The 71,819-nt window shown below is 34.4% G+C and overlaps 7 protein-coding genes across 7 annotated transcripts; 6 read left to right on the top strand and 1 right to left on the bottom strand.

Annotated features, from left to right (window-relative positions):
• Positions 1–15,371: 15,371 nt before the first annotated feature.
• LOC140883888 (chalcone--flavanone isomerase) lies at positions 15,372–16,654 on the top strand. Its single transcript, XM_073290504.1, has 3 exons — positions 15,372–15,893; positions 15,978–16,201; positions 16,290–16,654. Exons 1-3 carry the CDS (start codon positions 15,641–15,643, stop codon positions 16,464–16,466), a joined length of 654 nt encoding a protein of 217 aa, XP_073146605.1. The 5' UTR covers positions 15,372–15,640; the 3' UTR covers positions 16,467–16,654.
• Positions 16,655–28,001: 11,347 nt separating this feature from the next.
• On the top strand, positions 28,002–31,411 carry LOC140880337 (zinc finger CCCH domain-containing protein 32). The gene is made up of 8 exons (XM_073284688.1): positions 28,002–28,444; positions 28,587–28,732; positions 29,023–29,070; positions 29,236–29,355; positions 29,476–29,766; positions 29,886–30,191; positions 30,887–31,007; positions 31,088–31,411. Exons 1-8 carry the CDS (start codon positions 28,378–28,380, stop codon positions 31,090–31,092), a joined length of 1,104 nt encoding a protein of 367 aa, XP_073140789.1. The 5' UTR covers positions 28,002–28,377; the 3' UTR covers positions 31,093–31,411.
• Positions 31,412–32,940: 1,529 nt separating this feature from the next.
• Positions 32,941–42,117, top strand: LOC140880023 (homeobox protein LUMINIDEPENDENS). Its single transcript, XM_073284070.1, has 13 exons — positions 32,941–33,333; positions 33,477–33,504; positions 33,869–33,999; positions 34,301–34,650; positions 34,745–34,838; positions 34,922–35,015; positions 35,385–35,514; positions 35,590–35,641; positions 35,727–35,770; positions 35,841–35,923; positions 38,022–38,501; positions 40,032–40,567; positions 41,166–42,117. The coding sequence occupies exons 1-13, from the start codon at positions 33,157–33,159 to the stop codon at positions 41,907–41,909; spliced, it is 2,943 nt and encodes a 980-aa protein (XP_073140171.1). The 5' UTR covers positions 32,941–33,156; the 3' UTR covers positions 41,910–42,117.
• A 2,252-nt stretch (positions 42,118–44,369) lies between these two features.
• On the top strand, positions 44,370–45,561 carry LOC140882929 (glutathione S-transferase-like). Its single transcript, XM_073289192.1, has 3 exons — positions 44,370–44,638; positions 44,782–44,830; positions 44,933–45,561. The coding sequence occupies exons 1-3, from the start codon at positions 44,492–44,494 to the stop codon at positions 45,373–45,375; spliced, it is 639 nt and encodes a 212-aa protein (XP_073145293.1). The 5' UTR covers positions 44,370–44,491; the 3' UTR covers positions 45,376–45,561.
• A 908-nt stretch (positions 45,562–46,469) lies between these two features.
• LOC140880087 (glutathione S-transferase PARB-like) lies at positions 46,470–47,847 on the top strand. Its single transcript, XM_073284186.1, has 4 exons — positions 46,470–46,594; positions 46,693–46,841; positions 46,924–46,972; positions 47,151–47,847. Exons 1-4 carry the CDS (start codon positions 46,540–46,542, stop codon positions 47,600–47,602), a joined length of 705 nt encoding a protein of 234 aa, XP_073140287.1. The 5' UTR covers positions 46,470–46,539; the 3' UTR covers positions 47,603–47,847.
• On the bottom strand, positions 47,542–49,716 carry LOC140880086 (pentatricopeptide repeat-containing protein At5g66520-like). Its single transcript, XM_073284185.1, has 2 exons — positions 48,044–49,716; positions 47,542–47,676 (listed from the first exon to the last, which is right to left on the bottom strand). Exon 1 carries the CDS (start codon positions 49,707–49,709, stop codon positions 48,312–48,314), a length of 1,398 nt encoding a protein of 465 aa, XP_073140286.1. The 5' UTR covers positions 49,710–49,716; the 3' UTR covers positions 47,542–47,676; positions 48,044–48,311.
• A 901-nt stretch (positions 49,717–50,617) lies between these two features.
• LOC140884912 (translocator protein homolog) lies at positions 50,618–51,623 on the top strand. The gene has a single exon (XM_073291802.1). It carries the CDS (start codon positions 50,900–50,902, stop codon positions 51,482–51,484), a length of 585 nt encoding a protein of 194 aa, XP_073147903.1. The 5' UTR covers positions 50,618–50,899; the 3' UTR covers positions 51,485–51,623.
• Positions 51,624–71,819: the final 20,196 nt, after the last annotated feature.

The raw sequence follows: 71,819 nt of genomic DNA, 5'->3' as shown, positions 1-71,819 counted from the left end.
CCATTTTAATTCGACCAAGGAAGCCACCCCGGAAGACTCTTCATTAGTAGTTGGAGAGATTGACGAGAAAATCTTGTCTCATATACCAGATAAGGAACCCAACAATATTGGAAGGATCCGGTAGATTAGCAAGATTTTATTCTTTGAGATCTTGTGAGGTAGAAGTTCTGCTGACATGAGTAGCAGACGGAAAACTTCACGTTCAAGATCAGTAGACGGAATGAAAGACTTCCACATGAATTTAAATATTGTATTTGGTTGTAAACAGTATTTCAGTTGTAATCAGATGTATTAAAGATTTCAGTATTTGATGTACTCAGTTATTGTTGTATTGTACATCTTTCAGTGTAATCTTTTGATTAAGTTATGTATTACATGGGATTGTAATAAAGATTGTATTAGAACCTGGATTTGTGGTTCAAGTGTTGTAATCTTTGAGTTTAACTTGGTTATATTGAATAAAGATTGATCATTGTTTAAATGAGTACTTGGGAATTTTGCATGTTTTAAATGAATAGTTCTAGATGTTTTACCTAGAATATTCTATTAAGCCAAGTGTTCGCCAGAGATGATGTGACTCATCAAGACGCATGAATGTTTGTTCTAGACGTATTTTCTTAGAACAGTTGGCTGCTTTGATCCTTTTAGGTTGCTACCTAGTGATGATGGATTTTCATCAGGATGACAGATTAACTAATACCAAGAGTTGTGGATTGTGACCAGTACTAGACATGAGGGGGCGCCACCCTTAGCCGGTTATTTCTCTGGAAGTTTCTATACTTCGGAGATTGTTTGGAGGCCTTGGTGCTCCAGGGACTATATAGGGAAGGCTACTCAGTCTGGAAATTTGGCACTGTCACAGCAGGGTATGACTTTGGATAGGACAGATACCAGGTGTGGTATCAAGGTTTAGTTATCGTTTATTTGAGATAAAGATGTTCCGTTGTCAGAACAGTCTTGCAATGGATTTTTCCTTGACAAGTAATTGTTCTGAGTAGATAAGTTTTTGATCTTGATTTGTGATATAGGGATTTAATCCAGGAGATTAGTTGAATTGATATTCAACAGGATTTAATTATCAGATACTTGCAGACTCGGGATTTGAGTTGTGCCTCTACAGAGAATTTTTCTTGACCAATGATTTTGGTCCAGAAAGGAATGATTGCATAATATCATAGACTCAGGGATGAGTTATGCCAGGGTGCTCTTGACTGTCGGGTTCCGAGATGGTATAGTAAGTGCGACCTTATGCCGGTGTACTCTGGAAGGATTCTTTTGTTCCAGTTTGGCATTATAGGAAGACTTACCTCAGTCTCGTTGTTTGTATAGTCATAGCAATGGGTATAACTATCAGGAGAATATTCAGGATTTATTTGAGTCTTCTGGAGTTATACTTGGTACTGGATTAGTTCCAAGGGATTTGAGTTATCGTCTGACTTCATCAGAGATACAGACTTTCGTTTCCGTGGATAGAATAGTCTTGAAAAGGATTCCTTGACAAGTGAATATTCTGAACAGGTAGTTCTCGCACGTGATACTGGGGGAGAACCCGGAGGTTTTACCAGTATTGTCTGATTCTATCAGATGTATTTTAGTGATCAGGATCTTGATTACGAGATGAACAGGAAATTCTATGTGATGAGTTTACTTACGTAAATTTTCCTGTAAGAATTGGAATTTGATCGATGGATTGTCAAGCAAAGAAGAATTTTATCAGGACACTGTGATGACTTATACTAGGAGACGTGAACTGTGATCAACGATAGACATGGGAGAGTATATTTCCATTGATATTCTGGAAGTCTTTTGTACTTCAGGAAAGGATGGAAAATTTACTCAGTCTAGAGATCATTGCAACTGTTACGTTAAAAATATAGTTTGGTTTCAGTTTGATAACCTTGAAAAGATACTCGATTCTATTGACAGATGTCATGAGCCTGCTAAGTTACAGCATGGATTCATTAGTATGAGAATTCACTTGGTTAGTGAAAGCTGGGCACTTAAGTGTTCATGTATGTTTCGAAATGGTCAGTTAAATTGGTGCAAGTTTGGTGCCAATGACTATTTGCAACTATTTGTCTGAGGTAGATACAGATGTTATAACCCCGTGACGGAGGAGCTAAATATTCTTTTGCATAAAGAACGATTGGAATTATTCAATTTTTGGTAGACTGATAAGATGAGTATAGTACTCAGATATTCAGTTCTCATGAATGATTTGAAGTAATTCTCGGACTTCAGTGACAGAAATTGATCTAGCAAGCATTTGAATTTTAATGAATACTAACAGGATAACATCAAGTGTTTAGACATGGAAAAAAAGACAGCAGCTGAGATCTAAGGTTATCAGATCCAGCGAGATTGTTGTCACTGATTTTTCAGGATGTCTAATGGTTGCATTGATAAGTCTGATTCGATGAGATCGTGTGACGCCCGGGGCTGAAGAGGCAGGGAGTGATCGCCGGTGCCAAGAGGTTGCACGGACAATGAGCGGCTCCTGGTAGGCTTCTAGGCGGAGGGAGACATGAATGAACCGATCCCGTGCCGGAATGAGAGGGATTCTGAGACTGTGTAGGTATGGAACTACATGGTTGAGGAGGGTTTAAAAGATTTCATATGTACTATTCATATTAAGAAGGTGCATCTTCTTTTCGGAAGCTCATCACATAAGAACTCCAAAGTTAAGCGTGCTTGACTTGGGGCAATTATAGGATGGGTGACCCCCTGGAAAATTTCTCAGGGTGCGTGTGAGTGAGGACATAAGCACGCTGAAAAGACACGTCTTGATACAGTGGGTCATTACAAATGGTATCAGAGCCGACCTCTCTTAGTACGGTATGGTTCGGGGACGAACCAAGCGGAAGCTGGTGGGCATGTGACGCCCGGGGCTGAAGAGGCAGGGAGTGATCGCCGGTGCCAAGAGGTTGCACGGACAATGAGCGGCTCCTGGTAGGCTTCTAGGCGGAGGGAGACATGAATGAACCGATCCCGTGCCGGAATGAGAGGGATTCTGAGACTGTGTAGGTATGGGACTACATGGTTGAGGAGGGTTTAAAAGATTTCATATGTACTATTCATATTAAGAAGGTGCATCTTCTTTTCGGAAGCTCATCACATAAGAACTCCAAAGTTAAGCGTGTTTGACTTGGGGCAATTATAGGATGGGTGACCCCTTGGAAAGTTTCTCAGGGTGCGTGTGAGTCAGGACATAAGCACGCTGAAAAGACACGTCTTGATACAGTGGGTCGTTACAGATCGATTCAGGGGTTTTTGCTAGGTTGTATTGGTTTTAGGACTTTGCCTAAGAGGGATGAAACGGTTTTGTTCATCCAGTAGTGCAAGTCAGGATTCAACAAGAAATGATTATCCGTGAGAGGATAAGCAATATTCTCATTTTCAGGTGTTATCTGAAGTTATGAGATGGGTGTCAATATAAATTGACACTAGAGATTGCACTAATCGATTTGTTAATCAACAGAATAATTGTATTGATGTTTTCCAAGAAGAAAACCTGAGAGGTTCAAGAAATCAAGAATTGTGGACAACGACATTGTCACAGTTGTTATGACAAGTGTTAGTCATAAAGTATGCGAATCCTTTCGATGTAGAAAAATTTGCGTATGAGGTTCTTTCTGGTGGAAAGGAATGAAGAAAAATGTGTATTAGTATGCTTCTATATGTTTGGTGTATCAGTAGGTCAAGGCAGAACACTGACAACTTGGAGGATTGCTTCACAGTTTATCCATTCCTGAGTGGAAATGGGAGTTGATCATGATGGACTTCGTGACCCATTTACTGGTAAGCTCGAGGAATTGTGATGCTATCTGGGTTGTGGTGGACCGACTCACCAAGTCAGCATATTTCATTCCTTATAACCGAGACTTTAGTTTTGATAGGATGGCACGATTGTACATCCAGGATATTGTTCGATTTCACGGAGTGCCTATGAGCATCATCAGCGATCGAGATCCCAGGTTTACTTCCAGGTTCTGGGGGAGTCTTCAGCGCGCTATGGGTACTACTCTTAGTTTGAGTACAGCATATCACCCAGATACTGACGGGCAGTCAGAGCGCACGATTCGTACTCTTGAAGACATGTTGCGAGCATGTTCTATGGATTTTGGTCTAGCATGGCAAGATCAGTTGTCATTGATTGAGTTCGCGTACAACAACAGTTACCATCGCAGTATTGGGATGGCTCCGTTTGAGGCGTTGTACGGGCGACGATGTTACTCCACTGTTCTGGGAGGAAGTGGGGGAGCGATAGGTTGAGGGACCAGAGTTAGCCCAGCAGGCTGTTGATATTGTTGGATAGATCAAGAAGAGAATTAAGGTTGCGCAGGATCGACAAGCTAGTTATGCGAATGTCAAGCGCAGACCTTTACAGTTTGAGGTGGGTGAGAAAGTATTCCTGAAAGTCTCACCATTTCACAGGATTTTTAGATTCGGTCACAAAAGTAAGCTATCTCCTAAGTTCATTGGTCCATTTGAAATTCTGGAAAGTGTTGGAGATCTGGCTTACAGGTTGGCGTTACCACTGTATTTGTCAAAAATCCATGATGTGTTCCATGTTTCACTGTTAAGACGGTATGTGGCGGATGAGTCTCATATCTTACAGCCGTCTGAGGTACAGTTGGACTCGGATTTGACATACATGGAGAGACCTTTGCGTATCATAGGTCATAAGGATAAGGTGTTACGCAACAAGACCATTCCTCTTGTTCTAGTTCAGTGGCAGCGTCGAGGCACTGAGGAGGCCACTTGGGAACTTGAGAGTCGTATGCGTACAAATTATCCAGAGTTATTTTGAATTGTTGTATTTTCATATTGTAACTTGTAAAATGAATCAATTTGAATAAAAGATGTTTATTCAATATTTTACTGCATTCAATACTTAATATTGTTCGAGGACAAAATATCTTAAGTAGGAGAGAATGTAGTAGCCCGGTTCCATTTTATAAGATTAAGTGATTTTAAACATGTTAGAAAATGACATATAATTTTAAAAGTGTCAAAACATGTTTAAGGAGTCCTTATTTGGTTAAAATAAGTGGAAAATCAGATCCGGAACGTCCGAAAATGGTGGGGTAGGTCCCGAGGGTCCCGGAGGACCAAAACCAGTTCGAAAGCATGAGAAACAGTTCGAAGCTACCGGGCAGATCGGAGCTTCCGATCCGAGAACGGGGCTTACGATCCGAGAACGGAGCTTCCGATCTCAACCAGAAACAGGTGTCAAGGAGATTGAAACACGTGGCCAGATGCAGGAGATCGGAGCTTCCGATCCTGCGATCGGAGCTTCCGATCTCGGCCGTCCAAAACGTGGCAAACATGCACCGATCGGAGCTTCCGATCAGGAGATCGGAGCTTCCGATCGTGGCCTATAAATAGGGGTCCGAATCCCTCATTTTTTAAGTGCAATTTTCCCTCTCCTCTCCCGGTAATCGCTCTATTTAAGGGCTTCGGGAATCTTTCTTTAAGAGTTGAAGTAGGAAATAGTTAATTTGATAGCAGACAGTGTCCGCAGTAGCAGCCAGGCGGCGGAGCTCTGGCGAGGCGTCTAGGAGTCGTAGCTAGGCTATGCCCAGGCTCTGGGGCATGCGACATCAACGGGCTGATGACGGACGAAGGTATGGCCTTGGTTCCCTATAGTAAATAGGGAGTAGGCTATAGTTTAATTAAGGATTTTAGAGCCTAGTAGGTGATGTTTGGCATGCTAGGTAATGCATGGTTATTTATGTTGTAGTGTTGCATGGTAGGCTTGGACCTAGAGGGGGAGCTTCTAGGATCTGCCTTAGTAAGGTACGGAAGTATTATTCGAGATATCCAGATTGAGTATGCATGTATTATGTGTTTGCATGGATTATGTGATTGCATGTTTTATATGCCTTTATATACAGCATGTCATGACTGTATGTTGCATACATGAGCATATTGAGCTTTTACCTTAGAGGTATCCTGTAGTAGGGCGCTCACCCTACGTGTTTGTGGATGGTTGGATACGTAAGTCTTGTGTCAGGTCACCTTTATGGTTGGACACATGTACTAGTATCAGGTCACCATTATCCACTGGGTATATGAGCCACCTCCTGATGCGACGGCGCAGCGTGCTATATACCCTAGGCTCGGTCTATGAGTTTGTTTCTTGACCTGAGAGTCTTTGTACCCAGTTCACTTGCATACATGCACACATAATACCGTATACTCATACTCTCGTACTGAGCATGTTAGGCTCACTTTCGGTTATTTTTTTTTTGGTTGGATGCCCTATTCCATGGGGCAGATGCAGGTAGTTCTCCCGGATACAGGGAGGTTAGGTGGTGACCAAGGCTGGATAGCGGGGTTGACCACTAGGTTTTGCTTACCTGGTATTTGACTTACATTAATTTCGCAGTTTTTTTGATTAAGATTATTTTATTAATTAATTGCATGCTTAAGTTCTAATTAGTAGGTGATCACGATGCGGGTCACTACAGCTAAACTTTTATGAACGGTTTTACAAACCGTCCCTAAAAAACCGCTCTTGAAAATCAATTTTTTGTAGTGTATATAACAAATAACAAGCAAATGGATTTCTGTATGTGTGATGTTGTTGGATGTACGATGCATGTAATATCAGTATTTTCTATCGCAATTTAAGATTTTTTCTAAAATGATAGCATTATTATATTCAGTACAACATTTAAGATATTAATGAGAAAGGAAAGTAACCACGATATTAAGAATGCTAAAAAGTATGAAATTAATAAAAGAAATCTGGAGATCTATTAATATGGGAATTAAAATTAAAAAAAAATGAAAATTATATTTATTGTGGTAATTGTAAATTTAATACAATATATTAATCTATTAAATATATGTATCTAATTCTTCCACTAGCATGGACAAGAGTTAAAAAATTAACTCTACTTCCTACATCACTTTAGGCACCGTTTTGTTCACGGTATTACTAATATATGTATAACTTATCACATCTCATCTTACGTTCTTCTCATCATATTATTTATTTATATATTAACTATTTATTTTACATCAATCAAATCATTAATTATTTAACTCACATCAATCAAATCATTGAATTTAATCAATCAAATCAAATAAACTATAATCTATCAATCAAATTCAACATAATTTTAACTATCATTTCTTATTTATTTTTTATTACATTATATTACTTATATATATATTACTTATACGTATCATACCTCAAACCAAACGGTGACTAAATCTAACTCTAATATCTACTAGTATGAAGTATCTACTTCTTCCACTACCATATCCTTTGTTCATACTTCGCCCAACGCTAAATCAACTCTTGTCCATGCTAGTATGAAGTATCTACTTCTTCCACCACCCCAGCGAGTTATCAGGTAGTCCAAATCATATATTGAATATGGTTAATTAATAATTATGTATATCTTGCTCGAAGTTTGTCATATGAAAAAAAATAAATAAAAATTTAAAGACATAATTAAAAATCAATTCTATATATATATATATATATATATATATATATATATATATATATATTTGTTATGTTGCCCACCAATCATGCCCACCTTCGTGTCCACCATGTATAAGTCATGAATTGACCCGTACAATAGGTGAGTTGACTTGTACATGATGGACATAGAGTTGGGTATAGTTGGTGGGCAGCATGACAAAACTATATATATATATATATATATATATATATATAGAGAGAGAGTTTCTTTCAAGTGCTCACCTATTATGTCCACTACCATGTCCACCAATGATGTGGCACTATTCTATTGGACCACATCTTTATCACATTCAATAGAATAGTGCCACATCATTGGTGGGCATGATAGGTGGACATTTGAAAGAAACTTCATATGAAAGTAACAAATAAATCTAGCTAGTAACTTTTTACAATCCTCAGGTTTGTATTTTCTCACATTTATTTAACCCCATAAAAATGTCATATAAAATTTTTTGATGGGGATGTTTGTAATTTATTGGTTACTTTTCACAATTCACAAACATCGAGCGAGTAAATGTAACACTTAAACATATTTGGATTTTTTTTTGTTGACTATGAGTCTATGGGTTTAGTACATGTCGCCCGCAGGGCACTATCCTGCGGGTGATATGTAACCCTATGATTATGCAAAATTAGTGGGTCCCACATGGGACCACTAATTTTAACTAATAATGCACCGCCACGTCACCCGCAGGGCACTATTCTGCGAGTAGCATCTACTCAACCGAGTCTATGACCAATCTTAGGAGAAACTAGCGTAATGATCGATCCCCATTGAATATCAAATATCTACTTCCAACCATCTTAACAATTTCAGCATCTAAAACTAAAGGGCGTAATTAATTATATATTGTTGATGTGGTAAATCATGGGGCATTAGATCTATCATTGGGGCATTACCCATATGCTAGGTTGAAATCTATCAGAAAAAGGATGCATGAAAGTATAAGACAATGAAATCGACTGCCCAAATTTTATTTTATTTTATTTGTTGTTTGTTTGTTTTTTTCTTTCATTTAATTTGTTAATATTCGCAGTGCATATTAGTTTTTATCATAACTAATTAATTTTCTGGTTTTTAATTTAATTATAACTATGTTGATTTAGCTTATTTGTAATCATATATTTAACAGAATACATGACGAGTTTAAGTGGGAAGATTTTCGCAGAGTAATTCATGATTCTCTTAATTAATATTTATTATTATTTTTGAATATCATTATCTTAATTTTACTTTATTATTACTTATAAGCTAGTTATGAAACAAGAGAGTTTGGAATTGATAGCCACAAATGATATTAGATGGAGCCCATTAATAAGGCACAGCCCAGAAAGAAGAATCCAAAATTCCTAATAGGCCAAGAATCAAGTTTAACTTGTAACGATAAAAAAACTTCCATTCTACTTGTTCCAAAATTACTAATGCGCCAAGAATAATTAATCGATATTTATTCAAGCACAAAATTGTTATATCATTTTTAATTGTACAAAAGCACTTTTAAACAATGTTCTAAAAAGCGGTAGACGATAGGCGGGCGGTGACCCATGTCACTCATCGCTTGGCGCCCCGCCTAGGCGGTTTTTTTTTAATGTCCAAATAATAAATATCTTGGGATATTCATGAGTTTTGCTATAAAATATAATTTTTATGTCTTATATTTTTCAGTTTTTGTACGAAACTCTTATAAAATTTTAATAATAATAATAATAATAACAACAACAACAACAACATAGATATTAATAGATATCAAGTCTTCATACGTACAGGGGCGGTCCTAAGAAAAACGAGGCACTAGGCAAAGTTTAAACTATGGGCCCTTTCGTATTAACTTGAAAATTTATATATATATATATATATATATATATATATATATATATATATATATATAGACACACAATGAAAGAAAGTTTACATAATTCTTCAAAATAATTTAATCAACAAAAAATATTAAATTGGCTCTTCTTAGGTTTTTTTGAAACAAAATCATCAATTATGTCGTCATAAGATATATCTTCTAATATGTTTTTTTTATGCAGATGATCGCCAAATCATCAGTTTTTCTTGAATCATTGTGGTTCTCAAATAAGATTTCAATAATTTTAACTTGGAAATTTTTTTATCAAATGATGCTACAGTTACAGGAATAGTCAATAAAATTTGTTACGTAACCATGATCATAGGAAAAATATTCATTTTTAGACTCATAATCCTCGAATTCTCAGAATCTATGTGAAATTACAACAAATATTAGCATCTTACCTTAAACCAAAATAATGCGAACAAAACATTAAATCAAAATAAGATTAAACAATATATCAAAATTCAAAAATAAAATAAAATTGAACAAGAGTCTTGTAATTCATACCTTGGATCGTTTTGTTGAATGCGTTTGTGTATTTTCGTAAATTTTATACTTCTCTATTTTTTGAATTCTTAAACTATTGATAGTCAATTTACGTAATCGCACGCAGCCACAAACTAACAAAAGAGCAAAGTATTATCGAAACTCTCAAAATTAAAAACTCAAACCCTTTTTTTATGTGAATGTATTTTGTGTGAGAGCATAATATATAATATTTAAATATAAATATATATATATAAATAATATTTTATTAAAAAAAAATTTTGGGGCCCCACGTGCCCTGGCTGCCCAGGGCCAGGGCCGCCCCTGCATACGTAATATGAGATTTAATTTTTTACTTGGCTTTTTTTTTCTGCGCTTCTTCGTTCTTTCTGTACTGTTTGTTTCTCGCGTCGCGTCTCTCTCTTTTAGTTTTTGCATGCTTATCGACATCATTGAACTAATATAAACTCATTGCGACCACAGCTCCAGCTCTCAACCCTGTATCGACCCATCAGCGTCATCCAACCTGAGACCTGCCCCGTCGAATAGGGTATTCAAGAAATAAAACATTGGACGTGAGCGACTGAAATAAAACATTGGACGTGAGCGAATACGCTCAATACGATAAGCGCGATTATACAAACCAGGCCCGATCCTAACAATTTTTGGGTATGAGTCTAACTTTTAAAAGAGGCCCCTGAATCATAATTTGTGTTCATATTCTTTTAGACTAATAACAAATTTTTCGATTTAAGAAATGTGCAATAGTCAAAATATTTCTATTTTAATTGAGTAATAAGATCAAACATGTACAAAATGATTACTATAAAACAACTCGTCTAACAGAAAATATTGATCAAATTGTTCAGGAATTTTTTTCTCAATTAATAGCATAACCAATTCATTCAATCTTTTCATATAACATGGTTTATTGAGGAAATGTTTTGAAAAGCTTTAAATTTGAGAAATTTTGTTTTGCACTTACAACTGTAAAAAGTATAGTCAACAAGATTTTATAAGCAATATGAGTATTTGAGAAATATCCATCAATTTTTTTTCTTCAAGTAATTCACTACATCTATTGTCGATTTTGTTTCTCTTGGTAATGAGAACTTCAAGAATGTCAACTCCGAAAATAAATCGTGCTCATTAATATCAGAACAACCCTTATGAGTCAGAAAATATGTTTTTATATTGGTCCAATTGCACTAATATATAATAAATTTAGGGAATAAAAATGTTTTTTGTTTATATTGGGCACGAGAAAAATAATTTATATTTGAAAAAAATTATCAAGAAACACAGGAATAATAAACTTCATAAATAAATTTATCAAAAAGCCCAGAAATAATAAACAAAAAGTTTATATTAGGCGGTAGGCAAAGAAAAAATAATTTCCCGAGATATAAATGAAAAAAGCCCAAGAATAATTAATTTATATTGGATTAATTTACACTTTTATATAATAAATATTTTTAAAAAAATTATGGACCCCGAAAAAAAATGGGCCCGAGTCAAATGACTCTTTGGCCTCCAAATAGGAACGGCTCTGATACAAACCTATAGTATGATTCATGCAAATGATTGGGTACTGGATATCACAAGTCCTGCTGAGTACTCTAGGCGCCAATGAGTATACAGTACCGTCTGGTGTCAACTCCGATGGGTATATCCAAACACTCGTTCAGATCACCGTAGCGTCAATCTCCGTCATTATAACGTATCCAGATGTCGAACAATATAATCAAGAAATATAGGGTTGAGCGACTCTACTACAAAGGCTATCTCAAAGGAGACTCGGCTCAACATGAATATGAACATGCAACATAATATATCAAAGTAGTAAAACATATATCATGACATATAAAATGCAACATATAAGCATGCATACTCGCTAGCTATCTCAGTTAGTACTTACGTACCTCACTAAGACAGTCCTAGTAGCATCAGTCTAAGGTCCAAACCTACAAGTCAATATTTACCATATCACTATTACTGATCAAATAGGTTGGAGCCCGTATGTTATCGTTTGTGCCACAATCTTGTAACAAACATTGCATAGACTAATGGACCGGAAATGCTTCACCATAATCGGATTTGTGATCTTGGGTATTAACGTGACAATAGTATCATTCCATTCTGCCAACAATGCTCTCTCATTCAAAATCTGTACAAATGCCGATGTAACATGCTGCCCAACCACATTTCAGTATTTTTGGTAAAACAAAATGTAGACATACCATTGGACTCCGGTGCTTTATCTGTATGGATGCCAAACAATGCTTTCCTGACCTCCCCGCCCAAGAATGGTGCGCATAAAACTGAATTAAGATCCCCATCAATAATCGGCTCAACACAGTCAAGAACTTGTCCCATGCATGTCATGGTCAGTAGGGTTTTGCAAGGTGAATACTTTTGAAAATAATTAAATAGAGATTCTCGATAATATTGGAATATTAAACCGAGAAGAATATCAAGTCTAGAAAAGCAAAATTCTTAAATATTTTCAAACTTAAGAAAATATTATCAAAAAATTAATATTCATTTCGATAACTATTAAGGTAAGATATGATATCTTCTCATCACCAAATTTTATAATTCTTCCAAGAATCATAGTGGTGTTTGACCATTTTTGTAAGATTTTTTTTAAGTCGTGAAATTAATTGTCCTATAGTTGCGCTATAATAAGATATTTGGAAGAATTTTTAGAAACCACTTTTCAGCTTTTTTCTTAACAAAAATTCGAATTTTGTTAAATTTTATTAAGAAAAAACCGAGAAGTAGTGCTCCCAAACACTATCTAAATATTTTGCAATTTGGTGGTTTGGTGCAATTAGTGAAGGCGGTGTCAAGTAATAATGTTCAAATAACTTAGGTACTTGCCCACCGGCTGAGTCTATGGATTATAATTTTATCATCGGGCCATTCTATGCTGCACCTGGTGAATTTTACCCGGTGCAGTTAGGGCTGGGATATCGAGCTAAAATACCGACTTTTCGGGATACCGTACCGAACTTTTTTCAAAATATAAACATTTTTTTGGTATAATAAAATTTTTTTCGGTATCTATACGGTACCAATATGGATTTTTTCCATACCAACATTTCAGAATTTCGATATCGATACCGGTATGAATTTTTTTCATGCCAATATTTTTTATACGGTATACCGAAAACCCACTCCTAGGTGCAGCATCCACCATTCATTGGCCCGGGCCCCACACAATTTGTGTGTGGGGCCCGGGCCAATGAATGTCCCAGATCCACTGGATAAATTTCACCTGATGGATCATAGAAAAACCCTTTTATCATCTAGAGTGCGTGTTAGCCCAACTGACTCTCGTAGCCCTATTCCATCTGATGTCATTGTAATAATATCATATACTTTTGGAAAAATTGCATATATCACCCTTGTGAAATTCCGTGTTAGCTAATAACCCCCGGTGAAATTTTTTTAAGCTAATAACCCCCTGTGATTCTAGATTTGTAACATACACACCATTTTCAGCTAAAAAATGACGAAAATACACCTACATAAAATAAATGATAAATTAAATAGTTCATAAAAGTCGAGGGCATTTTCGTCATTTTTTAGCCAGAAGGGGTGTGTATGCTACAAATCTAGAATCACAGGGGGTTATTAGCTTAAAAAATTTTCACAGGGGGTTATTAGCTAGCACGGGATTTCACAAGGGTGATATATGCAATTTTTCCTTTACTTTTTTACATGTGTTATACTATGTTTTGGTATATACATTGTTACGTATTTATAAATTTTGTTTTTTTTAACGAAAAGAAAAAAAATGCAAAAAATAGAAAAAGTTGCGTTTTCGAGAAAAAAATAGTCACCAAATGGCAATAGTTGTAAATCATTTTTACAAAAATGAGTGACATTTTTGTAAATAAAAAAAATCAAAAAACAGAAAGATATGTGACATTTTGATATATAATAAAATATCAATTAACTAAAAAAAAAGAGTGTGTCATATCAACATATCAAAACCTTTCTCATGCTTAATAATTAATATATAATAGAGATGTGGAAATTTTATAAACAAAACATCGAATCACGTATAAAAAGTTCTTATTTAAGGTAAAATGGAAGAAAAATAGAAAATCATGAACAAATATTTATCACAAAAACTCATATGAAACCATCTTATAGATCAAGTTTATGAAACAAGTCTCCGATCATACCTAACTTTAAAAAAATATTACTTTTCCATATAAATAAATAATGTCTTATGGCATGACCATGTATGCTATCATATTAGTAGCACTCCAATGGTTGTAAAAGGATCACAATTATTTTGACATGAGCCCCTACATTGCATTACATAAAATGCAAATGTGATCCCTTACAAGTTACATGTCAACCATTGATCAAGCGCTAAAACTTAAGACATTACTCATATGGTAACATTAACAAATCCATTGTATATATGTTACATATAAAATAATGTTTTTAGTTTGATTGATTATAACTGAGATTAATATTGTTATTAACTAATGAATTACACATATTTAACCCTTCATCCTTAAAAATAATATTATATTTGATTTCAACGAAACTTTTGACAGTTTCACTAGTATAATTTTTTTTTTTTATCGATAATTGATATGATGATAAAATTAAAAAGCATAAGTATCGCAAGAGCTAGTTATCTTTATATTGCCCATATAAAAACTCGTGTGACCATTTTATAGATTAATTAGACGTGTCTCTTGTTCGATTCGACTCATGAAAAATATTATTTTTTTAGTTTTTTTATGTCAAGAGTAGTATTTTTCATTTATATATGAGCCAAGTCAAACAGTCTCATGGATATGAATCAATGAAACGGTCTTGCAGAAAACTTAACATATGAAACTCGAAATTATTTATAATTTCACCCCAATTATCTCATGTATAAATAGAGATTTTTATTTTATATAATTATTAATACTTTAACACATCTGATCAATTTTCTCCATATTTCTCTGGACTAATTTCCATATTAATATATAAACAAGAAATAATATTTATATATTATATTATATAAGTAAGACGCCGCTAATCAATTATTTAACAATCACAATAATACAAATATGTACACAATCCTACCACTTCAAATTAAAGGCAAGTTGAGAAGGATATGCCAAACAACCGCATTAAAGTTCTTTGCAGGCTTTAATGGAATTGGATGCCCACAGTTGAAAATTTCATGCTATTTGTAAGTCTGGTTATTTATTAATATATATTTTTTTATGACATGAGAATTTGCATTCGTTATCTTTCGATACATATTAGGTAAACAATCGGACTAACGTTACTATGCTAGTAGCTAAAAAATCTGGTATTTAGTAAGAGACGTAGTCCATAAACTATCACTATTAAGGTAAGATATCATCTCATTACCAAAATTTATAATTCTTCCATGGATCATTTAGGTAGTATTTGGTGTTTGAACATTTTTGTAAGCTTTTATTTAAGTCGTGAAATTAAGTGTCCAATAGTCACTCTATAATAAATATTTTGCAATTGGGTAGTTTGGTGTAATTAGTGAAGGGCCGTTTCAAGTCATCGATTTCGGGACAAATTTTATGCTACATCGAGAGTAGGTAGGTGTGCATCCACCGTTCATGGCGCATAGCTAGCCCCCATGGCTGCCACCCACCTCCCACACACATGACAGCCGTCGGTCCAATCTTGATATATAAAGAAATGATTTTAATTCCTAAACACCAAAAACACAAGCTGCTTACCACATATTTGTTACCGAAATTACAATTTAAGTGATCGGTGTGGGGAGGCAATGTCTGTCACCAAGCTACAGGTCGAGTTCTGCGAGTTCCCGCCGGCGGTGACGCCGCCGGGATCCACCAACACGTTCTTCCTCGGCGGCGCAGGGGCGAGGGGGCTTGAAATCGAGGGGAAGTTCATCAAGTTCACCGCTATCGCTGTGTACTTGGAGGATGGTGCCGTCACTTCGCTCGCCGGCAAGTGGAAGGGCAAGAGCGCCCAAGGGTTGGCTGATTCTGTCGAATTCTTCAAGGACATCGTCACAGGTGATCTTTGGTTTCAAATTGGGCTTCTTCTTCTTTTTTTTTTTTTAAGTCGTTTTCTGTCGCTCATGTCTGCATATTTTATAGGTCCATTCGAGAAATTCACGCAGGTGAGGACGATCTTGCCGTTAACTGGTCCACAGTACTCGGAGAAGGTGGTGGAGAACTGCGTCGCATACTGGAAATCAATCGGAACCTTCAGCGACGCAGAGTCTGAAGCAACCAACAAATTTCTGGAGATTTTCAAGAAGGAAACTTTCCCACCTGGGGCATCCATCTGCTTCACTCAATCACCTCTGGGATCACTGCGGGTATGTGGGTGCTGCACAAAATCAAGATTCCGTCTTTCTGGAACAAGTTTTACTAACTCACATGCTCTGTTTTTTTTCCCCCCTGCAGATCAGTTTCTCCAAAGATGGTAGTCTACCTGAAAAAGAGAGTGCGGTGATAGAGAACAAACTACTGTCGGAAGCCGTGTTGGAATCGATCATCGGCAAGCATGGCGTTTCTCCCGAGGCGAAGCAGAGTTTGGGTGCGAGGATATCGGAGTTGTTGAAACCATCATCTACTGAATAGATGAGATATACACTGCTTGATTGTGATGAAATAAGAGTCTTGTTGTGATAAATAAGAGTCTAGTGGTAATCTCCTTTGTTTTGTGTTTTAACCAGACTAGTTTCATCTTTCAAGTCTTCTAGTCTCAATATGCACTCATGTCATTATGCACACAATGAAATGGTGTTTACTCAAACATGAGACACAGATTTCAACTTTTCTTTTGTTTGAGATCCAAATCTGACATAGAGATTAGCGTGTGATGATAAAACTACAGCATGATAAAATGGCAGTAACAACAAAAAGAATCAGAATGATTGTAGTTACTGAATCAAAGATTCAGCTATTGGAAGTGCCTACAAGAACTCTAGAGAAGTGAGGACTCCAAACGGTTGCCATAGAATTGCCAATCTTCTATATTTTTCTTGGCCATGTGTTGCATGAAGAAATAATTACCTTTGGTGTCTTACAAGTGCTTTTTCCATGCCCCATGGTCCTTCAGAGAATCTCCAGCTCTAATAGCTCACTCTGAAATGGGAAAAAAAACTAGGTAGATTGGCAAGCTTTTTGGTATGATAGATAGTAGAAAAATGTTATATATACGATGAAAGATATACTACGGTTAGTCGGTTACACGTTATTTTTGGAATTATATATAAAACTACCTCGATAATAAGTTTTTTCCTTTATTGTATTTGAGATAATTTTATAATTTTAAATATAATGTATAACCGTGTATGTGACAATCATTGTACGTAATACCTTACCTCACCAAGTTCTTCAAGAGTCTCACACGGCATGTATTTGAGAGCGCATATGTACCAGTTTAAGCTACCATTGGTTGCCAAGAGAGAAGGGATACTCGTCCTGGTTGAATATGAGATTAGTGAAGTAAACATCTCCAAGTCTTTCCTGTTGTGTTGCATGGATACGGAGAGAGATATCATATCAGATACGACATGCATACGGTGATAGGAAACTTCTGAAAATATAAGACACAATACTGGATACAATACTTATTAAAATGTGTATAGATTTATATAAATTTAGTAGTAAAAATAAAATTGTAGATATAGAATTAAAACCTGCATACTTTAATAATTTTGTCAGAAATCGGCGGGCATCAATAACGGCATGCATCAGCGGATGGTGAACTTCAAAAAGTGATGCACTGATGCTGTGAATTGTGATGATCCCCATGAGAGGAGCCGAGCATGAAAAAGCATAAACCATTATTAATTATTTAATTTAGGGCTTGTAAGCCCATTTTATTTATTTTTTACTCATTACTTAGTCTTAGAAATTTAATATTTATCCATTAAATCCTTAAAAAATTTAATTACTTGCAATTTTACACACAAAAAAAATGTATCAGGAAAACGTGTTTCAGTTGTACGTACCCATATCGTATCCTAGCCATGCCCAAAATATATCCGATTGATCGAACTTTTTTAAAAAAAAACGACACGGATTTTCTGTATCTGACACACGTATCGACATTGTTACAAATTTATTATCACGAAACTAGTGTGCACTCAATGGCAACCAACCAACAGCGAGCCGAGAGTTTAACTCTTTATCTTTAAGACAAATTTGCTCCGCCTAGGTGCTTACGAGATAGAAGCAAAATGTCTCCCAAGATAGAACGCTGACAACTTCGAGTAGTAGCACTACAAACTCGAAGAACTTTGAACAAAAGTGTTTGAAGAAACTCAGACTCAGAAGTATGCAAGAAGAAGAGAAGAGAAGAGAAGAGAAGAGAAAAGAAGAGAAGATTGAATGAACAAGTTGAAATGAATGCGGATGGGGTCTATTTATAGGCGTTGAAAGATTGTCACGGATAGGTGCATCAGTTGGCTGCACACTCAGCCGATGGGACACAATGGTTCGGATCGAAAGGATGCACTGGTTCGAACCGAGAGGTCGCATATCCAGAAAAGATGCACAGGTTCGAGGGTTGCATTCTGACAGGACGCGCATGAAGAGACACAACACTTCACGTTCAAATTATTTCGGAAGCAAAATAAATAATTAATTTATTTTTTCAAAAAAGATATATATACGCCAAAGCAAACCCAAGCCCGACCCCGGCCTGGTCGGACGGTGGCGCGCATGTGGTCATTGTTCGAACCTAGCATGATCTAGGTCCGGGTTTTTTTTACTTTTAATTTTTAAAAAAATAAAAATTTCAAAAATACTGTAGCTGAAAATAATTTCAAAACTATCGTAAAACGCTGTCGGTGGCAGCGGATGCTTGAAATTATTTTTGGAGCGTCCGCTGCCACATAGGCAGCGTCTGCTTCAACTGGCAGCGGACGCTGCCAGTTGGCATGGGGACTTGCACCTGCAGGTCGCCATGTCTTTTTTCTTTTTCTTTTTTTTACTTTTTATTTATTTAATTGTTTTTTTATACTTTTAAAATTTGTAAATATTTTTATAAAAAGTTTAATTATTTAATTTGTTTTTATAGTGTTTTTAATTAGTAAATTTTTTTTATAAAAAATGATTATGTAATTTGTAAAAAAATTTAAAAATTTATTTAATCATTTTAATTTTTACATGTTAAATTTCTAATGTGTCTTATTAGATGGTAATCTAGTCAAAAATTAAAATTAAAATTTTATTTTTTTGAAAAAAAATACCGTATTAATAAAATTATTATCAGTTATATTTATAAAATTCGAGTTGGATCTAAATCATCTCGAAAATATGAACTCGAACTCAACTAACCCGATCAATCCGATTTGATTTTTTTACAAAATAAATAAATAACAATTTACAACACTTAATAGTAATAGTAATATAAATCAAAAATTTTAATCAAAATATGTTTACTTACAAATTAAAAAATTATAAAAAAACAAATTAAATAATTAAAATTTTTAAAAATATTTACAAATTAAAAAAGTATAAAAACAATTAAATAATTATAAAAAAGTAAAAAAAGGAAAAAAAAAAAAAAAAAAAAAGGCAATCGCACCTGCACGTCCCCATGCCTTTTTTATTTATTTATTTATTTTTACTTTTTAAATTATTTAATTGTTTTTTTATAAATTTTAAATTTTTAAATATTTTTATAAAAAGTTTATTTATTTAATTTGTTTATTTATAATTTTTTTAATTTGTAAAATTTTTTATAAAAAATGATTATGTATTTGTTATTGAAATTATGGTAATTTTTTTATCAAAAAAATCAAATTTTAATTTTCGATTTGATTACGAGTTAAAAAAATTATTAAGAAAAAAATTAGAAATTTAAGAGGTAAAAAAAATTTACAAATTAAAAAAACTATAAAAAAAACAAATTAAATAATTAAACTTTTTATAAAAATATTTACAAATTTTAAAAGTATAAAAAAACAATTAAATAAATAAAAAGTAAAAAAAAAATAATAATAATAAGGCATGGGGACCTGCAGGTGCAAGTCCCCATGCCTACTGGCAGCGTTCGCTGCCAGTTGCCTATGTGGCGAGCGTCCGCTCCCACCGACAGCGTTTTACGGTAGTTTTGAAATTATTTTCAGTTTACAATATTTTTGAATTTTTTTTTTTAAAATTAAAAGTAAAAAAAACCCTCTAGGTCCTCACCCCTTTACAAACAGTCATGGTGTTGAATAAAATCTTCAAAGCCCTTCAATTTTTTTGTCACCCCATTTATTTGAATTGTTGAAATTTATATAGATCATACAATAACTTTAAAAAAAATTAAAATGAAAAAATTAAGAGAGAAAAATATAGACTATAACACTAATTTCTGCTCAATTAAATTTATACTTACCAATAGTAATATATTGTCATGTGTTTGCCAAGATTAAAAACCAAACACTTGAACTAAATCTAAAAGTCTCAAACATTCTAATAACACGAAGAGAGGAAATTCATTTGTCACATAAATTAATTTAAAAAATTATTATTAAAAAAACGTGGACTGTAAATTGCATCATTATCCAAACAATTTTCCCAAATTGTAACTACATAGAAAGAAAATGAAATGTACCAAACGAAGATCCGATCCGATCGTTGTACTTACTTAACTGGAAAAAGAAACCACAAATAATTGTGTAAGTGGTTAGATATACTCTCCACAATTCCAAATATACTATCGTTTATAAATTTTGATGAGTGACGGCGGTGGGAAGGATGATCAAAATTGATGAAAATGAAGAAAAATAATGGAAAGAAGGAAGAAGAAAGAACAGGCGAGAGAGAAGAAGGAAAATTATAAGTGGACTATATAATTTGTTAACTTAGCCACGGTTTTAAAAATTGTCGCTGAGATAGCCATGGTTTTACTTAACCATGGCTAAAGTTACGGTAATCATAGTTTATGAAAAATCGTTGCTATTTAACCATGGTTTTACTTAAACCCTGGCTAAATTTAGCCATGGTTTAAAAAAACAGTGGCTATGTTAGCAACAATTTTTAAAACTTATTAAAATACATAATAATAAAAACACGCCTTTATACATTAGGAAGTAAAAGTCGCATTTCTCTTGTTTTGCTTACATGTATAAATAGCTTTTTGGCGGTTTCTTCTGTAATTTTTGATTCATTCAATCACACTTGGTTGTATTGCATTTTGGAATTCTCTTCCGTTTGAATCTCAATGAAGATTTCTGGTTTCCTTTTTCGCTCTATTAATTCTGATATGGTATCAGAGAATTAGGCTGCTACTCTGATTTGTATTTGCAATGGCGAGAGGACAACAATCTCTCAATAATCAAGCTCCGCCGAATCTGATTGTGCGAGCACCTTTTGAAGACACCGGTAGTCCTTTGTATTTGTAGAATGGGGATCATCCAGGTATGAAATTGGTATCACACCTGCTTACAGGTAACAATTATAACTCTTGGAATCGATCGATGACTACCGCATTAACAGCCAAAAATAAGTTCGTATTTGTTGATGGTTCGTTGCTGAAACCTAATTCCGATGATTTGTTGTTTGGGGCATGGATTCGTTGTAATAGTATGGTAATTTCATGGATATTGAATGTTGTGAGTCGTGATATTGCGGATAGTCTATTGTATATGTCTACTGCCTCTGAAATTTGGGGAGATCTGCGTAATCGATTTCATGAGAGTAATGCTCCACGAATCTTCCAGATTAAGAAACTATTGAATGGTCTGCAACAAGGCTCTATGGATGCTAATTCATATTATACAAAATTGAGAATTTTGTGGGATGAACTTAAGGATTTTCAACCGGTGTCTGTGTGCAATTGTGGTTCAATAAAAGAGTGGATAAACTATCAAGATCAGGAATGTGTTATGCAGTTTTTGATGGGATTAAACGATTCTTATGCTCAAATACGAGCTCAAATCTTGATGATGGAACCGACTCCAGCAATATCAAAGGTTTTCTCATTAGTATTGCAAGAGGAAAGACAGCGTTCCATGCACAAAAATATGAATTCTGGTCCGGATTTATCATCAATATCAACCCAACAATCGCATGTTGCTGCTGTGAAAAGTTTTTCAAAACAACAGGGGAGGAAGAAATGGATATCCTAATGACAGACCTCTGTGTTCTGGATGTCATTATCCTGGTCATACGGTTGATAAATGTTTCAAGATTCATGGATATCCTCCTGGTCATCCTAGGTATATACAGATGCAACCGACTGATGGAAGAATGAGAGCAAATCAAGCTTATACTCATGCTTATATTGATGTTCCTATGAATGATGGACGGCTGCAAGTAAATAAGTCCTTTGTGACTCCTGATGCATCCATGAGTAAGATGGAAGATTCTTTGAATCCCGACCAATGCAGACAACTCATTGCATTTTTGAGCTCAAAACTTCAGTCAGGGCATGGAAACACAATGGCCAATCAGCAGGCAGAATCGTCTGTTTCTTTCTCAAATGGTATTCATTCTTTATCCATTGGATTTAGTTCTAATCTTGCTTCTGACTGAGTTCTTGATACGGGTGCAACACATCACATTTGTTGCTCTTTAAATCTCTTTTCTTCTTTTAAACCCAAAATATCTCGTGTTACCTTACCAAACAATTCCATAGTATCATCCACACATGTTGGCTAAGTTCCAGTGACATCTAAATTGGTTTTAGACAATGTCTTGTTTGTTCCTCAATTCTGTTTTAACCTGCTTTCTGTCAGCTCATTAACTACACAAATATCTTGTTTCGTTTCCTTTTCTCATGATTTATGTCACATTCAGGATCTTACCAAGGACAGGATGATTGGGATGGGTAGAAGAGTTGGAAATCTATACATTCTGAACACTCAAATTCAAGACTTTCCTCCAGCAATCTGTAATGTTTACTTTAGTGCTTCTGAACTATGGCATTATAGATTGAGTCATCCTTCTTTTTCAAAGCTTGCTACTGTAAATAAAGTCTTGCATCCTACTTCAATAAAACAGACTTATTCTCTTGTTTGTGATACGTGCCATTTATCCAAACAAAAGCGTTTATCTTCTGTTTCAAATAATTCTCGTCATGATACTGTTTTTCAATTGATTCATATTGATATTTGGGGACCGTTTCAGACTTTAAGTGTTGAAGGCTATAGGTATTTTTTGACAATGGTTGATGATTATACACGTTTCACATGGGTTTACCTTCTTAAATCCAAGTCTGATGTAGTCAATATCATTCCTCAATTTTGTAAGATGGTGCATAATCAATTCGGACAGAAGGTCAAATCTGTAAGATCTGATAATGCTCCTGAATTGAACTTCTCCCAGTTCTTTGAAAATGAAGGGATTCTTTCTTACCATTCATGTGTTGAAAGACCACAACAAAATTCTGTAGTTGAACGCAAACATCAACATATTTTGAATGTCGCTAGAGCATTAGTGTTTCAATCAAACATTCCACTAGAATATTGAGGGGATTGCATTCTCACCTCAGTATATCTCATTAACAGGACACCATCTTCATTTTTATCTAACAAAAGTCCTTTTCACCTTCTCTTTGATAAAAATCCTTCTTATGATCATTTAAGGGTATTTGGATGTTTATGTTATGGTTCCACTCTTCCTTCCCATCGCCATAAGTTTTCACCTCGAGCTATACGATCTGTGTTTCTGGGTTATCCACAAGGCTATAAGGCTTATAAGTTGTTAAACCTGGAGACAAATCAGGTCTATATCTCCCGTGATGTGATTTTTCATGAGAATTCTTTTCCTTTTAAGGATCAAGCTTCTACTGCTCCAGACTTAGATTCCTTCTTTGATTCTGTTTTTCCAGACCAGTCTACTGCTCCATCATCCTCCAATGAACTTACACATTTTTTTCCAGAAAACCAACCCTCTTTGACACGTTCTCATCGGGTCACACAAAAACCCATTCATTTGCGTGATTTTCATTGTTATGCTACTTCTTCTCTTCCTTCATCTTTTCCTACAGTTCATCCTATGCACTTAGTGCTTAGTGATCAGAAACTTTCTAGATCACATCGTTCCTTTATTCATACTGTCTCTGCCATTTCTGAACCGCAAACATCTGCTCAAGCTGCTGCTCAGCCAGTGTGGTGCCAAGCCATGACTGATGAACTTCGAGCACTTGAAAACAATGGTACCTGGACCATTGTTTCTTTACCTCCTCAGAAAAGTGTTGTGGGTTGTAAATGGGTTTACAAGGTCAAGCTTAAGGCTGATGGTTCTTTAGAAAAATATAAAGCACGGTTGGTTGCCAAAGACTATACGCAACAAGAAGGGATAGACTATCTCGAAACGTTCTCTCCTGTCGCCAAATTGGTTACTGTTCGGACCTTGTTAGCCTTAGCTTCCATTCACAATTGGTTTCTTCTTCAATTAGATGTCAACAATGCCTTTTTGCATGGTGATCTTTCTGAAGAAGTTTATATGTCTTTACCTTCGGGTTATCAACGAAAGGGGGAGCCTTTACCCAATAATCCAGTCTGTAAGTTGCATAAATCGATCTATGGGCTTAAACAAGTCTCAAGGCAGTGGTTTGCCAAGTTTTCTTCTACTTTACTGAGTATTGGTTTTGTACAAAGCCATGCAGATAATTCTCTGTTTGTTAGAACACGTTGTGATATTTTTTTGGCATTACTCGTATACGTTGATGACATTGTAATTGCCACTAACAATAAACAAGAAGCAGAAGATCTCAAAGTGTTCTTAAACAGTAACTTTAAACTGAAAGATTTGGGGGATTTGAAGTATTTTCTGGGCATAGAAGTGGCAAGGTCAGCTTGTGGCATATCTATTTGTCAACGACATTATGCTCTTCAATTGCTATCGGAAGTGGGACTCACTGGTTGTAAGTCACGCAGCACACCTATGGATGTTAATATGAAGATTAATTGTGAAGAAGGAGAGTTACTGTCTGATCCAATCATGTATAAAAAACTTATTGGGAAGCTGTTGTATTTGACTATCACCAGACCAGATTTAGCTTACTCTGTGAATAGGCTAAGTCAGTTCGTTGCTAACCCAAGAGATGCACATCTGCAAGCTGCTTATTCAGTACTTAAATACATTAAAGGCACCATCGGTCAAGGGTTGTTTTATAGTTTTAAGTCTTCTCTGCAGCTTACTTTCTTTTCAGACGCTGATTGGGCAACTTGTCCGGTTACACGTCGTTCTATTACAGGTTTTTGTGTGCTCATTGGTGAATCTTTAGTATCATGGAGGTCTAAGAAGCAACAAACGGTGTCACGTTCATCTGCAGAAGCAGAGTATCGCTCCATGGCTAGTGCAACATGTGAAATCACTTGGCTGCTATCATTGCTTAAAGATTTGCATGTTTCTTATCCTAATCGAGTTGTTTTGTTTGTGATAATCAAGCATCAATTCATATTGCATCTAATCCTGTATTTCATGAACGCACCAAGCATATCGAGATTGATTGCCATGTGGTGCGAGAGAAGATCCAGCAGGGTATCATCAAAGCCTTGCACATTTCTTCTCATCTGCAACTTGCGGACCTGTTCACTAAGTCCTTGCTGCCAAATCAGTTCCGTACATTGCTATCCAAGATGGGTGTTCATAACATACATTCTCCATCTTGAGGGGGAGTATTAAAGTACATAATAATAAAAACACGCCTTTATACATTAGGAAGTAAAAGTCGCATTTCTCTTGTTTTGCTTATATGTATAAATAGCTTTTTGGCGGTTTCTTCTGTAACTTTTGATTCATTCAATCACACTTGGTTGTATTGCATTTTGGAATTCTCTTCCGTTTGAATCTCAATGAAGATTTCTGGTTTCCTTTTTCGCTCTATTAATTCTGATAAAACTGTGGCTAAAATAGCCACGATTTTACATAAACCATGACTAAACTTAGCCACGAATTTTGGAAACTCGTGGCTATTTAATAAATCGTGGCTAAATTTAGCCACGATTTTTTTCAAAATTGTCGCTGAATTAGCTACTATTATTGAAAGTTGTGGCTAATTAACACGCTTGAAAATCGTGGGTTTTAACCACGGTTTCTAACAACCGTGATTAAATTTAGCAACGGTTTTTTCAAAATCGTGGTTATTCCAATGATTTTCTTGTAGTGGAAGTACGATTAAAGAGTAGATATATAAAATTCAAAACTAAATGGAGTCAAGTATAAATGACTGAAAAATTTTCACAATGATTGGAATATCGATCGATATATACAATTTCAAAGATCGAATGGCCAAGAAAAAAAAGGTTATTAGAAGGTCTAAAATAGGAGAGTGAGTTTCTTGCGAGAAGATATCATCTGTTAAATGTATCGATCGTACTCATATTTACAATAAAAAAGTAATATTTTTTTTTACTGATGACTCTAATAAGAAATTTGTTTTACGAAATTAATCCGTATGACCGTGTAACGAGATTTTTTATGAAATGGGAATAATATATTTCCATCACCCACCACGATGGATATATAGAAATATAAGAAGTAGGTGTTGGGTCAAATGGATTCGTAGTTTGAATTGAACTCTCAGACGTTAACCTTTGTAATTTTTCAGTTACTTGACTTTATTATTAATTTTAATAAAGAGAGGCAACATCGACTTGGTAATATTTCTCTTTCGTGCCATGATCGATCATTGCTTTGGTAGAAGAATAATAGGCAGAGAATTGAACTCTTTCAGTATCACTAGTGTTGAGAAGAAAGATGGTTGTTTAAGATGTACTTGACATAATTAGGCTTCAACGTCGTGTGGTACAAGATACATTTTTTAACATCATTTCGATACTTAAATAAGTTACTGTTGAATTAAAGTTTCGTTTGGTATCAAAAGTCAAACCAGAAAAGCATTTTTTTTTAATTTATAAGATGTTTGGATGGTCATTTAAGTACTTAAAAAAATACATTTTAAGTCAAATTTAAAGTTTTTTCAAAAGCAAAAAATTTTAACTTAAAAAGCACTTTTTAAAAAAAAAAAAAAATATCTATGAAATCTAAAAGGGCTCTAAGATTATGTTTGAAAATATTTTTTAAAAAAATTATTATAAATTTCTTTTGTTTATTTATACGACGGACGATATAACTTTCCCAACCATCCGAACAAAACTCGGCTAATCCAAGATCCATCTGAACAAATCCCAATCATAGATTTGGATTTTAGGCGCTTGTGAGTTTCAAGTTGACTAATCAAGTAATCTGATCAAATACTTGCTAAGAAAAGTTGATATATTGTTAGACTATTATCTCCATATTGAACATGACTTGCGAGCATATAATTGTAATTTGATTTGTTCTACTTGGTCGCAATTTTGTGTATTGATCAATTATCCACCTCAATCAAATCATCGAATTAAAGTTACATTTTTATCATTTACATAATTCTTTTATTTATATTCCTAATTTATCATCTTTCTTCAAATTTAATCCATTAAACAATACATTATTATTATTATTATTATTATTATTAGTTATTCCATATTGTTCTACATCATACTTAAATATATTTAATAATTACAAAATTATTTACTCAAATTTAATGGATCAAACTTGTATTAATTGCATTTCTTGATTTGAAGTGATCACAATATCAAAAAAAGAACAGCCTACAACCATACACCCTATAGCCATACAATAAATGCACCTACTACTGCCACTTCCAACTTTCCAAGCCTCACTCAGTCACTGATAAAAGACACGAAACAAAAATAAACAACATTCAGTCATCAAAATTATGAAAAATTAACAAGAAATAAAATCTCCAAGCACCTAAAGTGGCCCAATGAAATCGTTCCACAAATTTAACGAAAGCCAAATCTCAGTAATGTGTAGGATAATGCATGCTTTAGAACCAATTACTGGGTAGCAAAAAGGTTTAGAAATATTATAATCTCGCCGACACATTGAAATATAATATTAAAACATCATATATATATTGAAAATGATTGGATGCAAAGTGGAGAAATAGGTGAAATATGTATATTAGAAAGAGAGGAAAAGAGAGTGTCGGTCAGGGGTGGTGAGATACAACTACCGTTTTTAAGCCAAAATGGAGAGGAGAAACAAAAAACGCGCTTTTGCAATAAATGCTGAACCCGCTTTCTTTCACACATTTGGCGGGTACGCAAACGGACGAAAAAGTTGTAGGGGAAATACCAAAGAGAGAGAGAGAGAGAGAGGAGCCCAAAAAAGCGAAAGCAAAAATCGTTTGACGGGAAGCAGGGGGGGGAGAGCGACCGCATAAATACGATCGTACGAACCCGAAAAAACACACTATTATTATTATTATACTTTCAATTCAAGAATCACACTGTGGGGAATAATAATAATAATAAGAATATTAATAATATTTGGGAAGAAGGAAAAGAAAACCAAGAACTCACTCTCCACTGTTTGGGAATTTCTTTCCTCCTCGTACGTAGTATAAAGATAGCGGGCGATTGATCCATCATTGTAGTGGGATTAAGAAGAATAGGACTTTTGTAGGAGAGGATTCTTGGTTTGGTTACCCTTTTCTTTTTTTTTTTGTTGTGTGGAGTTGAGAGGAGGAATGGAGCTGTACGGGTCGCAGTCGGGTCAGCAACAGGGGGAGTGGGGTCAAGAAGCTGGTGTGAGAGGTGGGTTGGGTTCGGATTTCGGGTTTCTTTCTTGTGTTTCTTTTTGCTTGGGATGTGGATGATTGTTGTTTTTTTTTTTAGGGTTTTGGTTGTGGAAGAAGGATTTCTTGATCACGTGGTTGTCTTTTTTTTACCAATGTAGAATCAATGCGGAGGTTCAATTTTTGGGAGAGAGAAGTGTACCCGGATAGACCGGGTCAGGCCGACTGTGCGTATTATATGCGGACCGGGTCGTGTGGGTACGGTGCCAAGTGCCGGTTTCATCACCCCCGGGATCGCGGCAGCGATGTACGCCCCTGATCGTGGAACTCTGTGGTTTTTACTTTACTTGATCTTTTGTCGGTGGTTCTTGCATTGTTCAGGGGTTTTGATGTGCTATTCTTTTTCATGGGTGTTTCCTCTTTTGATTCGAGTTCTGTATTTGGAAGGTTTTGAAGAAAGATTTCGAATTTTGTTAACCCAGTTCTTGGTTCGATAATGGGCGTCTTGTTTTTGATCTACTGACTTTAGTTTATGGTTCACTGGTTATTTATAAGGTAGCTGTAAATTCTTTAAGCTGTTTAATTCATTTTGAACAGTTTGGAGTTGGAGAGTTTCCGGAGCGAGTAGGGGAGCCAGCATGTCAGGTACCCGGCTGTCTGTTTTCAAGCGATTAATTGAGCTGAGCTTATTTGAATTTTTTATATTTATATTGCGTTTGGATTGTTTAATGATCTAATCAGATGTGGATGACTGCACCATTCATTGTATTATACATACTCGTTACTGATTTGTTCTGGCGAAATGTGCAGTATTATTTAAGAACAGGGACCTGTAAATTTGGTGTGTCCTGCAAGTTTAATCACCCCAAAAATGCGGGTGGATCATTGACCAATGTACCTCTAAATATTTATGGATATCCATTACGACCGGTAATAATTCTTTGTGGATGGATATGCATATATACACATCACATGAAAGTTTATTTATTGTTAAAAAAGAAGTTTTTGTTCTTTTAATTATAAGGATCATGTCAGTTCTCCTCTCAACAGGGGGAGAAAGAGTGCTCCTACTATTTGAAATCGGGGCAATGCAAATTTGGTACAACATGTAAATTTGATCATCCTCAACCAGCTGGTTCAGCTGTGCCTGCATCTGCACGTCCATTTTATGCGAACATGCAGTCTCTTTCTTCTGTTTCTCCTGAGCAGTATGATAGCTCATCGACCAGCTATAGGGTTGCGAGGCCCCCTCTAGTTCCTGGTTCTTACGTTGCTGGTGCTTATGGTCCCATGCTACTTCACCCTGGAGTGGTTCCTATTTCAAATTGGAATCCATACTCGGTAGCTTCTTATTGTGTTTTCTACTACACTAGTTGAACTTATAGATTTTGTGATCTTATGATGTAAGTTTTTTATCCTTATCTAGTGATGCTCACATGTAGACGGTTTTACTGGTCCAGGGAGCAGTAAGCCCTACACCGTCACCTGGTGCTCAACCCTCAGTGGGGGCACCTTCTATGTACGGAATGTCGCAGCTAGGTTCTTCTGCACCTGCCATTACAGGAGTTTATCCCCAGTTACCTTCTTCGAGCAATATAAATAAGGAACTTCAGTTTCCAGAAAGACCTGGACAGCCCAATTGCAACTACTACATGAAAACTGGGGATTGTAAATATGGGTCATCGTGTAGGTATAACCATCCACCGGACTGGCTCGTGTCGAAGATTAATTGTGCTCTTAGCCCCATGGGGCTTCCTCTACGCCCGGTAAGTATGGTCTCTTTTTACGACCTCGTTGATTTCAATAAAACGAAAGACCATGATTGCTGTTGCTAATTATCTGTTAATGCACACTTGTGTTTGCATATATGTTTTTGTGCGTGTGTCTTTGTATGTACATATTTGTCGAGAACTTCATAATTTGTGCCTTCCTGAGTTTCACTCACCTAAGCAGAGCATTGGATGGACTCAAGTCCAATCCGAGGGAACATTGTGAGAATGATTAGTTTTTGTCATGGTTTATTTGGTACTGTGAACATTTTTTATTTCTCGATGAAGTGGTTATTTAGCTTTGTAGTTTTCAAGACATGGATGCACTAGTCTTTGCTTTTAGTGGCATGAATTTTGCGCCTGTATTTGAGTGAATCGGGATTGGCCGGATCATGATTTTAAATGGACAAAAGTGGCAATTTTATGATTCTTGTTTGTTACCTCTCTCTTTTTTTGTTTTTCTTGGGCTACCTTGCTGACACGTACAAAATTCAATATTTGAATGTGAAAACACCGATGGAAGGTTCTCAAGTGTTAAGAACTTTCGACCAACTAATTTGATCAAAGAACCACAATCAGGGAAGTTTCGGGGTTGGTTGCTAGAAAATGCAAAGTTAAAAGGTCATAAAACAGTTCTTCTTCTTAACCAATCGGCGTGAAGATAGTTGATTCTTGTGATTTGGGATAAACAGGGGATGCAGGCCTGCAGTTTTTATTTGCAGAATGGACACTGCAAGTTTGGGCGTACATGCAAATTCGATCATCCAACAACCGTAAAATATAGCCCATCTTCTTCTTATTCTGAAATGCCAGGTACACTCCTACTCGGTCACACACCCGTTAGTATACCACCTAATACAAACTTATTATTCATTTTGATCGATCAACCGCAGGATAAATGCAAACGCTTCCAGTGGTTCATTTGTCGGCTCTTCTTCGATTCAATTGTGAATGGAATAAAACCAGAAGAACAGATCATGATGAATGTACTCAGTTGCTGTATTACTCTCTTTTTTTATTTTTGTTTCTGCAACACCCTCTTCAGTCTCGGATCTGTGAAAAATTTGTTCGAACAACGATATATCTTGGGGTGTTGAGATATGGCATGTAAAGAGTTGAAACTTCATACGTTATTTAATCGGCTTATATTGAACGTTAAGGGGAGATCTGTGTTGTGGTTGTTTTTTCTATTTAGTTATGTTTGATCAGACACATGAATTTATATGATTATCCAATTATTCCAGTGCTGGTGCATCTCCTTGGCCGAATTCGGATTTGTTCAAGGTGTTTTTAGTCCGAATTATTTATAATTCCTGATACTTATTGAATTTTAATATTTATTAATATAATATAATTATTATATATATCATTTTTTAGCAATAGTTCAAATAGAGACATGAAAATTACTTCCAACTTTGAGTTACAAAAATCGAGCCTCAAATTTTTGTTTGAAGTAAGATCAATTCAGCAGCTTATATTTACAATAAAAATAATATTTTTGACATCTTTAAAAAAAATATTTTTTTATGAATGAACTAAATAAGATCTTCGTTTCATAAAAATCGAGACGCGATATCATCTCACAAGTTTTTTTTTTGTTTTCGTGGAGTAAGACTTGATTTTATCTATGCTGATCATATGGACGTTTAAATGCAAATTACTTTAAAAGTTTTTAGGTAAAATATGTGATTATCTTTGTCTCGGTTTATTTTTTTTCTTAATATGCTTGTTAACTATGTCTTGAAAACATATAACTATTTTTTTAATAAATTAAAGATGGATAAATAAGTACATATATAATTTTTTTCTACTGATTTTTCTTAATACGTCTGAGAAAATAAATAGACTTATGAAGCCTACATAATCAATTACATGAAAAACACTCTTATTAGTGACAATAACTTGATAATTTTTTGCTGTAATTAGAGAAATGAACACTAAAGCTTTTAAGTTTTAAATACAACGAGAGAAATTGTAAGGAAAGCCAACTAGACTAAAATTTTAAGGAAAAACAAAACAATAAAATGATATTTTACTAACAAGTATTTATATCTATAAATTATAACTTCAGAGTCAATATCGATATATATAAAACCAATTTTGATATGTTCTTACGCATCGTGCTCACCTCTATGTCCACCAATTAAATGTCACTAACTATTGGATGTGATGAATTGTACATTCAATAGTTGAGTGTCGCATCAATGGTTGACACGAAGGTGGACTCGATGGGTAAACAACATATCAAAACTCTATATAAAACTCTACGGCTCTGTCTGGTAGCCTATATTATTAATCTAGGTATAATTTATCTTATTCAATGTCGCGTTCTTCTCGTCATATTATTTATTCATCTATTAATTATTTATTTTATATCAATCAAATCATTGAATTTAAATTACTATATTATCCTTATAAATAATACTATTCATATTTTATTATTATTAAAAAAATAAAATTTTAATTTATAATTTTTATATACAACTTAATCAATCAAATTAAATAAACTATAATCTATCAATCAAATCAAATACTATATTAACTATCAAATTTAATCAATCAAATGAAATCAAATATAATCTATCATTTTATATATTGAATATATCATTAATATTATTTTATATAATACTAACGAGACTTTTAACTTATACGAAGACGTCTTGTAAAAACTTATTATAAATTTATTGGAATTATTAATTTATTTAAAATTTATTTGCAAACAAGTATTTTCCCAACGTATCGTATTCGTACGAGGGCCGGACTTATTTTACAACTTTTCGTTCACCAACCCTAATTTCGAAATCGTCCTCATCTTTTCTCCGTTTCTCTTAATCGTAGTCTGATTCGACAGAATCTGAAATTCTGAACTTTGGGGGTTCGTGATTCGACGATTTCGATCCTTTTTGGTAATATCAATTTTCAAGCTGGTAGGGATTTTTCACTTCTGCCGTCGAGATAGGGAATGGAGTCTTCGAAGGGCAATGAATTGGAATTGGTCGTGTCGAAGATGTCCGCGACGTCGTATCAAGAGTTGTTGGAAGCTCAGAACGATCTTTTTCAGACGCAGATTGAAAAGCTCCAAAAAATTGTTGCCACCCAATGTAAATTAACTGGCGTTAATCCCCTGTCCCAAGAAATGGTTTGTACGGTTATTCATTTCTTTAATTTCCTCGGCAAAAATTATTTTTTTTTGTTTTTGTGTGTGTTTTTTTTATAATCAACTGTTTTTCGCCTCATTTGTTCCTCTCTCTTTTGCTGATCACGCTTAATAAATTCATGCAGGCTGCTGGAGCGCTATCTATTAAAATCGGTGAGTTCTTTATTATTATTATTATTATTATTATTATTATTATTATTATTATTATTATTGTTGTTGCATACCCAATTTGTTTTGGGATTCAATTAAGGCTTCTATTCAGTCATTGATTAATGAATCTATTTGATGTGCTAAAAGATCTCTTCCACTATTCTCAATGAGCAATCGGTATTGGATTTAGATATTGTCTCATGTTTGGATAAATATGATATAACAAGATTGGTGGACCATATGCATGGATCTACAGCTATGAAATTGATAGATTTTGTCGCTGTTTTGTTGTCTGTCCACTTTTGTTAAAATGGTAGATTTGCTCATCTTTGTTCTACTTGACTGTGTCTTTTTTTTTTATTTATAGGAAAGCGACCTAGAGATTTGTTGAATCCAAAGGCTGTACAGTACTTGCAGTTTGTATTTTCTATCAAAGATGCAGTTAGCAAGAGGGAAACACGGGAAATCAGTGCCCAATTTGGGGTTACGGCTACTCAGGTCTCTTCATCCTCTTTTTGGTTTTCTCTGGCATCTCGACCTGTAGCTGGCAGTTGCTGCCATCCAGAAGTTCGATGAGCTGAGCGCTTATGATACTATTTTAACTTTATCTCAGGGGCTTATTGAACATTAAATGCGAACATATACTTGTTACGATGACAACAAAGTTTATTTAGGGTCTGTTAAAAACTAGTTTCCTTTAACTTACGTGTGTGATTCTATGCTCTGCAGAAATTTGAATTTGGTGATTTCAAACAGTTAGTCAGTTACAGAATGCTCACCCTATGTTTATACCTTATAGGTCCGGGAGTTCTTTACTGGTCAGCGATCAAGAGTTAGGAACTTCCTCAGATCATCCGGAGAGAAGGCTGACAGATCTAGGACCTGTGATGAGAGTCATGATGGGACACCCTCAACATCATATCCAAATGTGTCTGCAGAACCTGTTCCGATAGACTCAGTAGCTCCCGATAGTCACGAAGGATCATCTCAATTGATGCAGCCTGAGGTGGTCCCATTAGGCAAAGACAAGTCGGATACGCATTTTATGGACAATATCTTTCGCTTGATGAGGAGTGAAGAATCTTTCTCTGGACAGGTTAAATTGCTGGAGTGGATTTTACAGATTGAAAAAATCTCAGTACTTCAATGGTACTTTAAACTTGTCCTTGTTGAATCACTGACTGTGATGATTTATGCGAATAGTTAGTTTTTCCGGCATGATCTAATTTCTTTGTATTTCCAGGTTTTTGGTCAAAGGCGGAGTGATGATATTAGCAACATGGCTGAGTCAAGCTGCTATGGAAGAACAAACGAGTGTTCTCAACATTGTTCTGAAGGTGGTTCAGTCATATTATTGATTTACTGCATTCTTTATTTCCATAGCCATCAATAGCTCAAAAGGATATTCCTGTACTTGCAGGTGCTTTGTCATTTGCCATTACGCAAGGCTCTCCCCGTGCATATGTCAGCTATATTACAAAGCGTTAATAAACTACGTTTTTACAGGGTATCAGGTGCATGCTCTTGCTACTAGTTTTATCATCTATGCATGTCTCTGGACTCTGATAGTCTTTTATCTATGCTTTCCTGAATGTTGTCGTGTACAATAAATCAGTCGACTGTCTTCAAAATGCCTTTGTAATCATCTCTAGACTGTAAAATGGATGCATGGATATCAAATATAGTCTTTTAGGCTTGTAACCTGTACATCACGGAGTTTTGTTACTTTTTGGCATTTTATCACTAATGAATAAATTGTCTTTGCATGGATGGTTCAATGCACAATTGACTGTCTATTATTTTTACCACTTAAAGAGTTTGACTATTTCCCGGGTTTTTTTTTTCCGGCTAGTTGTCTCATTTTTTTCTGATTTGAAGACCAGACATCTCGAACAGGGCAAGAATTTTATTATCTACGTGGAGTAAAATGTTTGCAACCAGCCAATCTTCAAACAAACTCAATGGTAACAAATCTGTCGGTGATGCACAGGATGAGATGCTATTGAAGCAGAGGCAAGTCCATTTAACTTGTATTTGTAGAAAGTGCTGTTTCAAGTATTTTGAAAATTATTTTGTTGTCTGTGGCAGCATTAAAGAAGTCATGGGCAATGAAACTTGGGATTCAAATGTTGATTGTTTAGTGAGTGTCCCCGTATCTAACTTCAAAATCTTCGAAAATGTGTTAAATTTGATAAAATTGCTCACTGGTCTTCTTAATACTACAGGGAGCAGATCTAAAAATAACAAATGGAAATGCAATCAGCTTCAGGTATCCACTGACACCGATTTGTTTGCAAACTTTTTTGGGGATTTATTTTTAGTCTGGATTTCTTTCCCAGGAAGTTGGAATCTCCGCAGAAATTGAAGCTGCTTGCGGCAGCAGGAGAGGAATCTAATAAACGGCGAGGTGTCGTGTCATCTCGTATCCTTCTTATCACCTATGAACTAACTGGAAAACTATGCTTGATTTTCTTTTCGGGACTATGCGGGAGCCGTTGGTTGGGGATTGACGTGCATTAATATTCTAAAATTTGGGTTCCTTTTGGATAAATACTTATAAAACGTATTTATAAAAGTGTTTTTTCATAAATTTTATAAAATGTTTTAAAAGTTGTTTTAAGAACAAATATGTGTTTAGACAACTATTCTGTAAAACAATTTAACATTTCATAAGTAATGTTTTGATATTCATCATTGTCTTCCATTTTAAAAACATTTAAAAACATTTTTAATTGTTTTTTAAAAACTATATTTGAACACTTTTAAAAAAAATTCAAAAACATTTTACATAAATTTTGTCCTAACACATGCTTTAAGTTCTTTTCACTTATAAAAAATAAAAACGTTTTTAAAGTACATGTTCAAACGGAACCTTGGCAATTTATAAAAAGATTTCCATGCCCTCAGTGTCACCTTGATAGATAAAATTACACTTGATTTTTATATAAAAATAAATGAATCATTCAATTATTCTGTTCCAAATTCATTTGAGCTTCTTACGAAATTAAACACTTATTTTCTCAGTAAAATATAAATATTAACCAATCTGGAATAACAAAATGTTAAACATTGGCCACATTATTGGAGTCGATAGTAAGAGTCCTGTAAAACAACGACCTCACAATGTCTCTACTATGGTTTATGATATTTCACCGGGAAATTCTGTATTGAAACCACCCAAAGCCTACGTTGGGGGTAAGGTAGAATTATTGGGTTTTGTAAAGCTATAAACTACAACTTGTACAATGATGATGAGAGGGGAACAAAAAGAGTTTCTGGATAAGTAATATGATATCAGTGGACGGCCAGCTGAATTTTTCAGTTTTTGATTCAGGTTTTCTTGTATTGCCTCAGCTTCCTCCATGGACTGTGTATTACCAATTTGTAGGTCACTTTTTAATCCCATGTTTTTTGTGTAATATGGGATTGATGCGGCTTCTGGGGTGGGTGCATGGCAATTTCTAGCCTTTCTAGTCACCGAGTGGTTCGACTGTTTAATCATCAAGATAAAAAAAAATTTAGGAATTTTTCCCTGGCCACAAATCTAGTGGCTTAAATATCAACCTTGTACTTATTAAATTAACATAAATCCTTGCTTTCACAAGTTGGTTTTTGTTGTGGCTTCATTAAAAAGCTGCTATTTGACAGTTTATTGACGATTTAAAACTGTGATAACTGATAAATAATCTTCTGTTGCAGCTGGAGAATATGGAAAATATAACTTAATAGAGCTGTATTGCGCTTCCATGAATTGATATACTTCGCTTTTACCTCCTTTCAACATTTTTCTGGATCACTTTTTTGTTTTTAAGCTGTTGAGAAATCTGAGGGAAACAGGAGAAACTAATCTGCCACCTTTTCTAATATCCATTAAGCACGTTAAGTTTTCATCAATGTGACGAAAACCAACTTGACCCGGACGTTTTTGATTATTGCAAACAAAAAAAGATTTGATTGGTACTATGTTAGAGTTTGGGTGTATGTATGCACATAATTTCGGCAAATACATCTCATAGACCTCTAAGGAAGGTGAGGTCTGTTAGCAACATAGGAGGAATTAGTTCGAGGGTGGTATGGATAAAAATTGTGTCATAGTTTACGAAGTAACGTATGCAGACTGAAGTTATACGCATGCATCGGTGTTGCAATAAGTGAACAGTGCAATTGAGGATCAATATCTCACGGTGTTATGCAAATGAAATAAGTCTAAAACAAAAAATTGACATCTAGCCATAAACTGAGTCAAAATCATGAGCTCATGATCATTGATATTCAATGCTCTCTTAATTTTTACTGATGATTTATGGTTGTGATCAGTTGCGAGAGCAATACTACCAAGCATGCATTCTCTCATTTGTTGGTATCTGATCGATATCTTAATGTCTTTACGTGGGGTATAAATGCACTTTTGAAATTATTTGCCCTACTTTGCCTTTTCATGATGATTGCTTCCCAGCCATTCAGAATGTCCTTTCCCTTTATTTTTTGTACTCTGTATACTATGCCTTAACTAGTTACAGAAATGCGAGAGCGAAGAAAGGTTGTGATGGTTGAGCCCCCTGGCCAAAGAAAAGTCGCCAATAGCCCACATATTGTGAAATCCACACCTGCAACTCACAGCAGGCCACTTTCCGCTGACGATATACAGAAAGCTAAAATGCGCACCCAATTTATGCAAAGTAAATATACAAAGAGTGATGATAATTCCCAAGTGAAGTCTGATAGTCCACACAATTGTGGCACCTCCCAGTCCAATGTCCCACCATCAATGCCTAAACCTGTTCTGGCAGATCTTGATAGTCCACACAATTGTGGCACCTCCCAGTCCAATGTCCCACCATCAATACCTAAACCTGTTCTGGCAGATTTTGATGAGAGAAGGGAACTTGATAATGCCACATCCAAACTTTCTGACATACGGGAAACTACTAGATCAAATTTGGAGGAACCTCCATGGAAAAGGATCAAGACTATCCCGTTGACATGGCGGACACCCCGAGGTACAGTTGCCTTTTGCTCTCATTCTTGTGGTCCTTGTTTTCCTCTGATTATTCAAGTTTACAATCTAATTGATCAGTAGGCTTGCTTTCAGAATTTTGTGAACATTTGGAGACATTACCATTAACTGACTGAAATAAGAGTTTTCCCTTACCACCATTGTTCTTGGTTTTGCATTTTTCTTTTCATTTTCAAAACCAAGTGGACATCTCAGCTGCCTTACCCTGGTTCTAGTGTATTAAGAAATCATGAGTTGCTAAAATCAAGGGCAAATGACCTGGCTTTTTATGGTTTATTTAGTGAATAATCTTGGCTTTACCAAGGTCGTATGCATTTGGTGAACTTGCTGATGAAAGTTGGCATATTTTCCATCCTTTTGTAAGAATTTGCCATTGTTAGGCCCCTGTTAATTGGCGTCATTTTTTGTAAATTCTGTTGCATGCGTTTTTCAATCAATGAAGCTAATAATTTGATTAAAAAATGAATTGGGATTATATACAATCTTTTTGATCGGAATTATATACAATCTTAATTATAGCAGGAATTGCAATACAACAATCTGATGTTTTGATGGAAACACCATCCTTATGTCTGTAATTTCTCGTACTTTTAAAATGTAACAGAACTCAGAAGAAAAGAAAGGGAAGTGTGGTGGAGCTTTTTCAGCACAAATAATATGTTATTTGTATTCCCGTGTTATGACTTGTCCACAGCTGCTTTTCGTCAGTTGTACAAGTATTATATTATATAATATGATCTCGTTTCTTATAAAAAAAAGTATTATATTATTTTTCTCCTCGTTTTATTCCTTATCCACTGTTGTTTCACCTCATTCATGAGGTGCTATCTGCGGTCATTCCTCATCTAATTTCTCCAGCCTTTTGTTGCTAATTGTTTGCGCTTTCCCTTCTGCTAAACGACGTTTGCTCTTACTTGGAATGGTAGATGTCATATGGTAACAATCGAAGTACTGCAAAAGAAGTCTATGTTGCTCTCAGCTAAATAACCATTCGTTCCCCTCATTGATGTTGAATTGCAGCGAAAAACAAACTTCAAACATATGAGAACTTGATCACAATGCTACGATATTAAAGGATCAAGGATGTGCAGTATTAACTTCCGCATAAAACTTGTTCTTCGTGTTCAAGCCGGAAAATAATTACCACTGCATTTTAAAGTATTCCATGGACAAGTTAATCTAACTACACCTTTCCAACACATGCAATTTTGTCCGGTTGATCGCTCCATATAACAAAGAAGCAATATGAGAAATGCATAAATGGATGGCTTGAGCAAAGATTCAAACACGAACAGAATATCAATACACTGACTTTAAATATCTGTCAACTTTGACACTTTATTTATTTTTGTCTTATATACAATTTTACTTATTGAACTACCATACCAGATACTTCAGGAAAAGATTTTTATTGGCCGTAATCTGTCCTATGTTACTAGTTGCTATATCCTAGTTTTTGATTTCGCGTATATCTCACGTTTGTTCATTCCGGGCATCTGTTTGTTTCACGCAGAAGTGAAAATTGAGGAATCATGGCTTGTTGGTACTGGTGAAAGCAGCAAAGAAGTTGAAGTTCAGAAAAATAGAATACGGCGTGACAGGGAAATAATTTACCGGACAGTTCAAGAAATCCCCGCAAACCCTAGTGAACCTTGGGACAGGGAAATGGATTATGATGACACATTAACACTCGAAATTCCTGTAGAGCAGTTACCAGATGTTGAACCACTCGAAACACCACAAGTTTCTGGTAATGGCTGTGAGTCAAGTGCAGCTGCGGCCTCAATAACATTGAGTGATGCTGGGGGGAATGTGCCTGAACCCGATCTTGCACTGCTAGCTGAGTTGCTTAAAAACCCGGAATTAGTTTATGCATTGACATCGGGTCAGGCTGGTGATTTATCGACTAATGAGACTGTCAAGCTTCTTGATATGATTAAGGTTAATGGGGTCAACTCTTTAAGTAATTTTTCTGGTTTAGGCCCCAAAGGTGACAACAAAGTTGAGGTTTCGCTGCCCTCGCCAACTCCATCAACCGACGTTGTGCCGGTGCGTAATTTAAGCAAATTGTGTACACAACTTTTGAAATTTAATAGAATTTTTTTCGTAACCATACTTAACTACAATAGTCTCCCCCGTTTTTACTTGTTTGCCTGGGTCTTTTTCAAATACTTGGAAGGATAGAAGCGAATAATATATATTGAAAGTGTTCCAAACTTCCAAATACGCCGTAGGTTCTCGAGAACGTTATGCAATTATGCAAATTCTATAGCCTAATTTCCCCCTCTTTTTTTTAAAAAAAAATTCCAAGTCAAAACTTCACTGTAAAGGTTTTTTTGTTTTTTTTTTTTGAGTCGATCTCCGAAAATACACATATTGATGCACTACACACTTCTAGCTCATTAAAATACAAATCGAACTGGAATATATCGTTTTAATTCGAAGGGTAGCTGCTTAGGGGTCAATGGAGTATGTGTTGAAAGAATGTCGTGTAGAGTTTCCAGGAACACGAGTTTCCAAACAGTCACAGAACCTTGAGTAAACCATTCAACAGTGATCAGTGAATAATGAAAAGCTTGTCGCGTTGGATAATTTTCTCCTGCATTTTCATGTGTTACATTTGATTAATTTTTTTATTTTACTGCAGAATGGAGTGAAGCGCGACTTAACGAGGAACCCATTTTCGCGGCAGCACACAACTGCAAAAGGCAGTGCATTTCAAGCCCCGGAAACTGCTCATATTCCCGGGGGCCCTGTTTTTGTCTCTCACCCCTTGTCAGTATCGACTATGCAATCCTCTTTTCAGTCGCAGACGCGTGCTAATATTCTTATGCATAACAAATCTTCCAATGTACACCATTTGGCTCCAGAGATGATGCTAAACCCGAATACTGCAATCAACTCTAATTATGCTTCACCTAGTTTACTTCGGGTTGAAAACTTTGGCAATATCGATATGTCGACAGCGTCTCTGGGCATTTCATCAACCAGACTCTTACCGACTCCCACATCTGCACCATTACATCCACAGCTTTCTTACACACGGGAGTCTATGGTCCCCCATTCATTAAGCACGAGACCGGGTTATGAGACAATTAATTACCATCAAAAGAATCCAACTATAAACAATGGTCGCACCGTGGCCCCTGTCCATGCTGCAGTGCCTACAGGGACCTGGGAGAGAAATGAACGCGCAGGGAGGCACGATTTCGAATCATGGAGCCCAGAAAATAGCCCACATAGACGTTATGAACGTACTCCTGGCCAAAATTATCCCGAACCGAGAGTGAACATAAGAAACGAAAGAGATAGGCAGACACATCGGAACTGGGCGCAGTCTTCTGGTTTCCGGGACCAGAGAACCGGTGGCGTGCGTGACTACAGAAGATAACCCTGAAACAAGCTCTTGTTTTTCCTGCAGTTCTTTGGTTGCTCAAAGAGGTGTTGTATTTAATTTACAACAGTGGTGTTAGCTGTTGGTTCCATTGCTGTCTTAACTGAACAAATATCATCTGATCATAATGTTCTTTAATTTTTCTGCAAGGAAAGAAATTTGTGATTGCCGAAAATTTTGAGTTAGATTACCATCGCACCCTTCTTGTCGAAAGCCGTGTTCTATGAAATGGTTTATTCTGTAGGGAATGATAATAACAGATCCCTTAAACACGTTGATCATGTTGATGATCATCTCTCGCCTCGATTATTCGTGATTTTTCTCCTCATCCCCTCCCATCGTTCTTGCTGTTCTTGTTTTTACGACCCTAAGTTTTTCTTTAGTCGGCGACTCTGGGTACAAGATGTTTTTTTTGCTCGATAAATCAGGGGGAATGTGAAATGCATGCATGTGCTATGCTGCTTTTGGATATCTATATTGAACTGGTCTGGAATATGCTCGCATCTTATCTTTCATGCGTTTCCCTAATCCGTATTTGTCCTAATTAGTTGTATAATCACAGGATGATTTTTTAAATGTCATATGTTCTTAGCCAAGTATATTTGAGAAACTCTTCTAATCTACCGGCCCCACCAATTTGTCAACTAAAAATCGAATCTTGATGATGATATGAAGTCAAGAAACTTGAGAAAAATATCTTCAAATTCAATCTGTATTATCATATAGCTTAGGAGCACAGCATGTCATCCCATTTTAAAAAAAATATCAACCACATGTATCATTATAGCTATTGACTTGATACACGTAGTATTTGTGCATAATTTGGTGATCATAAAATGGTGAAACTATGAGTTATATATTTTGACTTTGTATAAAATTCAATATATCATTTTATAAGTATATGTCACGTAGTTTCTATCAACAATTTAGCATAAATTTGATTTAAAGTGTGTTTGATTGAGCTTATAAATTCTACAAAAAAAGTTTATAAGATGTTTTTTTAAAAATTGTGACGACTCTACTTTAAAAAATATATATTTTTTAAAATCCTACTTCTCCAAAATAATCTTGTATATTTCTATAAATCTTCACCATCTCCTTCACTCATTAAATATTAAATATTTTTTAAAGTAAAAAATTTCAAAAATATCAATTTTCTAAATTAAAGTATGAAATATTTTGATTTTTTTGTAATAAATTTTAATATTTATGATAAAATTTTAAAAATATTTTTAAATACCTTCATAATATTATACTTTTTTAATAATTTTTTTTAGAGTACTTTTTAATAATTTTGATATCAAACGTGTCAATATTTTTACTTCGTTTGAAATAAATGTATTTCAAATAAGTTGTTTTTAATGATTTCAGTAAAAAATCCTGTTAAAGCATATCTTTTGACCGAGTAGCCTACCTAATCATAATCGTTCCCATTCAAATTTCTAGGAAAATCACAATTGCCTGCCCCTTTGCCCAAAGACAGATCTCATTCCCACGATACATCCTAGAAATGTGCCATTATATTTATTATAATTTCTTCAATTATCAATATATTTATCAATGTTCTAAATAGTTTGATTAAACCTCGCAACGCTTCGCTTTGGCCAAAAGCTGTAAAAAAAAAAACGGTTCGACATAGGTTGTCTATGTCAAGTGTCATTAAATACGCATAAATGTGATTTTTCTAAAAACCAAAATTGATTAATAAAACGAAAATAGATTATAAATTAGCGTTTTTACTAGTGAGTGATTGTTATCAATTTTAAAAATGTATAATATTGTATAGCCAATTGTAGTGATGATTTGAATGCATAGCATATTGAGGGATTTTACCGCTAATGTTTTAAATTAGATCAATTAATTTAGTTTATGTTCGATGACACGAGATATGAAATGAATGATGAAATAAATTGAATTAGAATCTCACAAAGAATTAATGCATTACACTTGATTTGTTTGAGACGACTAAAATTATAGTTTAAATTAAAAACTTTTTTTATGCTTAAGCGTAATCACGTTTAAGCTTAAAAAGCTTGAAATTTGGCTCACACGCTTCGACACGCTTCATGTTTTTTAGAACTTTGATATTTATATACAATATAAATAAATAATAAATAAATATATAATAAAAAAATTACAAGCTGCCAAAAGGTTTTATTAAGAGCCCGTTTGGATTTTTTAGAGATTTTTTAAAATAAGTGCTTCTAAAAGTTACAATTTTTGGCTTTTAAAAAAGCTCTAATTTTGACTTAAAAAAGTGCTTTTTTAAGCACTTTTTTGGTCAACCAAATACATTGTTAACTGAAAATCACTTTAAAAAATGTTTTTTTGGCCTGACTTTTGAAACCAAACCGGGCCTAAAGAATTTTTCTTTTCTTGGCGACTTTCACATTGTAAACATTTATTATTCTTGGAGAGCTGCAATCATGCAACTAATTTGCTAATTTATTGGCCAAGTGGAGAAAATTAATTATTGGAGAGAGATCATTGAATATCAAGATAAATACCCATTAATCTTCTATCCCGATTCACTCTAAAATCCTTTGCTCGGTGCGGTGTTTGATTAGGTGATTTTGATCATGGCAATCAAGGTTCATGGGAACCCTCATTCTCCAGCGGCACAGAGAGTTATCGTCTGCCTTGAAGAGAAAGGACTTGAATATGATACTGTTCTGATCGATCTACGAAGTCGCGAGCAGAAGAAGGAACCTTTCATTTCCATCAATGTAAGCCATGGATCCCAAGAACCCTTTTGTTGGTTTTCTCTATGTGTTGATTTAACTTTGAAAATTTTTTAGATCTTGCTTTTTTGGGGAGTATTCATCATTGATTTGACACTGTTACTTCCTTTCTTCCCATTTTGTTGCAGCCATTTGGTCAAGTGCCAGGCTTTGAAGATGGAGACTTGAAGCTCTATGGTAATATTGAATACTCCCTGGCTAGCCTATAGATCTAATTCTTGAGGCATTTTTAGAATTACAACGACCCATTTGATTGACATATGGAAATCTTGTGTACAGAATCAAGAGCAATCACTAAATACATTGCTCATGTGTATGCTGACAAGGGAACTCCACTCTTGCTCGAAGGTCCCAAGAAACTGGGAACCCTGTATTTATGGCTTGAAGTGGAAGTTCAGAAATTTGATGCTTCAGCACAAAAGATTGCCTATGAGATCTTGGTGAAGCCAGTGAAGGGCATGACTACTGATGAAGCTGCTGTGGAACAATTGATAGTCCAATTATCTGATGTTCTTGACGTGTACGAGGCCCGATTGGCGGAATCGAAATACTTGACTGGAGACAGCTTCACATTGGCTGATCTGCACCATCTCCCGGTCATCAATAACTTGTACAAGACAAAGGTTAAATCTTTGTTTGATGCACGACCCCATTTTAGTGCCTGGTGTGCCGATATCTTGGCCCGGCCGGCTTGGAAGAAGGCTCTTGAAGCCAAGTATTGATGATATCTGTTGCTTTGTGTTTCATTTCACCCCGAATAAAGGCATCTTTATGTGTTTGCAGATTTGAGTTTGGACTTACAATCGTGTGTCTGGTTGTCTTTAGAACTATGTAAGGATTGTATCGATGTAATGGAAACAAAATTTACAGCCAGTAGAGCTGTTAAATGGATATCATCTTTTATTATACGTTTTGGCTTCATTTTATGCACATACACACTGAAAAATTTTATCAACACAATGTCAAATAATATCTTATACACAGATATGAGCCGGAGTACATATTGGACGTGCTACTTGAGAAATCATGGTAGAAAAGAACGTCTGTAACTGCTGTTATGATTTCATGGATATTTTTTGAAACAATGGGGTGGATTTCTTGTGTTTGGATTGAAGAAAGTGTTTGAGGAGAGCATTTGGAATAACGTGAAGTTGAGATGAATTTGAAAAAAACTATTTGAGATTCGAAATTCATTGTCAATTGTATTGATGAAACAAAACGTTCAAATCCATCCATTCTAGTGCATTATTAGGTTGCTGACCGGATAAAAGAGTTTGATTTGGAGTCGGACGGTGTATTTGAAAAATGATACTCTTTTTGAGTATATTTGAAATTCATCGTAATCACAAGTACAATTGCATTGATGAAAATGAAATTTATATTCATATAACATAAATTCATCAAAACAATCAAATGGATTTAAAATACAAAGTTTCAAATTCTTCCATTCAAACTCAAACTTAATTCGCATTTCAATTGATTGATTTGATTTAGAATGACAAATTGATTAGAAATGACATTCATTTTGAAATCAATCATAGCTGCAGTTGAAATTGTAAACCCAATCAAGACCTTAATACTTCTGAAATTGAGAGTAAAGAAAATTTTATTTGGTAAGAATTACAATATGATGTGGAGATAATATGAATGAAAATGTACGCAAAAAAGAGAGTGAACACAAAAGGTTGCTGAAAAAGAAAGGTTGCTTGGAAATAGAGTCGGGGTCAACTTGGCAACCTATAGAGCTTGGGATCAATTTTTTATTGTATTTTGTAGATAGTGCCAGTCAATTTTCCTCGGATATTGATTCTATACATTATAATAATTTTTTTATAATTTCTCAAAAACCGGTTGATGAAGTGGGCAGAGACGTCATATTCCCGAGAATGATGAAGAAGACTTCAAACTCACAAGACTCAATAGTACGAGTTACATTCATAGGTAAACTTTTCTCACATTTTTCTGGTATAAATAAATAAAGACCTGCACATCGTCTTTATACACAATCATCACATTAATCAAATCCATTATTTTTCAAGAAATGGCAATCAAGGTTCACGGGGCCACCTTATCAACTGCAACGATGAAAGTTTGTGCATGCCTCAATGAGAAAGGACTCGAGTACGAGTTCGTTCCGGTTAACATGAGGGTCGGAGAGCACAAAAAAGAACCTTTCCTGTCCCTCCAGGTAATCTCTTTAAGCTTCAAAAAGCTTTCATTCTTAAATCTTCAAACTTTGTTGCTCATCTTGATTAACTTATCTGATGCAGCCATTTGGTCAAGTGCCTGCCTTTGAAGATGGAGACCTGAAGCTTTTTGGTAAGTTCCACTGATGACATCATCTCAGAATATAACCGAAGAAACACAAGAAATATAACCTTCAGAACCCCAAATGCATTGCCTCACCCTTACTTGACCAACTCACTCGTTTCCTTGATCCGCCTGTGCCGGTAAGAGATCAAGATATTTGACTTTTTTGTCATAAATTTTTATGCAGAATCAAGGGCAATTAATCAATATATTGCCTACGCATATGCTGACAAGAGAACCCCATTGGTATTCCAGAATCCAAAGGAGATGGCAAGCACATTTGTATGGATGGAAGTGGAGGCCCAAAAGTATGACCTTCCAGCATCAAAGTTAGCATGGGAACTCAGCTTTAAGCCGACGATGGGGAAGCCTACGGATGATTCTGTTGTTGAAGAATATGTATCCCAGCTGTCTAAAGTTCTTGATGTGTATGAAGCACGGTTGGCACAATCCAAGTACTTGGCAGGAAACAGTTTCACTCTAGCAGATCTTAATCATCTCCCAACATTGAGCTACTTGATGGGGACAAGTGTCAAAGCACTTTTTGATTCACGTCCTCAAGTCAGAGCTTGGTGTGAGGATATCTTGGAAAGAGACGCTTGGAAAAAGGTTGTTGACATGAAAAACAACCTGCAGTGAGCTATAGGGTCTTCATCTCCATATTCAGACGTTGTGGCTTCTCATCCTATACACTCTGCTTTGCTTCCAAATTCCTGTTTAAATCTTCAAAATAAGAATCACGTTGAGGAAAGAATATGCGCATAATAAAATGTTTAGCTTACAGCTCTTTTTCTGAAATTTGAATAAGGATTTTGATTCATAAATTCACATTCTGATCACATTTGTATGACAAAATATCTTATCATATTGAGAATTGGATGTCATGTTTCGTGTAATGCATGAAAATACATGAAGGATGAAAATATTATCAGCGGCATTGCCCAAGATGTAGCACTATTGATTTCTGTTAAGGCAAAGAAACCATGAATTTGTGGACGCCGCTCCTCGACCCCGTTTCCTTCACAATTCCAAAACAGGAAAAATCATATGAAAAGTGCGTCTCTGTTCTTTGGGAGTTACCTTGTGCATTTAAGCATTGTTCCTCCAGTAACAGTTCGAAACAACTACACATATAATGCGTGGCTTTTTTCTAAAGAAAGGCCAATTTTTTTAACAGAATGCATTTACATTTCCTAGGCTGACTACCATCCACTTTCTTGTGGTCGTGCCATGGCATCAAAATTCATAATGTGGCACAAGCACAAACACAAGGTCCCCAATGAAGACTGACATAGACCGAAGAAAGTTGTTTCTCTTTCCCGAACAACAGACAAACATGTCAGGCCAATCACTGAAGACTGAATTCCTTGTGTTCATGTTCAACTGAGCTGCTACCCATGCACTTCTTTGGTCCCCTCACTTTCATCAAGTTCCTAACTTTCTCAACATCGCTCCATCTTTCCATTACTGCATACAAATTAGACAACACAACATAATAAGCACTATTCTCAGGCTCCAACTCCACAAGTTTCCAAGCAGCAATCTCACTCAGTTCCAGGTTAGATTGAGCTCTACAACCAGAAAGTAGAGCTCCCCAAATACTCACAGTAGGCTCAAAAGGCATCTCAATGATCATCCTATGAGCCTCTTCCAAGCACCCAGAACGTGATAAAACATCAACCATACAAGCGTAATGTCTAACATCTGGTGAGAACCCGTATTCTCCATCAACCAATGAAGAAAATATTCGCCGCCCCATATGTACAAAACCCGAATGCACACAAGCGCACAGCACCGCAATTAAAGTGATCTCATCAGGTTTAAAACCTTCTTGTTCCATCCTGAAAAACCATGCAACAGCTTCCTTACCATTATTAGCTAAAGCTAGCCCTTTAATAACCGTGTTCCATGTGAACACATTCTTCTCACTCATTTGGCCAAAAACACACAAACCCTCTTCGATTTTGCCACACTTCATGTACATATCGATTAAAGAAGTACCCAAAATCACATCCAATTCCCATTTACTTCCCTTTACAAGCTCATGCAACCAAACTCCCATATCCAGCGCACCGAAATCAGCACATGCCGCCAAAACATTCACCACGGTCACCTGATTAGGCATCACACCTTCGCTTTTCATCCTCTCAAAAGCAATCAAAGCGTCATCCAAATTCCCAGCTTCCCTAAATCCAGCAATCACAACCGTCCACGACACAACGTCTACCTGTGGCATTTCATCAAATACTTTCCCGCACAAACCCATTTCCCCAACCGCAGCATACAAATTCATCAACGCATTCCCAACATAAATATCACCGAAAAAGCTCAACTTAATCACCTGGGCATGCACCAAAGCTCCTTCTTTGACCAACTTCAAGTCCGCCAATGCCTTGAGCACAAAAGGGAAAGTGTAATTATTGACAAGAATAGAATTCCTGTGCATGTACGAATACAGATTAAGCGAGTTAATAGGAGTGGTGGAATGAGCAAACAGTTTCAGAAGGGTGTTGCAGATGAAAGTGTGCGGTCTTGAGAGGTTGCTGGTGTAGAGGGGCAATGCGTTGGAGTCGAGGAGGTTTAAGGGGTGGCAGGCGGCGATGAAGCGGTGGGCGACGGTGGTGTTGATGTGAAGACGAGAGAGGATGAGCTGAGCTTGAATCTGTCGGAGGTGCGAGCGAGTGGTGCAATGATCCAACAGGTGGATGATTCTGGTTGCCGTTGGCTTCAGATTTTGTGGGCTCATTTCTTCTGTGTTGATACGCTCATTTGATTTGACCCTTTTTTTTCAAATTTCCTCATATGAAATAATAATATTTACATAAAAATTAAGAGTTAAACTAAATTATCGAAATCACGATAATAATAATCATTTTCAGCATTGGCCACATATATTAACTTTTTGGGCGGAAATCTTCTGCAACATTCTTCACTAATAAGTTGTGATCTCTTTTAATTCTTCATAAAATTTTTATATATTACACACAGTTTTTTACTCAAAAATATTCCATGGCAGATTTCTTCATAATTTTTTTTAATGACGTGAGACGTTATTTTTCGGTGGTAAACCTTCGCACTAACGTAATAACATGCAAACTACACTAGTCAAGTAAACCACATTAAGCAAGCTCTGTATGACATATTAATCTAAAAAAATATTGGTATGGAGAATTGAACGCTTAACATCTGACTAAAAGTTTGCATATTCTACCAACTTGAAATCCCTTAAGGACTTTCTCCATAATTCTGTGTGTGTTGGAGAACTGGTTATAATAAAAAATTTCGTGTAAATCTAATTAGATTCCATACACTTTCTAAATTATTAAAAAATATCACATATATAAGTCAAATGTTACCAAGCGTCCTCCATCGCAACAACAACTATAATCAAATAATTGTGTGCAAGTTCATATAAATGGAAAGATATTGTCTATCAACATTTTCTCGAAAGAGTAATTATATAGATTGCACCGTATCATTTATATGAATATTACGTCAGCACATAAATTTATTCTACTATGATCATCATGATACATATATTATACACACACAACATGATGTGTATGTATATCTATGATGTGATAAAATCTAATGTAAAAACGAATTATACAACATATATAAAACAGATTATACAAACACACAACATTAATTCAATTCGTCACTGATGTGGTAAAATCTAGGAAATACTTGGTATTTAAGTAATGAATTAGAAGATGGTGGATGGAATCCCATAATAAAAATGAACAGGAAGCGCCACACCGTCGCACCCACGTGTCCCGCTTATTGCCATTTCTCGCCACCTCGCATGGCCACGCAGCTTCTCTCCAATATAAAATCTTACAGATAAACTTGTTCCCCCATAAATAAAAACCCAACACCTTGAATCCATTACTTCTGCACCAATTCATTTCTCCATCCATCTATTTCAAATTTTCAATGGCTTCCCAAGATCTCAAACACAGAACAACCGATCAAAGAGAAGACTCGCCGGTCATCGACGCCACCGTGCCTCCCTCCGACGTCAGCTCCAGGAAAGGGAAGAAATCGAAAGGCGTGGCCAGGAGGGGCTTCCGATCCTTGGCCATAGCCCTCGCCTTCCCTCTCTCCCTCGCCGTTCTCGTCATCTATCTCTTCGGCTCCACCAATCGCTTCCGCAACATAGAGAAACCCTTCTACATACCTCCCCTATGGGCTCTCCACCTCGCCTGCATGACCTCCGCCTTCCTATCCGGCCTCTCGGCTTGGCTCGTCTGGGCCGACGGAGGGTTCCACCGCCGCCCCGTGGCGCTGACTTTCTACTTTGCTCAGCTGGGTCTCAGCCTCGGATGGTACCCGATCGTGTTCGGGGCGGGGCTTGTGAGAGTTGGGGTGGCGCTTTGCGTGGCTCTGTTTGGGGCGTTGGTGGGGAGTTGGCGGACCTTCAAGAGCTTGAATCCGATCGCCGGAGATCTGTTCTTGCCGTGTCTCGTGGCGGCGCTGCTTCCGGCTGCTGTGAATTACAGGCTATTGAATAATCAGTGAGCAAGAAATTAAGGATAATTTGTAAGGGAATCCATGCTTTGCTTTTTCTTTCTTTTTCTTTTTCTTTTTTTTTTTTTTTTTTTATTATGTACGTGTTTGAACATGAATTGTGTTGTGTACAATTGACTGTATAATAAAGAGTGACGGACTATATATATATATATTATGTTTTGCAATGAGTTTTATATATATATATATATATATATATATACTGGAAATCATATTTTAGTCAAATAGTTACATTGTACTTGTAATTTGAGTCATGGTAAATAATAATAATAATTGCATTATTATCATATTTTTATTTGTGGATGACTGAGTGTTAATGTTTTCATACAATTAGGAAAGTGTTAGAAGTAATATCGTATACGATCGTTCGTTTGATATACATTTGTACCTAGAGAAATTTAGGAAAAACGAAATTAGTATGTAAGATATTTCAGGAATTTATGATGAAAATATTTAAACAATTTTTAGATGATATTAAAAATCTTTTTATGGTCAATATTATCAAATTATCAAACAAAATTTAACATTATGAAAATAATGTAAATATAAAATTATACACAAATAATTGTATATAATATAAAAATATTTTTAATTTTAATTTAGAAAAAAAATTAATAAGTTATCTAAAAAAAATAGAGCAATGGAAATTTAATAAAATATGTGCATAAAAGCACATGCAGTTTTGTTTTGTGTTTGATATATATATAATATTTTATCATGATTTTTTATTTATGAAATAATATATAATTTTGCAGATGAAAATTAGTTATGGGAAAGATAATATATTTAAAAAATAGAAAAAAAAAAGTGGAGAAAAAATATGGATTAAGAAGGGTAAAATTGAAAGATATTTTTGTTGTGTCATAAAATGTCAAAAAATAGTTATTTAAAGATCATCAATTTTTATATAATAGTATAGTATATAGATATAAAAAGATAATATAAAGAAGTAAACAATCAAAATAAATAAAATATATAAAGATAATATTGAAAAGTAGAAGATCAAAATAAGATTTTTCTAAACAAGTAATTATAGTCTCAAAAAAAATAAAGAAGTAATGATGAGCTTATTTTTCAAAACACGACTAATTTTGACCCTTTAAATTTGAAAAAAAAAATTTATAAACAAACTTAAAGAGTTTAAGATCTTATATTATATTTTTTAAAATTATCATCTTTGTCAAATATCTTTTAAGATATTTAGTTAAGGTTATTAATTAATAATATAGTTTATAAGTTCTAAGAGGTTATAAATTGATTTAGGAGTTTATAAGTTGGTTTAATAATTTATAATTTGTAATGATTTATTTTAAAAATAAATTATTAAAATATTTGGATGAACTTATTTTAATCAATTAAAGATAATTTGTTTGATATTATAAATCTTTTTATTTTTAAAATTATAAAATAGAATATAATATTATGAACGTTATTTAAAAATAATTTTAAAATTTTATCATAAATATTAAATTTATATGACCAAGAAATCAAAATAATTCATATTTTAATTTATAAAAATTGATCAGTTTTTGAAATTTCATTGTTATATGTAATATTTAATAAGTAAAGGTCATGACCATGATTTATGGAATATAAAACATTATTTTAGAAAAAAAAAATTAAAAAAAAATAAAAAAAATAGGATCACTCCAGTTTTTTTAAAAATATATTTATTTTGATCGGTTTTTCCAACATGATTTAAGGGTAAAATATAAATCTATACTCAAACCTATTTTCATCTTACACTTTAATACCTCATTCATTTAAACTTATTTTCTACTCCTTGGAGAGAGAAAATTTTGTTTCAAAATATCAATTCTACCATTATTTATTAAAAATCCTAATAAATCATTAAAATCATCCGTTAAAAAAAAAGTTGAGAAGATGGAGACTAAAAACAAAATTAATTCAAATAGTATATATATATAAATTCAAATTAAAATCAAAGAACATAAACCATATCATATACATGATTATGTTGATACAGGAGCAAGTATGTGTTTAGGAAGCAAACATATACTTCCAAATCATTATTGAAAGAAATACGATAAAGGATTAAAAGTTCAAATATGAGATGGATCAATAATCATGCTTGATACAGTAGCAGAAAAATTAAAAATATAAATTGAGGAAACAAAATTTGTAATACCCATTATATACCAAATAGAATCAGGAATTGACATTATAATAGGAAATAACTTTTTAAGACAATATCTTCCTTTTACACAATTTGAAGATCACATAACTTTAAACAAATGATCATCAATGATTTATATTCCTAAAATACGTACATCATTTCGTGTAGAAAATGAAGGATACAAAGAATTTTCATAAACGAAATACAAATCCAATAGAACTAAAAATAGAAAATATTTTAACAATTAATACTGAAAAAAAAATCATGAAGAAATTAAATTTCATGATATTTGTTCTGAAAATCCTCATGACAAAATTAAGAAAAGAAAACAACTCATTGCTTCAATAAAACTTAAAGATCCTAATATCACAATCCGTGAAGCACCAAGAAGATGCAACATGAACGATGTAAAAATATTAGAAAAAGAGGTTCAAGAATTACTAAAACTTAAGATAATCATCCCTAGTAAGAGTCCACACTCCTCACCAGCCTTTTATGCCCGTAAGAAAGATACTGATAAGAAAAGAATGGTGATTGATTTATCGAAAAATGAATAAAGCAACAATTATGAACGGATATTACATCCCAAATAAGAATGATTTACTATCTTATATAGGAGAAATGAAATATTTTTCAAGTTTAGATTGTAAATCGGGATTTTGGCAAATTCAGCTAGAACCACAAACACAACTACTTACAGCATTCGGTTGTCCAAAAGGACAATATCAATGGACTGTATTACCTTTCGGACTTAAACAAGCACCAGGTATATTCCAAAGATATATGGATGAATCTTTTAAATCATATGTATACTTTTGTTGTGTTTATATAGATGACATATTAATTTATTCAAAAACACTAGATCAACATTATAAAGACCTCGTGACAGTATTAGATATTTGTTATAAAGATGGAATTATACTTTCTGAGAATAAAGCACAATTGTTTAAAACAAAGATAAATTATCTAGGATTACAAATAAAAGATGTAAAACATTGTTTACAACAACATATACTTAAAAAAATCCATGATTTTCCTAGTGAAATCAAGGATAAAGATCAATTAAGAAGATTTCTAGGATTATTAACTTATTCTGGAAATTACATTAAGAAACTTGCAGAAATCAGAAAACATTTTCAAACAAAACTTAAACAGGACCATAAGTGGAAATGGTCTAAAGAAGATACTAATTATATAGACACTATTAACAAAAATAATTAGTAATCTTCATGAGTTATATTTTTTTTCCAATAAAGACATAATAATAATCTAAACAGACGCTTCAGATGAATACTGGGGAGCATGTTTAAAAGCTTATACAGAAGAAAAAAATTTAGAAGAACTTACTAAAATAGCTACCAGGAATAATGAAGAATTATATAATTATACATCAGGAACTTTTCAAGGTGCACAACTAAATTATCACTCAAATGAAAAAAAATTATTAGCTTTAATATTTACAATTAGAACTTATGAAATTTATCTTATCTCTAAACCATTTCTAGTAAGAACAGATAATATGAATTTAACATATTTCAAGACAAGGAAAATATCAAGAAATGCAGGGAGAAATGCAGCAAGGTTAATTAGATGGCAATTGGAATTGAACCATTATCAGTTCGAGATCCAGCATGTCAAAGGAACGGATAATTCATTACCCGACGCATTAACCAGAGAACTTCATCCAAATTATACTATATGTAGTAACAGAATAACAAAGGAGATCCTAAGTGATCCAGAAAATGACTGCGAGTCATCCGAACATGCCTTAGAAAGCATGGAGAATATAAATTGATGAAATGAGATTTATATTCAGAAACATGAATTATTTTATGGCTTCAAGTCATGCGAACATGCCTCAGAAAGCATGGGGAATATAAATTGATGAAATGAGATTTATATTCAGAAACATGAATTACTCTATGAGTAAAATAATCAATCTCATAAAGATTGGTTCAATTCTTGCAAAAGAATTCATAAATGCAATGATACGCATAATAAAACTATCCGAATTACTCACGATAAATAGTTAAATTTCTAACCATTTATATATATATATGTTTTCTTGTGCAGGATGGACAAACTAAATCAATTAGAAGAACAATTGATTGACATAGATGAAGAAATTCAGATTCTTCAACAAAGGAAAAAGAATATAAATGGAAAAATTCAGAGGATAAAAGAAAATATGACAACCTCATCATCATCATCCTCACTGAGAACACCAAATAAGATAGCAACTCCATTTGATAAAATAATGGAGATGAATGAGAAATAGTCAGTGGTCACAGCCAACACTGACAACAAATAAAAAGAAAAGAAAAAAGAATCGGTGGTCACAGCCAACACCAAGAAAAATGAAGAAGAAGAAATGACGTTTAAAAGCGCCCTTGAAACGAGAGAAAGAAAAATGGTCAATCTACGACCACAAAAACCAATTTTTGAAAAAACAATTTTTTCAGAAAAACTCAAGACTGAATTCTTCGAAACACTAACTATTTGAGAATAGCCAAACCATCTGTAGGATCTTGGCTACAAACTTGTGACACACAAAGTATATCAAGAGCAAGAACACTGCAGGGTGCTCCAGCCCATGAAGTCGCAAGATTCTTTTCAAATGGATTATTAAGTGGATTAGAAGTCAGTCCCAACAATCAAGAGATAGAACTATTTCCATATCAACTGAGAAATAGTATCATCCAGTTCAAGAAAGCAGTATTCAAAGACGATCCAGTGTTAACATTGAGTATTCATTCAACCCTTTCAGATTGGGGAAATGACAAATTCTATCAACCGATGATATACATTCAATGTCGAAAAAATAAAGACAAGTTCTTATTTGAAGGATCAAATGAAGAGAAAGCAGTAATGGATATCTCAACACTTCCTGAGATAAGAATAAATACATTGATTGACATGATCAAAAAACAGTAAAATTTGATGGAAATTCAAAGGTTAAAATAAATTTTGCAACTAGTAAAATTTTATTAACCACTGGACACAAGGAGACAATCCAAAAGAAAGATCAAGCCATGTTAGCTCAATTCGAACCCCCAATCTATGAGGCAAGAGTTGACATGACCAGAAAAACTCAACAAATGCTATGTCAAAGACTAAGAACAATAATTTCCACTCACAAATGTGGACATTGCCAACCAATTCAGACAGAAGAATCAGCTGTTAAATAAGACAAACCAATAAAAAAATGGTCCGAATGTGTCAATGATTCATATAGTGACACAATGTAAAAACAAAGGAAATCGTGGACCACACCACATGTGAAAGGCATCCACTCAGATGTAAAATGAGCTGTTTTCCATTATGTAGTGTCGGGTGGTCCCCCCTCTTTTCCTTTATTTTAATTTTGTATGCGTTTCTCCACGCCTATAAAAGGAAATGTTTGTGTTGTAAATGAACAAGTGAAGTTTGAGTATCTCTCTCTCTTCTTAAGTTTCTTACAATCTGGTTCATATAAGACGTGTGAAAACTATCAGAAACTAAGAAACATAAAAATCATAAACAAAATTAAGCCTTATGGCTAATAACTAAGCAAGCAGGGAAAAAGGAGTAACAAGGCTGGAAGCTGATAATTGAAGTTATATGGTTAGAGTAAACCTGAAGATCTGAAAAGCAAGTACCATTCGATCAGGAGATCTTTAAGGGAAATCAAAGATTTGGCCTCTGCTCAAAACCAAAGATCAATTAATTAAGGTAACCTTCATGAACCTCCTGCTGCCCTTAATTTAAAAATTATTCAAAAACTCTATAATGTCTGGAATGACTCTGAATCAAGAAGTACTCATATTAAATAAAAAGTTTCGAGATCTGAGAAATAAAATTCAAAATCTAGAGAATACAAATCCATTCTACATTCAGACCTATAACAAAACGAATAAAATAAATCAACGATTATTCATTGTAAAAACTTATATAATTGTTCGATTTGGTGAACATAGTATAAAGGAAATATATAATGAAATTGATAATGAAAATAATAATTAAAGAAATATTCAAAATATATTAATCATGTCATCATCCTTTATAAGAAATGGAAGATTAATAATTAAAAACTGGTTTGAAATAGAGGATGATCATGAATATGATACATTTCATGAATATCATATAAATAATTTTGATTTAACCATATTCGAATCAGTTTATCAACTAAAAATTTTAATAGTAATGAATGAATGGAACCAAATTGGAATTAAATCATTTATCTGTTACAAATGAATCAGATCTATAAACCGATGTATAAATTAATGAATGAATCAGACCTATAAACCGATGTATAATTTCAACAAAACCAACCATTTCTGATGAAAGAATGTTTGAAAATATTACAAGAATTGAACATCCCCGAAAGGCGTTTATTGAAGAAATAGTGATAGGATCGGATACGGTGTGTAGAGGGGGGTGAATACACACTTTTAAAATATTTTGAGCTACAATAGCTCGGTTCTTGAAATATTGAGCACCGATGAATTAAATCGAGTTTTTGGTTTTCAAACCAAGCGGAAGACACTCGAAATAATCCTTCGTAGAAACTAATTTAACATTTTGTAAATCAATTTAAAAGGATGCAAGTTGAAGTAATGAAAACGGTTTAGTTGAAGTATTTTATCAAACACTTTGAATGCAACATTTGGGTATTTTATCAAACACATAAAATGCTTCAACAATGTAATCCAAAACAGTAGCAATGAATAAATGCAAGAAATAAAGAGACAAGGATTTGTTTATGGATGTTCGGAGATTTCAACAACTCCTACGTCACCCCTTCTTCCTCCTCGGAAGGATCCACTAGAAGACTTTGATTTATACAAGCCATTTGTACAAACCCAATCCGGTTTAGGATTTACCCACTGCCTAAACAAGAACTCCTAGCCACCATTCAATTGTAGGCCGCAACCTCACAATCCGCATAATGTTTTACGTCTTTATGCCAAGACTACAAACACAATCTTTAACGTCTTTGTGTAAAGACTTTCACTCAACTAATCTATGAATGCATCTCTCTTTTATATGTGAGTGAGTTGGGTGTGAAGAACTTGACTTTTCACGCTCAAGAATTTTGATGTGTTCTTCACACCTTGAGCTTTGCTCTCAACTAGCTGATTTCTTCAAGTAGGCTGCCCATACTTTTAATCTCCTTCAAAAGCTTGTGTTTGAACTCCAAGATGTTGTATTTATAGGCTCCAAGAGTGATATAGCCGTTAGACACAGAAATAGAGCCGTTAAAATACTTTTGTACTGTTTCTGTACCTTTTTTGGAGCTAAAATGAATTTCACTAAACTGGTCTTAAGCGAAACTGAACTTGATAAACTGAACTTTGGTGCGAAACTGACTTGGAGTAGTTTGGGTGTTGTAGCAGTTGAGCGATCTTCAGTTTGGGTGGGTAAACTACTCTTGGTCAACTCCAGTTTAGGTAGTAGTTTAGCAACTTCAGATGCATGTGATCAGTCTAGCTCTGTATATCTTGATTCGTTGATTTCTGGGCAAAGTGATGAATACAAAAGTTGTAGCCCTTGATCTTAGATTTCCAACGCCACCAGAATCAATCAATTCGGAGTTCATATGAAAAAGTTATGCTTGAAATACCAGAGCTGCATAAAATTTCGGTTGAGCACAAAATCAGTTTAGGAGCTAAACTGATTTTGGAGCAGTTTAGTAATCATACGATCAGTTTAGTATCATATCTCTTGATTCGTTGTTTTTTTGGGCAAAGTGATAAACATGAAAGTTTTAGAACTTTCTCTTATCTTTCCACGGAATCAAGAATCACTCAATTCGGAGTTTATATGCGAAAGTTATGCTTAATAAACCAGATTGTTCCAGAAATTATGCTCTGCAGAATTTCTGTTCCAAACCAGTAACTTCAACGTAGTTTAGCATCTTCTTAGGATCCAATTCAGTATTCGACTTGTCAATATGATTTGTAGATCATTGTCTTATCTTTCCAACACATGGTGAATCGTTCCATTCGGATAATTGAGCTGCAAGGTATGGCCAAATTACCATAACTGCTTGAGGTAAACTAATGGTGTGTTTGCTGCTAAACTGATCCGATTCAGTTTGGTATTGCGACGTCAGTTTGGCCAAGATAACATCCGTTTTTACTCAACTGACGTGAGATACAATATGTTTCAAATTGAGTTTTCTTTGTAGTTGCTTTGGCGGCTAATCCTTTGGATCAATGAGATGTAAGATATCATTGAAACACTAAAGCTCGCCAGAAATTCAGTTTAGCTAATTTCGAGTTTTGGCTTCTATCTTGAGTTGACAACTTCACACTAAAGTAAATATGTTAGAAACACAATAACAAGTTTTGTTATCATCAAAATCAAGATTGCTTGTGTTCCAAAAACCCAACAATCTCCCCCTTTTTGATGATCACAAAACTTGGATAAAAATATGAACATTTAAACTCAAGTAATGCAAAAATCATATTTTTAACTAACATATTTCTCCCCCTTTTGTGTGAATAAAAAAGACACAAATTAAACAAACAAAAAAAAAAATTTCTCCCCCTTAAAATTATAATTAGCTCTCCCCCTCTATTTTATAAAGGTAGAGGGGTGACTAACTCATGAAAACAACTTCAATGAAATATGTATGCAAAAAAAATTTTTCATCTCCACTTGATTATTTTGGTAAAAGAGATCGCATTTCCGAACAACAATGCCGAAACAAAAATAATCGAGGGAAGTACTTGAAAATATCACATGCTATAAATTTTAGTCACTCACAAAGATCAAGAGATAATTAAAAATTGACTTGATCAAATCATGTTCCATATTTCTCTACTTTTGCTACCATATATAGTCAACAAGTATAAGTAGATCAAGAAGTTGTAAAATATCATTGTGATCCCAAAACAAGTAAGCTTATGATGTGTCCCTTTAATGAATGATTCTAAAAAGATTTAAGCATGTAAAGGGTATTCACATAGAAAAATAATGATCTCACAATGATATTATTTCTTCTTTTTTTCACAAACACTAGTGATTACTTATGCAAGTAGAGAAAATACATTGGAACTCAAATCATTTTTCGAATAAATGGATTTGATATTTGAAATTATAAAGCGCAAGTATATGAAAGATACGATTGCAAGTCAAAAATCATTACTCTCCCTATCTTTATAATATGATCATAAAATAATTTTAAAGAGCAAACAAAAAGTGTTGTAGCATATGACATTTCATAAATTTTAAATTTTCCAAAAATATGAAATACACAAAAATATCTAACACAAATAATCAAGTTGAGCAATTAGCAAGCTTCATAAAAAATTGACAAAATTAACTCGAACTGCCAAGCAATACAAAGTCAAGATTGACATGCCAACTGAAATATTCATAAATCATTTAAGCGTCCCTTTTATATATTTAAGCACAACTACTGATGTAAGGGAATTGACTAGACATGCTTGATCCAACAACATGCTAGCACAAATAGAACATCATATTGACAGTCAAACTCAAGTGCTCTCTAGAAGCAAATTTTAAAATAAGTGTACCGAGGTTTTCTTGAAGATGTATGACTGTTATTTGAGGCAATAAGTGTCTTCAATCGATGAGTGCAACATCCTTGATCTTTTTGATAAAAACACCAACTCATGTCCTATGCTCTGTTTTTGCGGCAGCACATTGGTTCAATCTTTACAGAATAAACTGCTTTTTTATCGTGCATCACCAGGCTGCAAATTTTATACCGCTGCGATCCTCTATGTGTCTTGTTTGCAATGCAAAAGGCTGTTTGTCGTTTGGACACTTGATCAGAGAGTTATGCCATTTTTCCCAAAGTCGCTACAAGCTGCCAGAAAACTCAACTATGCATATATATGTTAGAAAAATCATGAAAAACGAATTTTAAAGGTCAAAATCAGTTTCAAATGCTATTTCAAGAACAACCCGCTCTGATACCAATTGATAGGATCGGATACGGTGTGTAGAGGGGGGTGAATACACACTTTTAAAACATTTTGAGCTACAATAGCTCGGTTCTTGAAATATTAAGCACCGATGAATTAAATCGAGTTTGGTTTTCAAACTAAGCGGAAGACACTCGAAATAATCCTTCGTAGAAACTAATTTAACATTTTGTAAATCAATTTAAAAGGATGCAAGTTGAAGTAATGAAAACGGTTTAGTTGAAGCATTTTATCAAACACTTTGAATGCAATATTTGAGTATTTTATCAAACACATAAAATGCTTCAACAATGTAATCCAAAATAGTAGCAATGAATAAATGCAAGAAATAAAGAGACAAGGATTTGTTTATGGATGTTCGGAGATTTCAACAACTCCTACGTCACCCCTTCTTCCTCCTCGGAAGGATCCACTAGAAGACTTTGATTTATACAAGCCATTTGTACAAACCCAATCCGGTTTAGGATTTACCCACTTCCTAAACAAGAACTCCTAGCCACCACTCAATTGTAGGCCGCAACCTCACAATCCGCATAATGTTTACGTCTTTATGCCAAGACTACAAACACAATCTTTAACGTCTTTGTGTAAAGACTTTAATTCACTCAACTAATCTATGAATGCATCTGATAAGTGAAAATTATGCACTTAATTTATATATGATTTGACTTGGCTTTTGTGATGTATTGAGTGGATTTTATGCGTATTGGTTGTTGTTTTTGTGAGTTGCAAAGATTGGAAAAAAAGTAGCAAGAAGAAGCGGAATGATGAATTATGGAGTAGCAACTTCAGAAAATTACTGGGAATTATTGAAGCCTCAAAATCCAATCATCACCGTTCATATTCCGGTTTAGGATGTTTTGAAGTTTCTGTCAAAATTTCAGCTCAATCCGACGGTTAGTTTAGGAGATATGATTTTTTGAAAATTATCGCGCGTTGCAGAATTCCTCATGCGAGAGGAAGGCGCGCCCGCGCCGTCCTTGGACGTGAAAAGAAGTGTAAATTCGAGGCTCAGGCGCGCCCTCGCCACTCTATTGCGCGCCCGCGCCACTCTGTGCGAGAAATTGGCAGATTTTTGTTACTTTAAAACTCTCGATTTGTCGGGCTTTCTTTGACGAGCTTCGATGACATATAAAAGGGACTTCAAGGACACAATCAAGGGGAGAGCCGCCGCACAACAACACACACAAATTTGAGAGATTTGAGAAGACAAGAAGAGGCACCCAAACAAGAGAACCACACAACTACGCATTTAAGTAGGCTTGGGACACGGATTTGAGACGTGGGAGCGAACGACAAGGGATAATCGAATCACCATACAGAGAAAATTCATCTGGGGACGGAGAATCAACTCTACTCTGTGATTTTTATTATCTTCCTTGATTTATGATGAGATTTTTGGATATGTCTATGTATTTGATTATTTCATTATAAACTTATTAGTTGTTTATAGAGATTGACGAATCTTGATTGGAGTTTCATGTTTTGACTATTATTTTGCCTAATATTATTTGTTCTTAACAATTTTATTTGTGTATTCTTGATTTGATTGTCTTTCAATTACTTGATCACTAATTGAATTGTTATATTTATTTGAAATCTGGCACTCGGGAGAGGAGATTTTGGATAGGATCATAGGAAACACAACCTAGGATTTTTGTAGAGTCGGGAGGCTTACAAGTTCCTTTGAGGTCATTGAAAGAGAACCATAGAACTTGAGAAATTATTTTGTGTTTGATTTCTGATAGGGATATCGAAATTAGCATTAGAATAATAACATTTACTCGGCACTCGGGAGAGAGAGTAAATACCAATTAAGGGTTCTTGGTCTATAAATTGGAATAGATGATATAATCAATTGATATGATTTGGATGAATGAAAATCGAGTGATATCTTGTATCTAGAACCCGTCTCAGATCGTGTACCCAAAGTCATCCTTCAAATTCTAGATTCTTTATTTTATTTTAGTTTTTTGAAATTTAAAACTTTTATTTTCTAAACAAAGTTGAGATTATTTTAATTACAGGACTTGGTGTGAATATAAATTTTCAATCCTCGTGGGAACGATACTCTACTCATCATATATTAAAACTTGACACCGTGCACTTGCGGGCACAAAAATATCGCAATAAGTTTCTGGCGCCGTTGCCGGGGATTGATTCAATTTATTGTGCACTAATACTGTTACCAAGTGATCTTGATTTTGATTTAGAATTTTTATTTTTATTGTCTATTTATTTTTATCATTTTTTGGGTTAATTTATTTTATTTTGTCTATGTCTGCAGTTTATTCACAGATATTAAAGTTTTGAAAGTGCAGACACAGTCCGGCTGAGGACTATAAACTAAGAGCTGCCTGGGAGGCAACCCAAGAGTTTTTAGTATTATTTGTTTATTTTGTTTATTTGATTTTTATGTGTTTATTTCTTAAATTTTTGTCCCTTGTCATTTTTTTATAGGATGTGTGGAGATGAAGTTTGGTGGTGTTACCCCTACTATACCCCAATGCGCTACAAATGACGATGAAAATAATGACGACTACTGATGGTCATTGTCACATGTACGTGTATTTCTCTGCAATTTAATTTGTTTATTTTACATTGAGGACAATGCACAATTTAAGTTTGGGGGGATTGGTGTTTAAAAAGTTTGAAAATTTTTGAAAATTTGTTGATGAGTTAGTTTGAGTTATAGGCATGATGAGTAATTGTGTTGGCCTATGATGAAAATAATTTTTGGTGTTAAAAATGTCAATGTTAGCTATATTTAATCTTGAGTTCTCACCCATATTCACTATTTCTTGATTGTCTAGACCCTAGTGATTAGAGAAACTTTGTGATATTGTGAGTGAATTGGATGATTTGATTCTTAACTTTTGTGATTTATACTTGAAACCGAGGTAGACTTCTACAAGCTTAGAAATGATTTAGGCAAAATTTTTATTGAATGATGAAAAGTTGCCAAAGAAACATAGAAATTTTTTGTTAAAACAAACTCCATCCGGGCCTGGAAAGGGATTGAAATTCTAATCACCAATCCATGGCTAAGTTTGCGGACAAAATGGGGTTGATGCTCCATCCGGGCTATAGACGAGGGGATTGAAATCCGAATCCTATCTTTAGTTATAGCTAAGTTTGCGGGTAATTTATGTGGCTAAAATAAAATTGGGTGCAAAATCCAGCGATGTTATGAAAAATCTTTGATATAACTTGAAAAGTCCTTTTGATCTTAGTGAGTAGAAGTTGAACATGGTGGAGACTGTTTTGAAACTAGAGAGCGGAGTTGATGATTCTATTAAACAAACTTGTTGCACTAGTGTATCGAAAGCGAGGAAGATAGACAAGATTGGTGAATCACACACACGCGAGAACTCTTGAGAAAATTAGCGGGCATGTGTATTGAATCTTGAAATGTAAAAATTTGGAGGCCGACTATATTACTCATTATTGTTTTGCTCGGGACTAGCAAAAGTCAAAGTTTGGGGAAATTTGATAAGTGAAAATTATGCACTTAATTTATATATGATTTGACTTGGCTTTTGTGATGTATCGAGTGAATTTTATGCGTATTGGTTGTTGTTTTTGTGAGTTGCAAGGATTGGAAGAAAAGTAGCAAGAAGAAGCGGAATGATGAATTATGGAGTAGCAACTTCAGAAAATTACTGGGAATTATTGAAGCCTCAAAATCCAATCTTCATCGTTCATATTCCGGTTTAGGATGTTTTGAAGTTTCTGTCAAAATTTCAGCTCAATCCGATGGTTAGTTTAGAAGATATGATTTTTTGAAAATTATCGCGCGTTGCAGAATTTCTCATGCGAGAGGAAGGCGCGCCCGCCCCGCTTTCAGGCGCGCCCGCGCCGTCTTTGGACGTGAAAAGAAGTGTAAATTCGAGGCTCAGGCGCGCCCTGGCCACTCTATTGCGCGCCCGCGCCGCTCTGTGCGAGAAATTGGCAGATTTTTGCAAATTTAAAACTCTCAATTTGTCGGGCTTTCTTTGACGGGCTTCGATGACATATAAAAGGGACTTCAAGGACACAATCAAGGGGAGAGCCGCCGCACAACAACACAAAAAAATTTGAGAGATTTGAGAAGACAAGAACAGGCACCCAAACAAGAGAACCACACAACTACGCATTCAAGTAGGCTTGGGACACAGATTTGAGACGTGGGAGCGAACGACAAGGGATAATCAAATCACCATACAGAGAAAATTCATCTGGGGACGGAGAATCAACTCTAATCTGTGATTTTTATTATCTGCCTTGATTTATGATGAGATTTTTGGATATGTCTATGTGTTTGATTATTTCATTATAAACTTATTAGTTGTTTATAGAGATTGACGAATCTTGATTGGAGTTTCATGTTTTGACTATTATTTTGCCTAATATTATTTGTTCTTAACAATTTATTTGTGTATTCTTGATTTGATTGTCTTTCAATTACTTGATCACTAATTAAATTGTTATATTTATTTGAAATCTGGCACTCGGAAGAGGAGATTTTGGATAGGATCATAGAAAACACAACCTATGATTTTTGTAGAGTCGGGAGGCTTACAAGTTCCTTTGAGGTCATTGAAAGAGAACCATAGAACTTGAGAAATTATTTTGTGTTTGATTTCTGATAGGGATATCGAAATTAGCATTAGAATAATAATATTTACTCGGCACTCGGGAGAGGGAGTAAATACCAATTAAGGGTTCTTGGTCTATAAATTAGAATAGATGATATAATCAATTGATATGATTTGGATGAATGAAAATCGAGTGATATCTTGTATCTAGAACCCATCTCAGATCGTGTACCCAAAGCCATCCTTCAAATTCTAGATTCTTTATTTTATTTTAGTTTATTGAAATTTAAAACTTTGATTTTCTAAACAAAGTTGAAATTATTTTAATTACAGGACTTGGTGTGAATATAAATTTTCAATCCTCGTGGGAACGATACTCTACTCATCATATATTAAAACTTGACACCGTGCACTTGCGGGCACAAAAATATCGCAACAACATCTCTCTTTTATATGTGAGTGAGTTGGGTGTGAAGAACTTGAATTTTCACGCCCAAGAATTTTGATGTGTTCTTCACACCTTGGGCTGTTCTCAACTAGCTGATTTCTTCAAGTAGGCTGCCCATACTTTTAATCTCCTTCAAAAGCTTGTGTTTGAACTCCAAGATGTTGTATTTATAGGCTCCAAGAGTAATATAGCCGTTAGACACAGAAATAGAGCCGTTAAAATACTTTTGTACTGTTTCTGTACCTTTTCTGGAGCTAAACTGAATTTCACTAAACTGGTCTTAAGCGAAACTGAACTTGCTAAACTGAACTTTGGTGCAAAACTGACTTGGAGTAGTTTGGGTGCTGTAGCAGTTGAGCGATCTTCAGTTTGGGTGGGTAAACTACTCTTGGTCAACTTCAGTTTATGTAGTAGTTTAGCAACTTCAGATGCATGTGATCAGTCTAGCTCTGTATCTCTTGATTCGTTGATTTCTGGGCAAAGTGATGAAAATAAAAGTTGTAGCTCTTGATCTTAGATTTCCAACGCCACCAGAATCAATCAATTTGGAGTTCATATGAAAAAGTTATGCTTGAAATACCAGAGGTGCACAAAATTTCGGTTGAGCACAAAATCAGTTTAGGAGCTAAACTGATTTTGGAGCAGTTTAGTAATCATACGATCAGTTTAGTATCATATCTCTTGATTCGTTGTTTTTTTGGGCAAAGTGATAAACATGCAAATTTTAGCCCTTTCTCTTATCTTTCCACGGAATCAAGAATCACTCAATTCGGAGTTCATATGCGAAAGTTATGCTTAATAAACCAGATTGTTCCAGAAATTATGCTCTGCAGAATTTCTGTTCCAAACTAGTAACTTCAACGTAGTTTAGCATCTTCTTAGGATCCGATTCAGTCTTCGACTTTTCAATATGATTTGTAGATCATTGTCTTATCTTTCCAACACATGGTGAATCGTTCCATTCGGATAATTGAGCTGCAAGATATGGCCAAATTACCAGAACTGCTTAAGGTAAACTGATGGTGTGTTTGCTGCTAAACTGATCCGATTCAGTTTGGTATTGCGACGTCAGTTTGGCCAAGATAACATCCATTTTTGCTCAACTAACGTGAGATACAATATGTTTCAAATTGAGTTTTCTTTATATTTTCTTTGGTGGCTAATCATTTGGATCACTGAGATGTAAGATATCATTGAAACACTGAAACTCACCAGAAATTCAGTTTAGCTAATTTCGAGTTTTGGCTTTCATCTTGAGTTGATAACTTCACACTATAGTAAATATGTTAGAAACACAATAACAAGTTTTGTTATCATCAAAATCAAGATTGCTTGTGTTCCAAAAACCCAACAAATAGATTTCTTTAAAAAAACAATGGAGTTTAGATGACCTCCAAATAACGAAACATTCTTTTCCAAGAAGATCATTATCATTAGCTAGAAATGATGAAGATATTCTTGAAAAGATTGGAACCATGAATCAAAATATCCTTAAAATTAAACAAGCCATTGTTACTGAATCAATCTCATAATGACATCCTTAACAAAATTAGAAAAAGATCTAGGAGAATTAGAGATTAAAATTGAAAAGATCAATTTAACAATACAATAATTAGAAAGAAATTTCAAAGAATATATTGATTTAGCTACGACCAGATTAATAATAGAACAAGAAAAACATAGTAATGAAATATTAAGCTATCTTAAAGAAGTTCTTCCAATAGATAAAGAAAAAAGAAAACTGGAAGAAGAACCAACATTCAAAATTGAATTATGGTATAGAAATCCCCTTATTTATGGAAAGACTAAGTATGGAGATTTTTAGTGAAACAGATCAATCTGATTATGAACAAATCGTAATAAATACAGAAGAACTGTATCATTCTCATCAAAAAACAGAACAATATAAAGATATGGATATCTCATAACCAGAATCAGAAGATGATTCTAGACCACGATTAACTCTACGAATGAATGTAGGTAGTGGTAGTGGCACCAAAAATGAAGGATACGAATATAATAAAGACCAATATTCTGGAACTTATAAAGATGTTAGAGATATTCTTAAAGAATCAAAAACTTCAGGATTTGTAAAACAAAACATTCTAGATTTAGGATGCTCTACTACTAAGAAAAGAAAATCAAAGATAGATCATTGGGCAAATGAACTATCAGTACAAATCCAATTAACACCACTATTAGATAAAAGTGAGAACATCCAAGTATTAACTCATGGAATGATAAAAATGACATTGGTAGGAGCAGTAAGAACTTGGGCCGAAAACCTGGTAATTACTAATCTACTACAAGGAATGACAGGACATCGATATTTCGAACTATTTGTTGATGCCTTGTACCAAGAATTTTTAGGAGTTTCTAATAATGAAGCTAATTTAATAGCCAAAAACATAGAACAAAATAGAGCAATTTTTATTCTGGATAATATAAAATTATGCAGTTTATGTTATCTAGAAGAATTTATATGTGATTATGAAACAAACTATTATCGGTTAATAGATGCTGATAAAAAAGAACATTATAAATTAAGTATTTTTAATAAAATACCTAATATACCAATAAATAGTAAAGATGAATTCTTAACTAGCGCTTATGCCAAAACACTAGGAGGAGCTATTAAATTTATTAAAGATATTATAACAAAGAAATGTCATGAAATAACATTAAATAAAAGAATATTCAAATCTTACAAACAAAACAATAAACTTTGTTGTGACAAAATGGAATTCACAGTAAAAGAATACGGTTGTAAAACAAACATGTCACACAAACATTTAAAACGACAGAAACGAAATAAATTTAATAAACCTTATAAATTTTTTAATAGGAAATTTATTCCCTATAAGAAAAAGAAATTTAGAAGAAATTTTTTCAGAAAACCTTATAAAAGAAAATTTTATAAAAAGATTGATAATAAAAAATCACCTTGCCCAAAAGGTAAAGGAAAGAATTGCACATGTTGGTTGTGCAATGAAGAAGGTCATTATGCAAATGAGTGTCCAAAACGAAATGAAAAGAAAAACAAAGTTAAACTTTTAGAAGAATTATACACTCTTGGATTTAATCCAGTAGAAACAGTTGAATTTTCATCAGATGATGAAAATATTTATTATCTTGATGAATCAAGTGAATCAGATTCTGAATCCGACTCTACATTTGATAGTTTCGAAAATAATAATGCTTCTGGATAAGACAAGGGCATTTTTGAAAAATGAAAGTTTAGGTACTAAACTCAAACTTTTGTTTAGTTTGGGTACCTATTTCCAAGTTGTCCTTGATTTAATCAACCCATGAGGTTTGGAATTCAATATACATTCAAACACAACCTTAATCATACTAATTTCCGAGGAATATAAAAAAAATTAAATAAATGAAAATATGAAAATATTAATGTTTAAAATAAATGAAGATATTAAAATATCCAATCTCAATATCTTATCTAACCAAATTAAAATATCGTAGGTTTTGTTATATATCGAACTTATCATATTGAAAGAATATACAAAATATTGATATTTCGATATATCGAAAACTTCGGTTTGGTACGATGATGATGCTGAAATTTCGATACATTATTGATAGAAGTGTAAAAACAGGCCAACGGATCGAACCGGCCCACAACCCGTCGCAACCCACCATTAGGCGGGGCGGGGGTGGTTCGGCCCATTTTTAGGCGGGTTGGAAAAACATCAATCTAACCCACCTATTTTAGGTAGCGGGACGGGTCAACTCGACGGGCTCACGTGTAAATTGGCGAGTTTTTGCGGGCCAACCCGCAATCCATCACAACCCACCATTAGGCGGGGCGGGCGGATCCATCTTTTAGGCGGGTTGGGAATTTGTCAACTCAACCCACCAATTTTTTATGACGGGACGGGCCAATCCGATGAATCTAGCCCATTTTGACACCTCTAATTATTGATGTAAAATTTTGAAAAATTTGGTATTTCAATATATATCGAAATACTTAAACAATATTTATAGTTATAAACATATAACATTTTCAAATAATAAAACATAAATACAAATAAAAAACTAAGCTTAAAGACTTAACTTAACCAATTTTAAAAATTAATAATTGAATTTCCAAAAATCAAAACCACTCCATCCCTCGTTTTGATTTTATAGGCTATGGTTTTTTTTTTTTTTTAATGTGAACACTATAATATCGACATTGGGTTGAAATCTCGACATAATGCAAAATTCGATATAATCATTATGTTACTTATATCATACCAAAATTTGTATAATTTATCAAAAATTTCATGGGCAAAATATTCATTATATTTTGCAATTGCTCATACACCAAATATATTTTGAGTATGTTTCATGTGAGATAGTCTCGCACATTTATATTTATGAGACGAATAAATTCGATTTATACATATAGTAAAAAGTAATATTTTTTTGACATAAAAAATAACACATTTTTTATGAGTCAAGCCGGATCGGATCGATATCGGTTCATAAAATTGACATTTGAGATTATCTCATTAAAAAATTTGTCCTTATTCATGTAGAAACAACGCTTTTTCACATATTTACCTGCAGTAATTTATCTTCTCTATAAATAAAGTTGAATAAGAATGTCGAGGATACAAAAGCTACATCACAAAATATTCGGTTATTCACACCCTAACAACAACATCAATCTTCTAGATCTATGTGTTAGGGTAATTGAACTATTTCGAAAACTAATTGCTTTTGTATTGTATTTATAGGCCTCGAGTTGAATGCCCTGAACTTCCAACTGGATTGCTCAACTATCAAGTTTCTGGCTAGACTGCTTGCTAAACCAACTAGAATTCCCTTGGACAAGTTATTCGATAGTTTCGAGAGTCGGGCTGGGAATCAAGATAATATGGTCAAGTTGGTCTGTTTATATATTGAACTATCTATCTGTCAGACAGACTTGTCGAAAGATATTTAGATCAATTTTACACAGTAGTCACTGTCTCTTAGACTCAGAGGCGGAGCCACCTTTGGGTTAAGGTGGTCTCCAGCCCCACCTCCATTTAAAAAAAAAAAAAAAGATAGCATGGACTTTTTTTTTTATTTTTCTTATGTAGCCCTAGGTTAAAAAATAAAATATGCATCTAGCCCTTCCATCATTTATAAAATAAACATAAAGTTCCTTAATTAAATTGAATTAATAAGCTAATAAGACCTTCATTTTTCAAATTTCAAGTTGAATACATCTGTTTTGGAA

Source organism: Henckelia pumila, chromosome 2, assembly GCF_033568475.1.
Source record: "Henckelia pumila isolate YLH828 chromosome 2, ASM3356847v2, whole genome shotgun sequence".
NCBI classification, from domain to species: Eukaryota; Viridiplantae; Streptophyta; class Magnoliopsida; order Lamiales; family Gesneriaceae; genus Henckelia; species Henckelia pumila.
The sequence above is the reverse complement of the archived record's forward strand: the minus strand, read 5'-3'. Positions and strand labels throughout refer to the sequence as shown.

What these genes read in the sequence shown, in the direction of transcription:
- LOC140883888 (XM_073290504.1), top strand. Translation starts at nt 15,641, where the DNA reads ATGTCTGTCACCAAGCTACAGGTCGAGTTCTGCGAGTTCCCGCCGGCG. An exon ending in CTTCAAGGACATCGTCACAG is followed by an intron (nt 15,894 to 15,977) that starts GTGATCTTTGGT and finishes CATATTTTATAG; the next exon opens with GTCCATTCGAGAAATTCACG. An exon ending in CACCTCTGGGATCACTGCGG is followed by an intron (nt 16,202 to 16,289) that starts GTATGTGGGTGC and finishes TCCCCCCTGCAG; the next exon opens with ATCAGTTTCTCCAAAGATGG.
- LOC140880337 (XM_073284688.1), top strand. Translation starts at nt 28,378, where the DNA reads ATGGAGCTGTACGGGTCGCAGTCGGGTCAGCAACAGGGGGAGTGGGGT. An exon ending in TCAAGAAGCTGGTGTGAGAG is followed by an intron (nt 28,445 to 28,586) that starts GTGGGTTGGGTT and finishes TTACCAATGTAG; the next exon opens with AATCAATGCGGAGGTTCAAT. An exon ending in CCCGGGATCGCGGCAGCGAT is followed by an intron (nt 28,733 to 29,022) that starts GTACGCCCCTGA and finishes CATTTTGAACAG; the next exon opens with TTTGGAGTTGGAGAGTTTCC.
- LOC140880023 (XM_073284070.1), top strand. Translation starts at nt 33,157, where the DNA reads ATGGAGTCTTCGAAGGGCAATGAATTGGAATTGGTCGTGTCGAAGATG. An exon ending in ATTCAAATGTTGATTGTTTA is followed by an intron (nt 35,642 to 35,726) that starts GTGAGTGTCCCC and finishes TTAATACTACAG; the next exon opens with GGAGCAGATCTAAAAATAAC. An exon ending in GACATGGCGGACACCCCGAG is followed by an intron (nt 38,502 to 40,031) that starts GTACAGTTGCCT and finishes TGTTTCACGCAG; the next exon opens with AAGTGAAAATTGAGGAATCA.
- LOC140882929 (XM_073289192.1), top strand. Translation starts at nt 44,492, where the DNA reads ATGGCAATCAAGGTTCATGGGAACCCTCATTCTCCAGCGGCACAGAGA. An exon ending in AACCTTTCATTTCCATCAAT is followed by an intron (nt 44,639 to 44,781) that starts GTAAGCCATGGA and finishes ATTTTGTTGCAG; the next exon opens with CCATTTGGTCAAGTGCCAGG. An exon ending in TGGAGACTTGAAGCTCTATG is followed by an intron (nt 44,831 to 44,932) that starts GTAATATTGAAT and finishes TCTTGTGTACAG; the next exon opens with AATCAAGAGCAATCACTAAA.
- LOC140880087 (XM_073284186.1), top strand. Translation starts at nt 46,540, where the DNA reads ATGATGAAGAAGACTTCAAACTCACAAGACTCAATAGTACGAGTTACA. An exon ending in AACCTTTCCTGTCCCTCCAG is followed by an intron (nt 46,842 to 46,923) that starts GTAATCTCTTTA and finishes TATCTGATGCAG; the next exon opens with CCATTTGGTCAAGTGCCTGC. An exon ending in TGGAGACCTGAAGCTTTTTG is followed by an intron (nt 46,973 to 47,150) that starts GTAAGTTCCACT and finishes ATTTTTATGCAG; the next exon opens with AATCAAGGGCAATTAATCAA.
- LOC140880086 (XM_073284185.1), bottom strand. Translation starts at nt 49,709, where the DNA reads ATGAGCCCACAAAATCTGAAGCCAACGGCAACCAGAATCATCCACCTG.
- LOC140884912 (XM_073291802.1), top strand. Translation starts at nt 50,900, where the DNA reads ATGGCTTCCCAAGATCTCAAACACAGAACAACCGATCAAAGAGAAGAC.